Raw genomic sequence first — 72089 nt, 5'->3', positions numbered from 1 at the left:
GGGAGTAGGACTCCTCCTGGCGCGCCCTATGATGGCCGGCCGGCCCCCCTCCCTTGAGCCTTTATATACGGAGGCAGGGGAACCCCCTAGAGACACAAGTTGATCCACGTGATCATATTCTTAGCCATGTGCGGTGCCCCCTTCCACGATAGTCCTCGATAATATTGTAGCGGTGCTTAGGCGAAGCCCTGCGACAGTAGCACATCAAGATTGTCACCACGCCGTCGTGCTGACGGAACTCTTCCCCAACACTTTGCTGGATCGGAGTCCGGGGATCGTCATCGAGCTGAACGTGTGCTAGAACTCGGAGGTGCCGTAGTTTCGGTGCTTGATCGGTCGGGCCGTGAAGACGTACGACTACATCAACCAAGTTAACGCTTCCGTTGTCGATCTACAAGGGTACATAGATCACACTCTCCCCTCTCCTTGCTATGCATCACCATGATCTTGCGTGTGCGTAGGATTTTTTTTGAAATTACTACATTCCCCAATAGTTTGAACCACCATCAGTCATTAAATATCTAGGGACTCCAAACCTTGGGAAAATAACTTCTTTAAGCATTTTAATAGAGGTGTTGTGATCAACACTACTAGTTGGAATAGCTTCTACCCACTCAGTAACATAATCAACAGCAACCAAAATATGAGTATACCCATTAGAAGAAGGAAAAGGTCCCATGTAATCTAATCCCCAAACATCAAATGGTTCAACAACAAGTGAATAATTCATAGGCATTTGTTGACACTTACCAATATTACCTATTCTTTGACATTCATCACAAGATGAGACGAACATACGAGCATCCTTGAAGAGAGTAGGCCAATAAAACCCAGATTGCAATACCTGGTGAGCAGTTCAGTCTCCCGCATGATGTCCTCCATAAGCTTCAGAGTGACATTTCCGTAGGATTTGTCCCTGTTCATGCTCAGGTATGCAACGTCTAATAATACCATCTACCCCTTCTTTATAAAGATGTGGGTCATCCCAAAAGTAATGTCTTAAATCATAGAAGAATTTTTTTCTTTTGTTGGTATGTGAAGCTAGGTGGTATGTATTTAGCAATAATATAATTAGTATAGCTGGCCAAATGGGCCATTTTTTCGGGCCGGCCCATGAGCACGCCGGCACGACCCGCCTTGGGCCAGGCACGACACATGCTAAATGGGCCGGGCCCGACATGCGGCACGCCCTGGGCTTGGAGGCTGGGCATCCGGGCCGGCACGGCACGCCCCGATTATATTTTATTTTTATTTTTATACATCTATATATGGCCCAACATGTCAAAATATGCTTTAAAACGCCCAGTGCGTCAAATAACATGCTGAAAATATGCGGCCCACTGTGCTAAATGGGCCAACGTGTCAGCCGTTTACTTGCCCGTATAGTAATCGTGCCCTGGCGGGCCATGTCGGGCCAGGCACGATTATGATGGGCCGGGCCGTGCCGTACCGGGCCGGCCCGTTTGGCCAGGTATGATAATTAGCATAGTCAGCATTCCAAGGAGTATTATGAGAAACGTTTATTGCAGCTAATTGTTCACCAGGAAAGCTATCATCAATAGGTAGTGGGTCATCAAGAATATTCTCCAACCTAGACAGGTTATCAGCTATGGGGTTCTCAGCTCCTTTTCTATCAGTGATATGCTAATCAAATTCTTGTAGCAAAAGAACGCAGCGAATAAGTCTAGGTTTGGCATCTTTCTTTTCCATAAGATATTTAATATCAACATGATCGGTGTGAATAGTCACTTTAGAATTAACAATATAAGATCCAAATTTATCACAAGCAAACACCACTGCTAAGAGTTCTTTTTCAGTAGTAGCATAATTGCGTTGAGCACTGTCTAGAGTTTTACTAGCATAATGAATAATATTTAATTTCTTATCAACTCTTTGTCCTAGAACAACACCAACAACATGATCACTAGCATCACACATAATTTCAAAAGGCAAGTTCCAATCAGGTGGTTGAACAATAGGTGCCGAAATTAAGGCTTTCTTAAGTGTTCCAAAGGCTTCTAAACAATTATCATCAAAGACAAACAGAATATCCTTTTGCAAGAGATTTGTAAGTGGCCTAGAAATTTTAGATAAGTCTTTGATAAATCTCCTATAGAAACCATCATGACCAAGGAAATTACGAATACCTTTAATATCTTTAGGACACAACATTTTCTCAATTGCATCAACCTTAGCTTTATCCACCTCAATACCTCATTCAGAAATTTTATGTCCCAAGACAATACCTTCATTAACCATAAAGTGGCACTTCTCCCAATTCAAGACAAGATTAGTTTGCTCACATCTCTGCAAAACTCGATCAAGATTGCTTAAACAATCATCAAAAGACTTCCCATAAACGGAAGAGTCATCCATAAAAACCTCAACAATCTTTTCACAAAAGTCAGAGAATATAGCAGTCATACATCTTTGAAAGGTAGCAGGTGCATTGCATAAACCAAAAGGCATATGTCTATAAGCATAAGTTCCGAAAGGACAAGTGAAAGTGGTCTTTTCTTGATCAGGTTGTGAAACAGATATTTGCAAAAAACCAGAATATCCATCAAGGAAGCAAAAATATGTGTGCTTAGACAATCTTTCTAGCATTTGATCAATAAAAGGCAGAGGGTAATGACCTTTTCTAGTTGCTTTATTGATTTTTCTAAAATCAATTACCATTATATAGCCTGTAACAATTCTTTGTGGAATAAGTTCATTCTTATCGTTAGGAACAACAGTAATACCTCCTTTCTTAGGGACACATTGAACATGACTTACCCATCTACTATCAGCTATAGGATAGATTATACATGCTTCTAGAAGTTTTAATATTTCTGTTGTTACCACTTCTTTCATCTTTGGATTTAACCGACGTTGGTGATCAACAACGGGTTTAGCATCAGGTTCCATATTAATTGCTGACATAGAGTGGGAGTAATGCCCTTAAGATCATCAAGAGTATATCCAATAGCAGCCCTATGCTTCCTCAGAACTTTCAATAATCTTTCTTCTTCATGTTCTGAAAGGTTAGCGCTAATAATAAAAGGATATATCTTATTTTCATCAAGATAGGCATATTTCAAAGTGTCTGGCAATTGTTTTAATTCAAACACAGGATCACCTTTAGGTGGAGGAGGACCTCCTAGAGTTTCAATAGGTAAATTGTGTTTAAGAGGAGGACGTTGTTCAAAGAAAATCTTATCTATTTCATTTCTTTCATGCATATGTAAATCATTTTCGTGGTCTAACAAATATTGTTCTAAAGGATCAGTAGGAGGTACAACAATAGAAGCAAGACCAATAATTTCATCCTCACTAGGCAATTCTTTTTTATGAGGTTTTTTTACTAAACTTGGAAAAGTTAAACTCACGAGACTCATCACCAAAGCTAACACCGACAGTTTGTTTCTCACAATCTATTCTAGCATTGACGGTGTTCAAGAAAGGTTTACCAAATATAATGGGACAAAAATCATCTTGTGGGGAACCAAGAACAAGAAAATCAGTGGGGTATTTTATTTTCCCACACAAGACTTCAACATCTCTAACAATCCCAAGTGGTGTGATGGTGTCTCTATTAGCAAGTTTAATAGTAACATCTATGTCTTCTATCTCAGCGGGTGCTATATCATCCATAATTTCTTGATATAAGGTAAAAGGAATAGCACTCACGCTAGCACCTATGTCACATAAACCATGATAATAGTGATCTCCTATTTAACTGAGACAACGGGCATGCCAACAATGGGTCTATGTTTATCTTTCTCATCGGGTTTGGTAATTCTAGCAGCTTCATCACATATGTAAATAACATGCCCATCTATATTATCGACCAAGAGATCCTTAACCATAGCAACACTAGGTTCTACCTTGTTTTGTTCAGCTGGTTTAGGTGTTCTAATATAGCTTTTGTTGACCACTTGAAACTTTAGCGTGTTCTTTCATCCTAACAGGGAAAGGCGGTTTCTCAATATAAGCAGGGGGAACAACTGGATCAACATTATAGATAATAGTTTCGTCTTTAGCTATCACTGGTTCTTTAATTTCTTCTTTAATAGGTGGGTGATATTTGAACCACTTCTTCTTAGGGAGATCAACATGAGTAGCAAAAGATTCACAAAAGGAAGCTACTATCTCAGAGTCAAGCCCATATTTAGTGCTAAACTTTTGAAAAGCATCGGTATTCATAAAAGATTTAACACAATGAAACTTAAGCTTAATACCTGACTCTTTACCTTCGTCTAGTTCCCAATCTTCAGAGTTGCGTTTAATTCTTTCTAAAAGCTCCCACCAGAATTCAATAGTCTTCTTCATAAAGGAACCAGTACAAGAAGTATCGAGCATGGATTGATCATTGTGAGAAAGTCAAGCATAAAAATTCTGAATAATAATTTCTCTTGAGAGCTCATGGTTGGGGCATGAATATAACATTGACTTAAGCCTCCCCCAAGCTAGAGCGATACTTTCTCATTCACGAGGCCAAAAATTATATATATAATTCTGATCACGATGAACTAGATGCATAGGATATTTTTTTGGTGAAACTCCAACTTTAATCGATTCCAATTCCAAGATCCAATATCATCGCATAGCCTATACCATGCCAATGCTTTTCCCTTCAAAGATAAAGGGAAAACCTTCTTCTTAGCTTCATCTCCGGGTAAACCTGCAAGCTTAAATAATCCACAAATTTCTTCCACATATATCAAGTGCATATCAGGATGTTCGGATCCATCTCCTGCATAAGGATTAGCTAGCAGTTGTTCTGTCATAGCCGAAGGAATTTAATATTCAATATTTTCAGTAGGTGCAGTAGGCTGAGGGGCAACTAATTGTGGTTTCGGTCGAGGTGAAGATACCCCTAACAAACCCCTCAAAGGATTGTTCTCCATAGTCACAAGTAACAATAAATTTTAGCACATTGTAATAATTTTTCCTTACCAGTTTCCACTTACCAAGAGCGCTTCACTCCCCAGCAAAGGTGCCAGAAAAGAGCCTTGATGACCCACAAGTGTATGGGATCAATTGTAGTCTTTTCAATAAGTAAGAGTGTCGAACCCAACAAGGAGCAGAAGGAAATGATAAGCGGTTTTCAGCAAGGTAATGTTTGCAAGCACTGGAATTGTAAGTAGCAAGTAGTTTGATAGCAAGATATTTTGTAACGAGCAAGTAACGATAAAAGAAACAGAAGTGCAGCAAGGTAGCCAATCATTTGGAGGCAAAGGACATACCAAAACGGTCTCTTATAATAAGCAAAGCGTTCTTGAGGGTACACGGGAATTTCATCTAGTCACTTTCATCATGTTGGTTTGATTCGTGTTCGCTACTTTGATAATTTGATATGTGGGTGGAACGGTGCTTAGGTGTTGCTCTTACTTGAGCAAGCCTCCTACTTATGATTAACCCCCTCGCAAGCATCCACAAGTACGAGAAATGTATTAAGAATAAATTCTAACCATAGCATTAAACTTTTGGATCCAATTTGTCTCTTATGGAATAACGCATAAACTAGGGTTTAAGCTTCTGTCACTCTCGCAACCCATCATCTAATAACTACTCCACAATGCATTTCCTTAGGCCCAAATATGGTGAAGTGTCATGTAGTCGACGTTCACATGACACCACTAAGGGAATCACAACATACATACTATCAAAATATCGAACACATATCAAGTTCACATGATTACTTGCAACATGATTTCACTTGTGACCTCAAGAACAAAAGAAACTAGTCACAAATGTTAATCATGCTCAAGATCAGAGGGGTATTAAATAGCATATTGGATCTGAACATATGATCTTCCACCAAATAAACCATATAGTAATCAACTACAAGATGTAATCAACACTACTTGTCACCCACAACTACCAATCTGAGGTTTCGGTTCAAAGATTGAATACAAGAGATGAACTAGGGTTTGAGAGGAGATGGTGCTGTTGAAGATGTTGATGGAGATTGCCCTCCCCAAGATCGGAGAGTTGTTGGTGATGATGATGACAACGATTTCCCCCTCCGGGAGGGAAGTTCCCCCAGCGTAATCACTTCGCCCGAGGACAAAAGTGCTCCTGCCCAAGTTCTGCCTCGAGACAGCAACGCTTCATCCCGAAAGTTCTCTCCTCATTTTTTTGTAGGTCAAAATGATTTATATAGCGCCGGGAGCTGAAGGGAACGCGGGAGACGAAACAAAGAGAGCTTTATTACCAAAAGATGGCTCTCCCACCTCTCCCCCTCTCCTCTCCCACCAACAATGGCGATCTCTAACCTCCAACAATGGAGGGGCTTCTACATTGGGATTTCTCCCCTGGCCAAGCAGTGGAGACACAGGTGCGCAAAAGGTTTGGTTCTACCGTTCATTTCTCCCCTATCGGAGGTGCAAGAGAATTCTTCCTAGTGGTGGCTTTCTCCTCTGCCTCCTTCCCTCTCTCGGTTGAATCAGTGGGTCTTGCCCTCCAATGTTGCATTGGTGGATCCTCTTTGGGTTTCAATGTCAAGCATCTTGCTGGTCGGCAATTTCGTTTTTCTGTGGCCTCAAACAAAGTTGGTCATTTTGTGTATGGTCTTAAGGATCGGATCTGGCCAGATTTTGTTTGTCATTTCAAGCTCTATAGGCACAATGTATGGTTTAATTCTCACTCAGATCAAAGTTGGCATTCTGACCATGAGCTTACTGAGTTGGTCTCACGTTCTCCTTTGGCTATCAAGACAAGGTTTAATTTTCTATCTTCGGAGGATCATCAACATAATCATTCAGCCAAGGAGCTTGCAAAGTTTGGTCTTCTTCATCCTCAGTCAAGTAATGTTGTTGGCCATGATTCAAACATTCCATTGGATCATTCGTTGGTTCATACCGACAAGGTTATTTTTGGTAGTTTTCAATCGGATATTTCCTTGCATGAAAAAGATAATAATTCTATCTGTTTTGGCAACTTCAAATCAGTCATTACACCTCACAATCAAGAGCATCAATCAAAATTTATTGGCACTAATTACCGGTCCTCTTATTGGGAGTCCATTCCAACATTTATTCTTCTACACATCATGGATTTCCGACAGGCGGGATATGATGATTCGCATATTGCAAAAGTTTGGGCCTTGGACTCGGTTCCATCTGTGGATTTTATTCTCAATAAAGTCAAAATGTGCTCACGTTGCAACCAACTGGGCCATCTTGGGCCAAATTGCCCTATCCAGGCCGTCGACACTCAGTCCGACCAGATAAAAAATTTGGAGCCTAACCCGGCCCGGCGGCCTCCTGTGAACAGCTCAAATAATTCACATCAAGGTTTCTCTTGCATAATTTGTTCCTCTCTCGGTCATTCCGCGGATTTCTGCCCTTCCAAATTATTTTGCCAACATTGCCATCTATTAGGACACTTGCCTAACAACTGTGGTAATGCTGATAGTACCTATCTTTGGTGGCAACCCAAAGGAATCTCCATGGCGATTCCCTCTCGAGAAGATGCATTTTTGGGCAAAAATAATGATCAAGATTGTATTCCTAAGCGTGCACCCCGTGTTATCAACTCAACGTCACATCAGAAGCAGATATCCACTTGCCAACGATCATTGATTACCTTCCCTGACCACAATAAAATAACAGATGAATTTGCAACCATCCGATGCAGCATCTGTGGCCGATTTGGACACCTGGAGCATTCTTGTTGGAGGGGGAGAGAGGCGCAAAGACTAATTTGGAAGCCAAAGGCAATCCCCACTACCGTTCCGCATTCCACTTCCACTACTTTGCCTGCCTCGAGAGCTCCTCCGCCGGCAACAATGGCGAACTTCCCTGTCAACGTCGTCCCATACATCCCGACAGGGATGACCATCGAGCTCGGGCCGGCCGATCGGATTGTTCGTAGCGACATGGCGGTGCATTCGCTACCTCCTCTCAACCACGACTTCCTCGCCATTGCCGAGGTGAACCACCACATTCCGTTCCACCACAAGGCTGCTCTGAGGCAGGTAATCACCGGTCTGCTGCATGAATCCAACTTTGCTCCGACTAAAATTGATGATCATCCACTAGGCATTGCTATATATGGTTTCCCTAGTCCTGTGATGCGTGACAATGTTGTGGGTACTACTTTTGAGATTGATGCTGAGGAAGAAGGGGATATGAACACTGTAGTTTCTTTTGTTCCGCATGATGAGGCACTTAATATGAGGCTCACTACTTATGGACCAGATGTGTGGCTTCTTTATATTGGCTTTCCGCAAGATTACCAAACCTACCATTACCTGCATAGATCTGTTGATGGTTTTGGTAGTCTGACGCATTGGCACAACCCAAGAGGAGACAGAAAGCTTGTCCTCCTTCGTGTTAAAGTCATTCATCTCAGGCTGGTGCCCAAGAGCTTGGTTATCCGCCAACTTGGAGGCAATCGCCATTGCTGGACAGTTTGTGTTACGATGCTGCGCAGCTCAGATTGGAATGCTCATCTGCCTGAAGTACCTCCGGCTGGTGAAGACCCACCTCCTGCAGATGGTATCCCACACCCTCTATATGGCGAAGGTCTCAATGCTGAGCAACTTTATCAGATGCAGCTTAATAATTCGATGGCTCAACAGGGTGCTGGAAACAATGTTGAAGAGGATGTGGGTGAAAATGTTGCAGCCCAGCAGGATATTGAGATCCATCCCCAATGGGGAGAATGGCCTGCACCTCCTCCTCCTGCTCCACCTGTACTTTATAACTACCAAGAGTGGCTGGCCAATGAGGGTCTACAAGTTCAAGATGGAATTCTTCCAACTAACAATCTACAAGACAGCCCTTTTGCAGCTTGGAATGACTCAATCTCTCTCAGCAGTTCAACTACAAACTCTGATTCTGATGCATTGGTGCTGGTACCAGCCTCTGTTCTGCAGGTTCTCCAGAGGAATGGGTCCCTCTATTCTGCTTCTAATGATGTGTCTCCTCCTGTCATGAACAATGAGCTGTTGGCCCCTACAACTGAGGTTCAGACACCAAGGATTCAGTTCAATATCTCTGTCACTAATGCTGGTATGAACATTCAGTTCAATGCTGACAATGAGCTCTTGAATGGTTTGCTAATTGCCGAGCCACTGTCATATGTGCCCATCACAAACTTCCTCTCAAGCTCCATCATGCCCTCTCTTGCCACTATTGGCCCTTGGGCCCATGGCTATGGAATGAGACCAACCAAGCTGGATATCACACTGTCACTTTCTGAATATAATGGCTTTGTTCAGGTTTCTTCCTGCATTGCTCAGGCTGAAGTAGATGGATCAGTCTCCACTACTGTCCAGGTTTGGTCCCTTGCTTCTGAGGAGGTACAGGCTCTTTCTGAAGACAATCCGCCTGTGGGTATTATTGCTGGGTCACAGGCTGTGGAATTCTCTGAAACTACTGCAGACCAGGAAGATTTACATGTGGCAGTCACTGAATTTCAGGCTGGATCTTCAAGGGTGGGTGCATAAAACAAACATAGCAAGAATAAAGCTCCTCTCTCTATGACCACTGTGCGTAGAAGCGCCCGCTCCAATAAATATGACGGTTTTAAGGTGCCTCCTATTACTGACAGCAGGACCAAGACTTCCAAGGTAAAACCCAAAGTCATTCCCAATGCTGTGTCTGCTGTAGTCATCACTGATATTACTGATGACCAGCCTGAAGATGGAGAAATCCCACCTCCCATGACCATTGAGCAAATTCAGAATATCGCTGTGCAGCAGTGTGCTGTCCCACCTGAAGAAGTCACTGAAGATCTGCTTATGGCAGACAAAGGGGTTGGTTCTTCTTTAACTTCAGCTTAGTGGCCGATTTATTTCCTATCTTTTATGTCTATTTTATCGAACTGGAATGTGTTATGTTGGAACATCCGGGGCATGAACTCAGACCCCAAGCTTTTGGCTTTATCCAATGCTATTGCTACTAGTGGTTGCTCAGTTATTTGTTTACAAGAAACCAAGAAAACTGCTTTTGATAACTCCTTTATTAAAACTTACTGTCCTAAACGCTTTGACAAATTTGCTTTCATCCCTTCGAGAGGGGCCTCTGGTGGTATTTTAACCTTATGGAATAGTGCTATCTTTACTGGCACGGTGTTAATTGAGGAGGAATTTGCACTTGTTACTAAGTTTCAATCCACCAAATCTGCCCAAATATGGACCCTGGTAAATATATATGGCCCCTGTCAAGGTGACTCCAGGATTGACTATACCAGCTGGTTACTTAATCTTAATATTCCCCCTAATGAAGACTGGCTCCTTGTTGGGGATTTCAACTACATCCGTAGCCCAGCTAACAAAAATAAACCTGGTGGAAACATTAATGACATGATTACTTTCAACGATTTCATTCGAACACAGGGTCTGATTGAACTCCCTCTCAAAGGCAGAACATTTACCTGGAGTAACATGCAGGAAGATCCATTACTAGAACAATTGGATTGGTTTTTCACCTCAACTAACTGGACTAATTCATACCCCAATACCATTGTAAAGCCTCTCTCTAAACCAGTTTCAGACCACATACCATGTGTAATATCCATTGAAACAAACATACCTAGAAGCAACCTTTTCAGGTTTGAGTCTTATTGGATCCAACATCCTGGTTTTATGGACTTAGTAGCTGCCTCCTGGAACAAACATGTACCTTCAGATAACTATGCCACAATAATTTCCAAGAAACTGAAAACTCTTAGATATGAGCTCAAAAAATGGAGTAAAAAAAATTTCAAAGCTAGCTTCGGCTATTGCTAACTCTAATTCTGCATTGGCTGACCTAGACTCTCTGGAAAGCAAAAGAAATCTCACAATCCAAGAGAGTAACTTCAGAAGAATTCTCAAAAATCATTTACTGAGATTATTGGAGTATCAAAAACAATATTGGAGAAAGAGATGTACTATAAGATGGGCCAAATTTGGTGATGAGGACCCAAAGTTTTTCAAGGCCATGGCATCTGAGAGGTATCGAAGGAACAATATCCCATCTCTTCAACTAGACAATGGCACCACAATTGAAGATCATATTGGAAAAGAAGCATTAATTTACCAAAGTTTCAAACAGAGATTGGGAACCTCAGGAGAATATCAAATGAAGTTTAACCTTGCAAACATTATAAAAAAGAGGAATGATCTAGACCAATTAACAGTTCCTTTCTCCAGAGAGGAAATTGACAATGTCATTAAAGAAATGCCAGCAGACAGAGCTCCAGGACCAGATGGCTTTACAGGAATATTTCTTAAGTCTTGTTGGCATATCATTAAGGAAGACTTCTACAAATTATGTGATCAATTCCATGAAGGAACTTTAAACCTTGAAAGCATCAATGAAGGATATGTCACCTTGATCCCTAAAATTGCCTCCCTAGCTACAGTCAATGACTTTAGACCCATCACTCTACTTAACTGCTATCTCAAAGTGATCACAAAGCTGCTAGCTAATCATTTGCAAAAGCTCATTCTGAAAATTATACATAGGAATCAATATGGATTCATTAAAGGCAGAGCAATCCAGGACTGTCTTGCTTGGGCATTTGAATACATACACCAGTGCCAAAACTCCAAACAAAAGATTGTGCTCCTTAAACTGGACTTTGCTAAAGCATTTGATACCATTGAGCATGATGCAATGCTGGAAATAATGAAGCACATGGGATTCAATGAAAAATGGCTTTTATGGATCAAGTCATTGTTCTCTTCTGGTAAATCTTCTGTCCTACTGAATGGAATTCCGGGTAGAAAATTTATCTGCAAAAGTGGGGTCCGATAGGGTGACCCACTTTCTCCCCTCATTTTTGTTCTTGCGGCTGATCTCTTGCAAGCAGCCATCAATGATGCCTTCAGACACGGTCTACTTCATTTACCTTTCCCTAGGCAAAACCAAATTGATTTCCCTGTCATCCAATACGCCGATGACACTATTATCATCATGCCTGCAAGCCAAGATCAAGCTCATACAATGAAAAACATTCTCACCGACTATGCAACTTCCATTGGCCTCAAAATTAACTTTCATAAATCAACATTGATTCCAATCAACTGTGATGATGCCCTAAGTAAAGATATTGCAGAAATCTTTGGATGTACAATAGGAAAGATGCCATTCACATACCTTGGATTACCACTTGGTACTTCAAAACCTTCGGTCCAGGACCTAATGCCTATTGTCTGCAATATGGAAAGAAGACTCACTTCTACATTATCTCTGATGTCCTATGGATCCAAACTTTCCTTACTGAATACGGTCATCACCTCACTTACTATATTTGCGCTCTGCATGCTAAGATTTCCTCCAAAAATCCTTGAACTCCTAGACAAACTACGAAGGAAATGCCTATGGACAAAGAAGACGGAACAGGGTGAAAAATGCAACTCTTTGGCGGCCTGGGACAGAGTCTGCAGACCAAAACAGAGTGGAGGACTTGGAGTCATTAACCTCAAACTGCAAAGTGATGCTCTCCTTCTAAAATATTTACACAAGTTTTACAACCATCTTGACCTACCTTGGGTAGAATTGATATGGACCACATACTATACCAGCAAAATACCACACGCCTCAGACCCATGTGGTTCATTCTGGTGGAGGGACATTCTCAAGCTTACTCCTATTTTTAGAGGAATCTCCAAAGTTACAGTCAACTGTGGAAACAATGTTCTCATGTGGAAAGATCTGTGGTTGGATGAAATTCTTTCTGATACACATCCTAGAGCATTTTCTTATGCGAGAAATGAAGACTGCTCAGTCCAAGACTTCTTAACCATAACATCTCTGGAACAGGCATTCTTCCTGCCACTATCCTCACAAGCATTACAGGAAGTACAAGATATGCAAGGATTGGTAGCACACATTACTTTGGACAATAACCAAAATGCAAAAGATATATGGTCTTACCCTTGGAAAGGGACTGATTTCTCTGCAAGCAAATACTACAAATTCTGCTTCAGGGATATGAAGGCCCATAAAACTTACCACTGGCTATGGAAATCAAAAGTATCTGCTAAACTCAAGGTCTTTGGCTGGCTTATGTTGTCTGACAGATTAAACACTAGAAACATGCTGAAGAGAAGACACTACAACATTGGTACAAACCTGAATTGCTTACTGTGTGGCCAAAAAGAAGAAGACATTGATCATTTGATCCTAACATGCCCATTTAGCAGAAACTGCTGGTCAACCTTTGGGATAGACCCTGGAGATCAGGCCACTAGGTTGTCATGGCTAGAGCAAGCTAAACTTATTTGGGGCAGGCCTTTGTTCATGGAAATCATTCTTCAAGCATCCTGGAGCATTTGGAAAGAAAGGAATAACAAACTTTTCAGAAATATAAGCCCCTCCTACCACTCCCGGCTAGCCAGATTTAGAGAAGAGTCTAGTCTTCTCCAATATAGGGTTAAAGACAACAAGAAAGAGTTCCTCTTCTTGCTTTTAGACTCCCTACCCTCTGATTAATTGTAATCTTTAGATCTTTTATATCCCCACTCCAAAGAGAGATGGGGTGATACATGTACATGATGTAACTACTCCTGTAAATGTGCTATAATTATTAATATATGACAGTGGGAGCCTCTCCCACTGTCCTAGTTCCTCAAAAAAAATGATTTATATACCAGAAGATGGGCACCGGAGGTGGGCCGGGCTGCGCACAACCCACCAGGGCACGCCTGGGGGGCCAGGCGCGCCCTGGTGTCTTGTGCTCATGATACGTCTCCAATGTATCTATAATTTTTTATTGTTCCATGCTGGTTTATTATCAATCTTGGATGTTTTATAATCATTTTATAGTCATTTTTTGGTACTAAACTATTGACATAGTGCCAAGTGCCAGTTGTTGTTTTCTGCATGTTTTTTACATTGCAGCAAATCAATATAAGATGAAGTCCAAATGCCCCGAAACTTTTTGGAGATTTTTGATGGGCCATAAGGAAGAAGATGGGCCCTGGTGGCACCTGGGGGGAGTCCCGAGGAGGGGACAACCCACCAGGGTGCGCCAGGAGGCCCAGGCGCGCCCTGGTGGGTTGTGCCCACCTCGGGCACCCCCCGGAATGCCTCTTTGCTCTATAAATACCCTAATATTCTTGAAACCCTAGAAGCGTTGATGAAATATTCATCCACCCGGCGCATAGTCCAGAACCACCAGATCCAATCTAGACACCATCACGGAGGGGTACCACTTCCATTGGTGCCTCTCCGATGATGCGTGCGTAGTTCTTTGTAGACCTTAGGGTCCGTAGTTAGTAGCTAGATGGCTTCCTCTCTCTTGCTGGATTCTCAATACAATGGTCTCTTGGAGATCCATATGATGTAACTCTTTTTGCGGTGTGTTTGTTGGGATCTGATGAACTTCGAGTTTATAATCAGTTATATGTTTTTATATCCATGAAAGTTATTTGAGTTTCTTTGATCTCTTATAGCGTCATATTTCTTCTTCGATATTTGGTTTTTTGGCCAACTTGATCTATTTATCTTGCAATGGGAAGAGGTGCGCGGTAGTGGGTTCAATCTTATGGTGCTTGATCCCAGTGACAGAAAGGGAACCGCCACGTATGTATCGTTGCTACTAAGGATAAAAAGACGAGATCTAATATCTGCCGCAATAGATAAATGGATCTTGTCTACATCATGTCATCTTTCTTAATGAATTACTCCGTTTTTCCCTGAACTTAATACACTAGATGCATGCTGGATAGCGGTCGATGTGTGGAGTAATAGTAGTAGATGTAGGTAGGAGTCGGTCTACTAATCTTGGACATGATGCCTATGTAATGATCATTGCCTGGATATCATCATAATTATTTGAAGTTCTATCAATTGCCCAACAGTAATTTTTTTACCCACCATTTGCTATTTTTCTCGAGAGAAGCCACTAGTGAAACTTACGGCCCCCAAGTCTCTTCTTTACCATATTTTCCTTCAAGATCTATTTTCCTTTTCTTTTATTTTCAGATCTATATTTCCAAAAACCCAAAAATACCTTGCTGCAATTTTTATTTATTTAGTTTATCTCGCGTTCCCGCGAGATCTATTTATCCAATTTACTACAATTTTACCTACCTTTTTACCCATGAGGTATTAACAACCCCTCTCTTACATCGGGTTGCAAGTATTTGTTCTTTGTGTGCAGGAGCTGTTTACGTGGTATTGCATGGTTCTAATACTAGTTCGATAACCTTGGTCTCAACACTGAGGGAGATACCTACCGTTGCTGTGCTGCATCATCCCTTCCTCTTTGGGGAAATACCGACGTAGTTCTAGCAGACATCAATAGGAATTTCTGGCGCCGTTGCCGGGAGGATTAGTCTCCCATCAACTTGCCAATTTCTAGCGCCGTTTCCTGGGAGACATCATCAACATCTACCAGGTTCCTAATCACAATCTCATCTCCTTGCAATTTACATTATTTGCCATTTGCCTCTCGTTTTCCTCTCCCCCACTTCACAAAAAATTGTCGTTTTATTCGCCCCTTTTTTCTCTCGTCAGATCTATTTTTAGTGCAATCTTGTTGCTTATTCACGATGACTCAAGAGAACACCAAGTTGTGTGATTTCCCCAATACCAACAACAATGATTTTATTAGCACTCCAATTGCTCCTCCTGCCACTAGTGCGGAGTCTTGTGATATTAATACGCTTTGCTGAATCTTGTTATGAAAGATCAATTTTCCGGTACTCCTAATGAGGATGCCGTGTCCCATCTTAACACATTCGTGGAATTATGCGATATGCAAAAGAAAAAAGATGTGAAGTTGAAATTATTCCCGTTTTCTTTGCGAGATCATGCAAAAATTTGGTTTACTTCTTTGCCTCGCAATAGTATCAATTCTTGGAATAAGTGCAAAGATGCTTTTATTACTAAGTATTTTCCGCCCGCAAAAATTATTTCCCTTAGAAACCAAATCATGAATTTCAAGCAACTTGAGCATGAGCATGTTGCACAATCTTGGGGAAAGGATGAAATTGATGCTAAGGAATTGCCCAACTCATGGGTTAAATCTTTGGATGATCATACAAAATTTTTATGCGGGACTGAATTTTGTTTCTAGAAATCTTTATATTCCTTCGCGGGTGGTACTTTTATGGAAATTACTTTGGGTGAAGCCACTAAATTGCTTGATAATATTATGGCAAATTATTCACAATGGCATACCGAAAGAGCTCTTACTAGTAAAATAGTTAATTCGTTTGAAGAAATTTCTTATTTGAGTGAAAATTTTGATGCTCTTATGAAATTGTTTGCTAATAAAATTGCTCCTATTTATTTTAATGATGTGCCTTTGTCTACTTTGATTGGGCAAAATAGTGATGCCATAGATGTGAATTTTATCTCGCGAAACAATTTCAATAACAATGCTTATAGAGGTAATTTTAATCCTAGGCCTTTTCCTAGTAATTCCTCTAATAATTATGGTAATTCCTATGGTAATACTTCTTATAATAATAATAATAGGAACACCTCTGATCTTGAGAATAATATTAAAGAATTTATCAATACTCAAAAAGTTTTCAATGCTACAATGGAAGAAAAGCTGAATAAGATTGATGATATGTCTAGAAGTATTGATAGAATTTCTCATGATGTGGAAAATCTCAATATGAAATTTTTTGTGCCTAAGGTAGAAGAATCAATTAAAGCTCTTTATGTTTCTATGGATTAAAGTAAGAAAAGAACCGCTATGCTTAGAGCTAGAAGAGAATTTTTTATAAAAGGCGTTTTCTAGTGATTACTTTCATAAAAGTGATGAAGATCTTAAAATGATTGGTGTTTCTTATATTAGTTCTTTGTTTAGTAAAATTAAGACTGATAATAAACGGATTGAAGAAGTGTCAACTTTAGCTAGAAGGCGTCCTGATAATTCGGAGGGTGAAAATCTTGTTGAGAAAATTGATAAAAGTGGGTTTGAAGAGGTCGAAACTTTAACTAGTGATGTGCCCACTCTCTTGGATTACAAAGACTTTAATTATGATAGTTGATCTTTGATTGGTTGTATTTCTTTGTTGCAATCCATCATAAATTCACCACATGCTTATGAACAAAATAAAGGTTTAACTAAACATATTGTGGATTCTATGATGAAAGCTTTGGAAGAGAAGTTGGAATTAGAGATCTCAATTCCTAGAAAATTACATGATGAATGGGAACCTACTATCAAAGTCAAGATTAAAAATTATGAGTGTTTTTCTTGATGTGACTTGGGTTCTAGTGTTTCCACAATTCCGAAATCTTTATGTGATGTGCTTGGTCTTACCGATATTGAAGAGTGTTCTCTAAATTTGCACTTGGCGGATTCTACTATTAAAAAACCTTTGGGAAGAATTAATGATGTTCTTATTCTTGCAAATAGGAAATATGTGCCCACAGATTTTATTGTTCTTGATATTGATTGCAATTCGTCTTGTCCAATTATTCTTGGTAGACCGTTTTTACATACTATTGGTGTCGTGATTGATATGAAAGAAGGCAATATTAAATATCAATTTCCACTAAGGAAGGGCATGGAACACTTCCCTAGAACTAGAATTAAGCCACCATATGAATCAATCATGAGGGCATCGTATGGATCTAGAAACAAACATGCCAATTCTTAGATCCTTTGCATTATGCCTAGCTAGGGGCGTAAAATGATAGCGCTTGTTGGGAGGCAACCCAATGAATAACATTTATTTTTATCTTTCTCTTTCTGTTCTTGAGTGTTTACACAATTATGATAATGTTATGATTGTATTTTTATGTATTAATTAGTGTTTGTTCCAAGCAAAGCCTATGGGATCATGTTGGGAGATAGTTGATTTGATCTTGTTGGAAAACAGAAACTTTTGTGCCTAGAAAACAATTTTGAAAAATCACAGAAGCGGGATAAAGCTCTGAAATGTTTACACAAGATTGATATACAAATTACCCACGTTGTCCTAATTTTTCAGAATTTTTAGAGTTAAAGAAGTATTCGAACTTTTCAGATTACTACACACTGTTCTGTTTTTGACAGATTCTGTTTTCTTTGCGTTGTGTGCTTGTTTTGATGATTCTATGGTTTCCTTTGAAGGGTTTTTGCCATTGAAAAGTTGGAATATAGTAGATATAATGCAAAAAATAAAATATGAATGGGTTTGCAACAATACTTAAAGTGGTGATTTGCTTTCTTATACTAATGGATCTCACGAAGGTTTATTGAGTTTTGTGTGATTGAAGTTTTCATGTTTTGGGTGATGTTACGATGGATGAAGGAATAAGGATTAGCAAAAGGCTAATCTTGGGGATGCCCGAGGCACCCCAAGATAATATCCAAGAAGCATCAAGCAACTAAGCTTGGTGATGCCCCCGACTGGCATCCCCTCTTTCTTCTAATAACCATCGGTATTTTACTTGAAAATATATTTTTATTCGTCACATATTATGAGTTTTGCTTGGAGCGTCTTGTATGATATGAGTATTTGATTTTTTTGCTTCTTATTTTAAGTCAGGAATCCTTGCTGTACACACCTATTTGAGAGAGCCAAATTATGCTATGACTTGTTAGAATTGCTCTGTATGCTTCACTAAAATCTTTTTGAGCTATGGAATTGCTCTAGTGCTTCACTTATATCTTTTTGAGCACGGTGTACTTTAGTATTTTTGAAGAAATGCTCTCATGCTTCACTTAGATTATTTTCAGAGAAATAATTATGATGCTCATGTTCTTCACTTATATTTGTTTGAGCTTATTAAAATCAACACATGAAACTAGTTCCAAAGTGATAGATATCCAAGGAGGATATAATAAAAACTTTCATGAAGATTATTGGACAAAATAAACTTGATTCCTTGTAATAGTTTTCCGATATGATGATAGTAATATGTGAGTCATGTTGATGAGTAATTATGCTTTAGTAAGAATATTGGTGTTAAGGTTTGTGATTCCCTACGCAAGCACGAAAGTCAATAGTTATGTAATGAAATTACATCCTACTTGTGGTGCATTATTCGGTGTTAGTTATGCTTAATGCTCTCTTATGAGATTTTTCATTTCTTGGTTCGATGCTTCTAAATATTTTGCTAGCCTTCATTTGCACTAAGTATGATCACTACTTGTGCATCCAAAATCATTAATCCAGTTTTGCCACATGAGTCCACTATACGTACCTATATGCGGTATTCTTTTGTCGTTCTAAGCAAATTTATATGTGCCATCTCTAATTTTGAAAATAAAATTCACTTTTGTGTGCTCGTACTGCTCATGAAACGATAGGGGGTGGCTGATATATTTCCATGCTAGATATGTTATTCTCATGATGAGTGTTTATTGAATTGTCATTGCACGAGAGCACGACAAAGGTATTAAGTATGCCGAGTCTCGAAATGAAAAATGAATTTACTTTATGTTGTCAAATAATAAATTCCTTGGAAAGTGTTGGTATGGAAGGCACCAGTGGATACGGCTAGCCATGGAAAGTGAAAGTATGGTTGAAAAGGGAATAAACTTTATTTACTGTTTGGGAACCGCCTATGATCTATCTAGCATGGGAAGTATTGGGAACTACTCGATCGTTGTCATTGACACGAAAGGCATGCCACCCAAAATGTTTTATCTCTATCTTTTTCGCTTTGAGCTCTCGCACCTCTACAAATCCCTACTTGCCTCCGTGAAGGGCATATCTATTTACTTTATGCAATTTTTATTTTTACTTGAGTCTCAATCTTCTCTTATAAAGCACCAACTAAGGGGCACTATGATCGTACTTGAGCATTGGGTGTAGCTAATATGCGAGTGTGTTTCATGAATGGATCAATGATTGAGCATAATAGGCTAGGGATAACTTGCTTTAGCGTTGATAATTGAAAGACATGGTTGCTTGTTGATATGCTTGAGTATTGAAGTCTTCATGTCAAAACTAGACTATTGCTTTGAACCATATAAAAAGTCCAAATGTCCATGCTATAAAGAAATGAATGTGTGATGAACATGTTAGGCAACATTCCACATCAGAAATTTTGTTTTTATCATTTACCTACTCGAGGACAAGCATGAATTAAGCTTGGGGATGCTGATATGCCGGTGTACAAAAGTAGGGGCTCTCCTTTTGACCCCTTTACTTGTGCATGGGCAGTCAGAGCCACGTGCCGCGGCCACACTTAGCAGGGCAGAAGAGGGAAGCCGGAGAGAAGCGGAAGCACGAGACAACCAATGCAATGCCAAGACCAGAGAAACGAAGAGCAAGAGGGCGATGTGGGCTCCCCCGGCAAGACCCTTGCCGGGGCGACCTCCGTGACCCGACAAGAGCCTTTCTGGGGAAGCTTGCCTGACGCCAACGGAGTGAGCCACCCTTGAGCCAAGGGTTCCAACACTGCCAACAACTACATTGGAACTAGGGCTCGGGAGGCACCTCCGTAGTGGCATGCAGATCTTCGTCAAGATCATGAATGTGTGAGATCAGATGAGGACCAGAAGACGGCGACCCTCGGTGGGATCCCAGCCGAGGGAATCCACAAGACCCCTGGCAAGCGCCTTGCCGGGGAAGACTGCAACTCCACGGCAAGACCCTTGCCGGGCCCCCGGAAAGACCCTTGCCGAGGGCGTCGGCGGGGCCGCAGCCAGGCCCACACCAACCAAGACTCCGCTGCCGTTCGCATGCAGCTGCCAGCCCAACCAGCTGGGCAGGCACCTGCGTGGAAACATGCAGCTTCCAAGCCAACTCAGCAAACACCTGCATGGTGGCATGCAGATCTTCATGAAGGCCCTACCACCGCACCACCTCAGCTGCCCGCCTGCCTAAATGGCGCTGCATGCATTGCTGGCCTGGGCGCGTGTCGAAGTGAGGCGAAGCGGTGACGGACAGGACGGGCCTCGTTCCCGTCCCCGATAAAGCTAACAGACACCTAAGTAGTGCATTTAATGCGCTTTGTCCCGTAATGCCGTGCGATAAGCTCATGCACTGTAGGCCTTTCCACTTCCTGTGTGCCACCGTGGCAACCCCTTTTTCCTATAAAAGGAGGCCCAAAGCGACCAGGGAAGGGATTCGACTTTTTGAACTATGCGGCCACCATAGCTAGTTCGAGAGCTCAAGAACATTCAATACATCCACCAAAGCAGGACTACGGTATTACGCATCCTCGCGGCCCGAACCTGGGTAAACGACCCGTGTGCCTACTGGTAGACCTGCTCTTTGCACAACCTCGCACCCGCCGACCATAGAAGGGATCCCAGTGACCCCATAGGTGTCGTTCTCACCTACATATTTGGCGCGCCAGGTAGGGGGCATTGTTGTGAAAATCTGGTCTGACCGAAGCAGCGGCTTCATGGCGGCCGTCGCTCCAAGGAAGAAGACGATCGAGCTTGACGACACCATCTGCGCATGTGGTCGACGCCTGTGCAACGACAGAAAAGGTAAGCCATGCAAAACCTTAACCAATTTCCTTTTTATATATGAGGTTATTGTCCTTGGAGATCCTGCCCTATGTATGAAAGCCTGCACGCAAAGGGGCCCTTCCGCAATTGGAAACACCCTTGTTCTGTTTCGAGTCCGCTCAACAGCTCAAGCGGCCGCGTCGAGAGTGGCGGGGGAGCCTTCCGCAATTGGCAACGCTCTGGATTCTGACTCGAGTCAAGCTCAACAGTTCGAGTGGCCGCGTTGAGGGCAGTAAGGTGGTTTGCTCGGCAGCAAGCACACCCGTCAGGCCAGTGGGGATCGTCCTCAAGGCGCCGCCCTGGGTTTATGCGCTGGCAAGCCTACCCGGTTAATGTAGGGTGAACATACAAAGGGGGGGATCGAACAGGACGATAACATGCATCATATCAAAAGTGCTCCAGAGTTATATTACATCAAATTGTTGCTGTAGTTCTAACTAAAGATAGAAATTGTCTTGGTCATGAACCTGCAACGGCGATAAAAAAACGGGGTGCCTAATCCCGGCGCTGGCCCTCCACCATTTGAATTCCGTCGATGGGGCTGATGATGGGCTCGATACACTCCTTGAGCGGTGCGAGGTCAGTACCCTCTGGCAAGATCTCCAGCGCGGCGTCGAAGTCAAGGGTGGGGTTCTAGTACGCCACCTTGGTGAGGACCTTGGTCATGACACCCCGGCAGAGCCTTCAATTCTCGTCGGCCAAAGAAGCCACCCTGTTGAGGCAAAACTGCTCCAGGGCTCCGAGAACACCCTCGAAGAAAAGGGTCAGCTTGGCGTTGGGAGTCGCGCTGCGGTCCGGGGTGTACCTCATGTTTGGCATGCCCATGGTGGCCAGCTGCGTGGTGATCCTACCGGCGACCTCCTCGAGGCGGCTTATCCAGCGATTCTCGCCCTCCACGAATTCCTTGTGGTTGGCACTGTCGTTCTTCTGCTGCAGCTTCTCGGCCTCCAGATCCTTGGCTAGGGTCACCTACTGAGCCTTGGCCTCTGAGAGCATCCCCTCAAGGCCCTCCAGCTTCAGCTTCATGTCCTTGATGGAGTCGTTGGCCTTGGAGAGCTGCTCAACCTTGCCGAGGACTGCGCCCCGCGCCTCCGTCAGGGCACCGTTGAGCGTGTTCTTCTCCTCGGCCAGCTTCAGGGTCTGGTCCTTCAGACCGTCCCGCTCCACCTCCAGCTCCTTCACCTTGCCGGCGTGAACCAGAGCCTTGGCATTGAGTACTTCTTCATGCCTCTGCTCTAGCTCTTGGGTCCGCTGCACGACAAGCTTCTCCACCTCCACGTCCTTACCGCGGAGCGTTGCGGCAAGCTTCTCCTCACGCGCAGCAAGGTCCTCCTCCTGGGAGTTCAGCGCGGCCTGGTGCTGGGTTTGAGCGGCCTCGGCCTCGGCAACCCGGTTCTCCGCCATTTCCTAGGCCTTCTTGATGTCGGCCTGCTTCATGGTGAGCTCCATGTTGCACTTGGCCAGCTCATCCTAGGCGGTCTTCAGCTCCTCGCAGGCCTGGCGGAACCAAGTCTGCGTCTCGGCGATGCACTTCTCGAAGTCCGCCTCCGCCTTGTCCATCACCGCCATCCTGGACTTGGCCTTGTCCAGACGGGCACGTTGGAGCACATGGAGCTTCTGGAAGCTGGCGCCCATGGCTTGGAGGAGCCGCTCTTCATGGGAGCTGTCGCCACCAGTGCTCGGCTCATCGACGACCTTGAGCCCGGGGGCGGCAAGCACCTCGTCATCGAACACCTCTCCCTCGACGGGTGCCCTGGTGCTCGATGCGCCTGGAAGGTGGACGAACAGGTCGTCACTCACCTTCAGGTACCTGCCTGAGCCAGAGGCAGCGGAGGCGGAAGGCTGGTCATCAACCACCTCCTCCTCAGTAGCGGCCTTGCCGGCCTCCCCGGCAGGCCCCTTGCCGGCCTCCTCGGCAGCGGCCCTGCCGGGCTCCCCGGCAGGCCCCTTGGTGGCATCCTCAGCCGCGTCCTTGGCGGACTCCTCGCCAGCGATCTTCTCAGCCTCTGCCATGGCGTCCTTAGCAACATCCTCGATGACGGTGTCCAGGTGCTCCCGGTCCGCCGAGAGAGGATCTAGATATCAAGAAGGGGGTGAGGTGAAGCCAAGGACAAGATTCAAAAAGAAGAAAAATAGCAGGGGCGGAAGGCCAGAGACGTACCCTTGTCGGGCTGAGAAGAAGTGGCCCCTCCATCGCCAACATCTAGTGCCGAGGAGAAGCCGCCAGCATCCAGGTTTGCCTCCCCCTCCTCCGTGTGCATGGGCTCGGTGCTTGGCGCCCTTGCCTGGGACGCCCCTCGGGGCGGCGTGGTCGAGGGGGGCGGCGAGTCAGGAGTGGCGCCTAGCGGCTCCTCCTGCTGCTGTCCTCCTCCTGTGATCTCGACAAGGTCAGTGCCAGTGTATCATACCCCCAACACACGTCAACGAGGGAGCGTGTGGCGAACTTACGTTGGGGGCTGCTCCGGGGGCTGCTGTCCGGGCTGCTCACCACCACAAGTGGTGCCCTCGAAGTACCCGCTGATACGTCTCCAACGTATCTATAATTTTTGATTGCTCCATGCTATATTATCTACTATTTTGGATGTTTATGGGCTTTATTATACACTTTTATATCATTTTTGGGACTAACCTATTAACCCAGAGCCCAGTGCCAGTTTCTGTTTTTTTTGCCTATTTTAGGGTTTCAAAGAAAAGGAAAATCAAATAGAGTCCAATCGACCTGAAACTTCACGGAACTCATTTTTGGAAGGAAAGCAACCCGGGAGACTTGGAGTCTACGTCAAGGAAGCTTTGAGGAGGCCACGAGGTAGGGGGGCACGCTCACCCCCCTAGGGCGCGCCCTCCACCCTTGTGGGCCCCTCGTACCCCCCTGATGTACTTCTTCTGCCTATATATCTCCATATACCCTAAAACTATCGGGGAGCACAATAGATCGGGAGTTTCGCCGCCAGAAGCCCCCGTAGCCACCAAAAGCCAATCTAGACCCGTTCCGGCACCCTGCCGGAGGGGGCAATCCCTCTCCGGTGGCCATCTTCATCATCCCGGTGCTCTCCATGACGAGGAGGGAGTAGTTCTCCCTCGAGGATGAGGGTATGTACCAGTAGCTATGTGTTTGATCTCTCTCTCTCTCATGTTCTTTAGGTGACTCGATCTTGATGTATCACGAGCTTTGCTATTATAATTGGATCTTATGATGTTTTCTCCCCCTCTACTCTCTTGTAATGGATTGAGTTTCCCCCTTGAAGTTATCTTATCGGATTGAGTCTTTAAAGATTTGAGAACACTTGATGTATGTCTTGCCGTGCGTATCTGTGGTGATAATGGGATATGACGTGATTCACTTGATGTATGTTTTGGTGATCAACTTGTGGGTTCTGCCCATGAACCTATGCATAGGGGTTGGCACACGTTTTCGTCGTGATTCTCTGGTAGGAACTTTGGGACACTCTTTGAGGTTCTATGTGTTGGTTGAATAGATGAATCTGAGATTGCGTGATGCATAACGTATAATCATACCCACGGATACTTGAGGTGACATTGGAGTATCTAGGTGACATTAGGGTTTTGGTTGATTTGTGTCTTGAGGTGTTATTCTAGTACGAACTCTAGGGCTGTTTGTGACACTTATAGGAATAGCCCAACGGATTGATTGGAAACAATAACTTTGAGGTGGTTTCGTACCCTACCATAATCTCTTCGTTCGTTCTCCGCTATTAGTGACTTTGGAGTGACTCTTTGTTGCATGTTGAGGGATAGTTATGTGATCCAACTATGTTATTATTGTTGAGGGAACTTGCACTAGCGAAAGTATGAACCCTAGGCCTTGTTTACTATCATTGCAATACCGCTTACGCTCACTTTTATCATTAGTTGCCTTGCTATTTTTATATTTTCATATTACAAAAACCTTTATCTACTATCGATATTGCACTTGCATCACCATCTCTTCGCCGAACTAGTGGACCTATACAATTTACCATTGTATTGGGTGTGTTGGGGACACAAGAGACTCTTTGTTATTTGGTTGTAGGGTTGCTTGAGAGAGACCATCTTCATCCTACGCCTCCTACGGATTGATAAACCTTAGGTCATCCACTTGAGGGAAATTTTCTACTGTCCTACAAACCTCTGCACTTGGAGGCCGAACAACGTCTACAAGAAGAAGGTTGTGTAGTAGACATCAAGCTCTTTTCTGGCGCCGTTGCCGGGGAGGTGAGTGCTTGAAGGTATATATTTAGATCTTGCAATCGAGTCTTTTAGTTTCTTGTTTTATCACTAGTTTAGTTTATAAAAGAAAATTAAAAAAATGGAATTAAGTTTGCCTCATACGCTTCATCTTTTTAATATCTTTCGTGAGTATGATGGAAAGGAAAATTGTGCTCAAGTGCTAGAAGAAGAATGCATTAAAATGTTTGGCACTAAATCTTTGAATGATGAGCATGATTGCAATGTTGTTAGTGTGAATTGCTTGAATATCCATGATGCTAATGATATGCAAAGCCACAAGCTTGGGGACGCTATGTTTGATGAAGATGATATTTTTTGTCCCCCAAGTTTTGATGAGCAAATTTATTATGATGAAAGCATGCCTCCTATCTATGATGATTATTGTGATGACTCGTATGCTTTAAAGAATAGTGATAACCATGAAACTTGTCATCTTGATCTTAATTTTCAATCACATGATAGTTATTTTGTTGAGTTTGCTCCCACTATTATTCATCAGAAGAATTTTGCTTATGTGGAGAGTAATAAAATTTCTATGCTTGTAGATCATGAAAAGAATGCTTTAGGTGCTGGTTATATTGTTGAATTCATTCATGATGCTACTGAAAATTATTATGATGGAGGAACATATGCTTGTAGGAATTGTAATAATATCAAGTTTCCTCTCTATGTGCTTAAAGTTTTGAAGTTATGCTTGTTTTGCCTTCCTATGCTAGTTGATTATTGTTCCCATAAGTTGTTTGCTCACAAAACCCCTATGCATAGGAAGTGGGTTAGGCTTAAATGTGCTAGTCATATTCTTCATGATGCTCTCTTTATGTTTCAATTCTTATCTTTTATGTGAGCATCATTGAAATCATCATGCCTAGCTAGGGGCATTAAACGATAGCGCTTGTTGGGAGACAACCCAACTTTAGTTTTGTTCCTTGCTTTTTGCTCCTGCTTATTAATAAATAATTTATCTAGACTCTGTTTAGATGTGGTTTTATGTGTTTAATTATTGTTTGTGCGAAGTAGAACCTTTGGGAAGACTTGGGGAAAGTCTTGTTGATCATGCTGTAAAAAAAAAGAAACTTTAGCGCTCACGAGAACTGCTGCCATTTTTATTTGGAAAGTGATATTTAGTTAATTCTTTTTGCATATGATTAATAGATAAATTCCTCAGATCCAGCAATTTATTTTAGAATTTTATAAGTTCCATAAATATACGTTTGATACAGTTTACTACAGACTGTTCTGTTTTTGACAGATTCTGTTTTCATCGTGTTGTTTGCTTATTTTGATGAATCTATGAGTAGTATCGGAGGGTATGAACCATAGAGAACTTGGAATACAGTAGATATTACATGAATATGAATTTAGAATGATTTCATTACAGTACCTTATGATGGTGATTTTCTTTCTTATAGTAACGGAGCTTACGAGTTTTCTGTTAAGTTTTGTGTTGTGAAGTTTTCAAGTTTTGGGTAAAGATTGGATGGACTATGGAATAAGGAGTGGCAAGAGCCTAATCTTGGGGGTTACCAAGGAACCCCAAGGTAATATTCAAGGATAGCCAAGAGCCTAAGCTTGGGGATGCCACGGAAGGCATCCCCTCTTTCGTCTTCGTTCATCGGTAACTTTACTTGGAGCTATATTTTTATTCGCCACATGATATGTGTTTTTCTTGGAGCGTCAATTTATTTTGTTAGAATTTGCTTGATGTTATTTAGAACAATGTTTTTCATATTTTATTTCAATAAAAGTGGCATTGATAGCCTTTACAATGCCTATTTTACAAGTCTTCATGTTGCTGTTTGAAAACAGAAAGTTTACCGCTGTTGCAATAATTCCCTAGAAAAGTCAGAATGTGATAAAATGTTGAAACCTTTTGAATATTAAGCTATGATAAATTTACTACAGTGGGAATTTTCTTTCATAATTTTTGGAGCTAGGGAAATATGGATGTTGCTACATTCTTTACAGACTGTCCTGTTTAGGTAGATTGATGTTATGTTTGCATTGTTTGCATATGTTTGCTTCTTTAACGATTCTATTTGAGGATAGGACTATTAAATATGCAGACTAATTTAGTATGCAATGTTGAATAATAATTTTAGTGATTTGCTACAGTAGAGTATGATAAGGTTTTTGCAATGGTTTATACTAACTTATCTCACGAGTCATTGTTGAGTTTTGTGTGGATGAAGCTTTTGAGATTTAGGGAGACCGTGATATGAGAGGAATTAAGAGACACAAAAGCTCAATCTTGGGGATGCCCAAGACACCCCAAGATAATATTTCAAGAAGTCTCAAGCGTCTAAGCTTGGGGATGCCCGGTTGGCATCCCACCTTTCTTCTTCAACAACTATCAGTTAGTACCAGTTGATCCTAAGTTTTTGCTTCTCCACATGATGTTTGCTATTCTTAGAATGTCATTTTATTTTGCTTTGCTTGCTGCTTGAATAAAATAACAAGATCTGAAATTCCTTAATGTTAGAGAGTCTTCACATAGTTGCATAATTATTCGACTACTCATTGATCTTCACTTATATTTTTCGGAGTAGTTTGCCATTTGCTCTAGTGCTTCACTTATATCTTTTTAGAGCACGGTGGTGGTTTTATTTTGTAGAAATTAATGAACTCTAATTCTTCACTTATATTATTTTGAGAGTCTTAAATGGCATGGTAATTTTCTTAAATAATCCTAATATGCTAGGCATCCAAGAATAGTAAAAACTTTCATATAGAGTATTGAATACTAAGAGAAGTTTGATGCTTGATGATCGTTTTGAGATATGGAGGTAATAATATCAAAGTCGTGCTAGTTGAGTAGTTGTGAATTTGAGAAATGCTTGTGTTTAAGTTTGCAAGTCCCGTAGCATGCACGTATGGTAAACATTATGTAAAAAATTTGAAACATGAGGTGTTATTTGATTGTCTTCCTTATGAGTGGCGATCGTGGACGAGCGATGTTCTTTTCCTACCAATCTATCCCCCTAGGAGCATGCGCGTAGTGCTTGGTTTTTATGACTTGTAGATTTTTGCAATAAGTATGTGAGTTCTTTATGACTAATGTTGAGTCCATGGATTATACACACTCTCACCCTTCCATCATTGCTAGCCTCTTCAGTACCATGCATTGCCCTTTCTCACATTGAGAGTTGGTGCAAACTTCACCGGTGCATCCAAACCCCGTGATATGATACACTCTTTCACACATAAACCTCCTTATATCTTCCTCAAAACAGCCACCATACCTACCTATTATGGCATTTCCATAGCCATTCCGAGATATATTGCCATGCAACTTTCCACCATTCCGTTTATCATGACACATTCATCATTGTCATATTGCTTTTCATGATCATGTAGTTGACATCGTATTTGTGGCAAAGCCACCGTTCATAATTCTTTCATACATGTCACTCATGAGTCATTGCACATCCCGGTACACCGCCGGAGGCCTTCATATAGAGTCATACTTTGTTCTAGTATCGAGTTGTAATCATTGAGTTGTAAATAATTAGAAGTGTGATGATCATCATTTTCTAGAGCATTGTCCCAAGTGAGGAATAAAAAAAAAAGAGAAAGGCCATAAAAAAAGAGAAGGCCCAAAAAAAGAGAAAGGCCATAAAAAAGAGAGAGAAGGCCCAAAAAAATATAAAAAATGAGAGAAAAAGAGAGAAGGGACAATGTTACTATCCTTTGCCACACTTGTGCTTCAAAGTAGCACCTTAATCTTCATGTTAGAGAGTCTCTTGTCTTGTCACTTTGATATACTAGTGGGAATTTTTCATTACAGAACTTGGCTTGTATATTCCAACAATGGGCCTCCTTAAGTGCCCTAGGTCTTCGTGAGCAAGAAGGTTGGATGCACACCCACTAGTTTCTTTTGTTGAGCTTTCATACATTTATAGCTCTAGTGCATCCGTTGCATGGCAATCCCTACTCCTTGCATTAACATCAATCGGTGGGCATCTCCATAGCCCATTGATTAGCCTCATTGATGTGAGACTTTCTCCTTTTTTGTCTTCTCCACATAACCCCCTCATTATATTCTATTCCACCCATAGTGCTATGTCCATGGCTCGCGCTCATATATTGCGTGAAAGTTTATAGGTTTGAGATTACTAAAGTATGAAACAATTGCTTGGCTTGTCATCGGGGTTGTGCATGATGAGAGCATTCTTGTGTGACGAAAATGAAACATGACTAAACTATATGATTTTGTAGGGATGAACTTTCTTTGGCCATGTTATTTTGAGAAGACATAATTGCTTAGTTAGTATGCTTGAAGTATTATCATTTTTATGTCAATATGAACTTTTGTCTTGAATCTTTCGGATCTGAATATTCATGCCACAGTTAAGAATAATTACATTGAAATTATGCCAAGTAGCATTCCACATCAAAAATTCTGTTTTTATCATTTACCTACTCGAGGACGAGCAGGAATTAAGCTTGGGGATGCTAATACGTCTCCAACGTATCTATAATTTTTGATTGCTCCATGCTATATTATCTACTATTTTGGATGTTTATGGGCTTTATTATACACTTTTATATCATTTTTGGGACTAACCTATTAACCCAGAGCCCAGTGCCAGTTTTTGTTTTTTTTGCCTATTTTAGGGTTTCGAAGAAAAGGAAAATCAAACGGAGTCCAATTGACCTGAAACTTCACGGAACTAGTTTTTGGAAGGAAAGCAACCCGGGAGACTTGGAGTCTACGTCAAGGAAGCTTCGAGGAGGCCACAAGGTAGGGGGGCGCGCCCTCCACCCTCGTGGGCTCCTCGTGGCCCCCCTGACGTACTTCTTCCGCCCATATATCTCCATATACCCTAAAACTATCGGGGAGCACAATAGATCGAGAGTTACGCCGCCAGAAGCCTCCGTAGCCACGAAAAGCCAATCTAGACCCATTCCGGCACCTTTCTGGAGGGGGCAATCCCTCTCCTGGCCATCTTCATCATCCCGGTGCTCTCCATGACGAGGAGGGAGTAGTTCTCCCTCGAGGCTGAGGGTATGTACCCGTAGCTATGTGTTTGATCTCTCTCTCTCTCTCTCTCTCTATCTCTCGTGTTCTTGAGGCGATTCGATCTTGATGTATCGCGAGCTTTGCTATTATAGTTGGATCTTATGATGTTTTCTCCCCCCTCTACTCTCTTGTAATGGATTGAGTTTCCCCTTTGAATTTATCTTATCGGATTGAGTCTTTAAACATTTGAGAACACTTGATGTATGTCTTGCCGTGCGTATCTGTGGTGACAATGGGATATCATGTGATTCACTTGATGTATGTTTTGGTGATCAACTTGCGGGTTCCGCCCATGAACCTATGCATAGGGGTTGGCACACGTTTTCGTCGTGATTCACTCTTTGAGGTTCTATGTGTTGGTTGAATAGATGAATCTGAGATTGTGTGGTGCATATCGTATAATCATACCCACGGATACTTGAGGTGACATTGGAGTATCTAGGTGACATTAGGATTTTGGTTTATTTGTGTCTTGAGGTGTTATTCTAGTACGAACTCTAGGGCTGTTTGTGACACTTATAGGAATAGCCCAACGGATTGATTGGAAAGAATAACTTTGAGGTGGTTTCGTACCCTACCATAATCTCTTCGTTCATTCTCTGCTATTAGTGACTTTGGAGTGACTCTTTGTTGCATGTTGAGGGATAGTTATGTGATCCAACTATGTTATTATTGTTGAGGGAACTTGCACTAGCGAAATTATGAACCCTAGGCCTTGTTTACTATCATTCCAATACCGTTTACACTCACTTTTATCATTAGTTACCTTGCTGTATTTATATTTTCAGATTACAAAAACCTTTATCTACTATCTATATTGCACTTGTATCACCATCTCTTCGCCGAACTAATGCACCTATACAATTTACCATTGTATTGGGTGTGTTGGGGACACAAGAGACTCTTTGTAATTTGCTTGCAGGGTTGCTTGAGAGAGACCATCTTCATCCTACGCCTCCTACGGATTGATAAACCTTAGGTCATCCACTTGAGGGAAATTTGCTACTGTCCTACAAACCTCTGCACTTGGAGGCCCAAGAACATCTACAAGAAGAAGGTTGTGTAGTAGACATCACCCATCGGGGGCTGGCTGCCCGCAGAGGACCTGGCCCTCTTCACCCTCTGGGCCAGCGTCTCCACATTTCTACCAAGACCAAAACAAGTCAAGATGAGAGGCATAGTTAGAGGGGACGGAGATGACAAAGGGAAGCAAGACACTTACTCGTCCTCCACCTCCTCTTCTGCTGCCTTCCTCTTCCTCCTCGGGCTAAGGGACCTGAAGTCAAAGATGACCTCCGCGTCGACGTTTGCCGGAGGAGGGGAAGAAGGAGGAGTCGGGCTACACTTGGATGAAGAAGAGGCAACTGGCTTCTTCTTCGCCACCGCGGCCTTCACCAATTTCCTCGCTGCTGCGGCCCTTGTGTGGCGCGCGGACCCCTCATGGGCCCGCTGCGGTGGAGCAGCCTTGCCGGGCCAGACCGGCTCGCTGGAGATGGCCCGCCGCAGGACTCGCCCGCTCCCCGTGGCCGGGGGTCAAAGGCCTCGACCTCTTCCTCCTCCTCCTCCGACGACTTGTCAGGCACATCTTCGACGAGAGGGGCCCCGGTGCCGGCGCTGTTGGCCTCCCCAGCAGATTCCGCCCACTGGGCGAGCTCCCTCTCCTCTTCAGCCGCCGCGGCCTTGTCCTCCACGCCGCGGGCACTACCGGATTCCTTGGCGAGCTCCGCCTCCGCCGCCCTGGCGGCGATGTAGTTCAGCTCCACCTGGGTGGTGTCCTGGACGAGCCGCGGCTCGGCATGAATGTACTTATCCTCTAGGGTGTTGAATAAATTGTGCACATGATCCTCCGGCGGCTCGGCCCAAGTTGGGACGAGGCCGTGCGCGTTGAACTCCGGCATCATGTCGATGATGTCGTTTCGGCGCGAGTTGTTCCTCAGCGGGACCACCCCCGCCGACAACCCAAACAAGGCCCCCTCGTCTACCTTGCCGGCTTTCACGTCGGCCTTCGCGGCCTTGCCGGACCACTCGAACCTGCCCTCACGGTTCACGTCGAGCTGGATGAGCCGCAGGCAGAAGTGGGCGTGCCCCATCACCGTGAAGTTGTGGTCGAGGCCAGGGAGGAGCTTCATGATGTCGGCCGCATTCGTGAAGAGCCAGGCCGGCCTCCCCTTGTTGTGCAGGGGATCGATTCGGCGGCGGAGGAAATCTACCCCGATCATCTCAAGGGTGAGCCCGGCCTCGGTGAGCCGAAGAATCCTGGTGGTGGCGATCGTGAGCTTCATGTCGCCAGCATCGACATTACTCCAGTCACCTCGAACCGGCGGTGTCTGGCGAACCTGGCAGAACTCCTGCGGGTCGTCCTCCTCAATCCAGCACTACCGGCTCCACCATTCTTCCCACCTCTCCTTCTGGGCACCCTCCGGGTACGTCCCTTTGGATCTTGGGATCAGGGTGACGCAGCCAGAAATGGCGCCTCCCTTTTGCATCCGAGGGAAGAAGTAATGGCGGAAGAGCGTCGTGTTGGGATGCACCCCGGCAAAGCCCTCGCAGAGATGGGCGAACAAAGCCATGCACGCCACAACATTTGGGGTGAAATGCAAGATATGGAAGCCAAATGTGTGCATGATGTCGTTGAAGAAATCAGAAAAAGGGGGGCAGACGCCGCAAGAAAAGTAGTCGACAAAGAACGGGTACCGATTCAGGGCAGCTTTGGCACAATCGGCGGGGATGACACGCGTGGCAGGGTGCCCCGTCGTCTCTTCCCCCCCATCTTACACCCCCACAGATGCTTAAAGTAGTCCCGGAGATGGACTGCGTCGACCGTCGAGGGGAAGTAGGCGAGCTACGTCCTCCGCGCCGCCAACTCACTCTCCGGTGGTTCCGTCGCTCCAGCGTCCTTGGCCACTCCCTTTCCATTGTTGGATTTGGGGGCCATGGCGGCTGCAAGAAGCAGGGATGGAGGACAGCAAAGACGCAGCAGCAGCGAGCGTGGGCGAAGAGAAGGAGGAAGAAAGGGGCGGCGGCTCTGAGATTGGGGAAGACGTAGGGGGTAAATGAGTGGCATGCCCACGGTTATTCCCTTTTTACGAGGAAGGCGCGGGCCGCCTCCTTTCCCATTAACTGCGACGTGACACATGCGTGCGGGAACCGTCCCATGCATGACCCCCACGTCTCGCATGACCCTCCACATCACGCGTTTAACGCGGGTCATGGAGAAGCGTAGCGGACGAACAGTTACCGCAGTAAAATCCGCCCCACCCGCCCGCACACCGTTTTGGGCCTGGCCCAACAACGTGCCGCGCTTATGTGGGGCCCAGGCCCGGGGGCTCCTGACGGTGTACAAAAGTAGGGGCTCTCCTTTTGACCCCTTTACTTCTGCACGGGCAGTCAGAGCCACACGCCGCGGCCACACTTAGCAGGGCAGAAGAGGGAAGTCGGAGAGAAGCCGAAGCACGAGACAACCAAGGCAACACCACGACCAGAGACACGAAGAGCAAGAGGGTGAGGTGGGCTCCCCCAGCAAGACCCTTGCCGAGGCGACTCCGCGGCCCCGGCAAGAGCCTTGCCGGGGCAGCTTGCCTGACGCCAACGGAGTGAGCCACCCTTGAGCCAAGGGTTCCAACACCGCCAACAACTACATTGGAACCAGGGCTCGGGAGGCACCTCCGTAGTGGCATGCAGATCTTCGTCAAGATCATGAATGTGTGAGATCAGATGAGGACCAAAAGACGGCGACCCTCGGCGGGATCCCAGCCGAGGGAATCCACAAGACCCCTGGCAAGCGCCTTACCGGGGACGACTGCAACGCCACGGCAAGACCCTTGCCGAGCCCCTGGCAAGACCCTTGCCGAGGGCGTCGGCGGGGCTGCAGCCAGGCCCACACCAACCAAGACTCCGCCGCCGTTCGCATGCAGCTGCCTGCCCAACCAGCTGGGCAGGCACCTGCGTGGCAACATGCAACTTCTAGGCCAACTCAGCAAACACCTACATGGTGGCATGCAGATCTTCGTGAAGGCCCTACCACCGCGCCACCTCAGCTGCCCGCCTGCCTACATGGCGCTGCATGCATCGCTGGCCTGGGCGCATGTCGAAGTGAGGCGGAGCGGCGACGGATGGGACGGGCCTCGTTCCCGTCTTCGATATAGCTAACGGACACCTAAGTAGCGCATTTAATAGGCTTTGTCCCGTAATGTCGTGCGATAAGTTCGCGCACTGTAGGCCTTTCCACCTCCTATGTGCCACTGTGGCAACCCATTTTTCCTATAAAAGGAGGCCCGAGGCACTAGGGGAGGGATTCAGCTTTTTGGAACTATGCAATCACCATAGCTAGTTCGAGAGCTCAAGAACACTCAATACATCCACCAAAGCAGGACTAGGGTATTACGCATCCTCGCGGCCCGAACCCGGGTAAACGACCCGTGTGCCTTCTACCAGACCTGCTCTTTGCACAACCTCGTGCCCGCCGACCGTAGAAGGGATCCCAGTGACCCCATAGGTGTCGTTCTCACCGACATGCTGATACGTCTGCAACGTATCTATAATTTTTGATTGTTCCATGCTGTTATATTATCATTCTTGGATGTTTTACAATCATTTTATATCATTTTTGGTACTAACCTATTGACATAGTGCCTAGTCCCAGTTGCTGTTTTTTAGCTTGCTTTTTTACTTCGTAGAATATCAGTACCAAATGGAGTCCAAATGCAGTGAATCTTTTTGTGGATTTTTCTGGACCAGAAGAGACAAGTTGGGCCAAAGAAGTACTAGAGGGGGGCTCCAAGGCGAGCACAACCCACCTGGGCACGCCTGGGGGCCCAGGCGCACCCTGGTGGGTTGTGCCCACCTCGGGAGTCCCCCACACCGGCTCTTTGCTCTATAAATACCCCAATATTCCAGAAACCCTAGGGGAGTCGATGAAAATCAATTCCAGCCGTCGCAAGTTCCAGAACCACCAGATCCAATCTAGACACCATCACGGAGGGGTTCATCATCCTCATTGGTGCCTCTTCGATGATGCGTGAGTAGTCCATTATAGAGCTATGGGTCCGTAGTTAGTAGCTAGATGGCTTCCTCTTCTCTTTTGATTCTCAATACAATGGTCTGTTGGAGATCTATTTGATTTAACTCTTTTTGCAGTGTGTTTGTTGGGATCCGATGAACTTTGAGTTTATGATCAGATCTATGTTTTTATCCATGAAAGTTATTTGAGTCTTTTGATCTCTTATATGCTTGATTACTTATAGCCTCGTATTTCTTCTTCGAATCTTCGGTTTAGTTAGGCCAACTAGATCGATTTTTCTTGTCATGGGAAGAGGTGCTTTGTGATGGGTTCGGTCGTGCGGTGTTCTTTCCCAGTGGCAGAAGGGGCAGCAAGACACGTATTGATCATTGCCATTAAGGATAACAAGATGGGGTCTATTTCTACATAAATAGATCTTGTCTACATCATGTCATCATTCTTATTGCATTACTCCGTTTCGCCATGAACTTAATACACTAGATGCATGCTAGATAGCGGTTGATGTGTGGAGTAATAGTAGTAGATGCAAGCACGAGTCGGTCTACTAATCTTGGACATGATGCCTATATAATGATCATTGCCTGGATATCGTCATGATTATTTGAAGTTCTATCAATTGCCCAACAGTAATTCGTTTACCCATCGTATGCTATTTTTATCGAGAGAAGCCACTAGTGAAATCTACGCCCCCCGAGTCTCTTCTTTATCATATTTGCCTTCAAGATCTATTTGCCTTTGCTTTTATTTTAGATCTATATTTCCAAAAACCCAAAAATACCTTGCTGCAATTTTTATATATTTATTTATTTTATCTCGCGTTCCCACGAGATCTATTTATCCAATCTACTATAATTTTACCTACCTTTTTATCCGTGAGGGATTGACAACCCCTCTGTTACGTCGGGTTGCAAGTATTTGTTCTTTGTGTGCAGGAGCTGTTTACGTAGTGTTGCGTGGTTCTCCTACTGGTTCGATAACCTTGGTCTCATCACTGAGGGAAATACCTACCATTGTTGTGCTGCATCATCGCTTCCTCTTTAGGGAAATACCGACGTAGTTCTAGCAGACATCATCTGCCCGCACATCTTCGTGCCTTGCTTGATGCCTTGTATGTGCATGATCCTGCACGACGTGCTCCAGACTCATCCAAGCCTTATACACTTGTAGCCGTCCCTTATTCCTGTTTAATTGCTCATGTTGAAGAACACTCCTGCCATGATGCCATCTCCGATCCATGTGCAAAGCAAAGAGTCCCAAAAGTAGTCCCTCGTAGCCTTGTACCCGTGTAGCAACTAGCTCAATAAAAACTCTCAGCTCCACAATAAACAATACACATGGCCACCTTTGCTATCTTCCTTGTTCTTTCCTTTGCTCATGATCTTACTCCGATATGGGCAGCTATTTTAATTTTTCTGACACATTGCAAAGTCTCCCGGAACCAGACTTCTTTTTTCTTAGACTACCCATAGTGAGAGTAACATAGGTGGTAACATCACACATATGTAGGCAAAATAGATGATGTGGAAAGTAATTAATGAAGAAAGAGAGTCATGTGTTAACATAGCTAGTTACTAGTAGTATGAGTAACATCACACATATCAAGGCAAGATGAGTCTACAACATAATAAATGAAGTGTTGCATGACAACACATATATGTTTCTCCCCACTATAGAGGTACTAACATAGACTAGTAACATATGCATGTTACTAGTCTAAGTTACTCCCCACTATGGCTAGTCTTAAACAAATCTCGCATGCAGCAGCTCCCCACATAGAACCATGACTCCACGACTTGGCCAGCTCGCTTGAACTGCCCCATGGTGCCAGCCCATCAGGCTACTTGGACTGCCTCCCTCGGCCTTGGCCCTCGCAACACCCAGTCACTCATGGTACATGCTCTAGCGCCCCCACTGGCCGCCCGCGTTGCCAGCTACTACTTCGATCGAGCGAATTGATCTCGTCGACGCCAACTGCCGCTGTTCGCTCGCTCCACACGTTGTTCGTTGCTCATCGCATCTCGCCGAGACGGCCTCGACTCGCTGCACACCGTTGATTTGTGGCTGGCTTCTGCACCCAGAACTTGTGGCCCTCCGCTTCTTGTTCTACCACGAGTACCACGCTCACCACTCGATTTGTGGCCAAGATGTATAACAACATGGGTTCGCTACGTCGGGTGCTACTAGTATAGGGTTGCCTACTAGTAGTGTTTTTATTTCCTCCAGTGCAGCGGTTGCTTCATCGGTCCACTCGAAGTTTTTGGTCTTTTTGAGCAATCTATAGGGCGGTAGTGCCTTTTCACCAAGGCGGGAGATGAAGCGGCTCAAGGTTGCCATGTAGCCTGCCAACTTCTGGACATGTTTAGGCTCCATGGGTATTGCTAGCTAGGATAAAGGCTCGGATTTTAGTCGGATTGGCCTGTATCCCCCTATGGAAAACAATGAATCCGAGCAATTCAGGCTATGCTCCGCCAGTCTTCGTGGGATTCCTGGCATGTTCGAAGGGTGCCAGGCAAATATGTCCCAATTCTCGCACAGGAATGTGTGCAATGCTTCATCGACCGTGGGGTCCAGTTGGGCTCCAATGGTCGCTGTTTAGTTGGGGTCCGTTGGATGCACTTGAAATATGATGATTTCATCAGCTGGTTTGAAGGATGTGGATTTGGGCCTTTTATTGAGGATTACATCATCCCTATCCACCATTGTGTGGAGTGTGGTTAATTCCTTGAGGGCAAGCAAAGCTGTTTTGTTCTCGTCTCGAAGGGCTCTATCCGGATCACTTTGTAATTGTGGTCATGCCATTGGCCCCCAGCAGTTTGAGTTTCATATACCTGTAATGTGGTATGGCCTGAAACCTTGTGAATGTGTCACACCCCAATAGGGCGTGGTATCCACTATGGGAGGGCACAATGTGGAAGAGTAGTTGTTCGGACCTGTAGTTCTCGAGGGTGCCGAATACCACGTCGAGCGTGACTCTTCCGGAGTAGCGTGCTTCTCTGCCAAGGATAATTCCTCGAAAGGTGCCATGCCTCTGTATGATACGAGATCTGTCGAACTGCATTTTGTCAAGGGTATCCTCGTAAATGAGGTTTAAACCGCTACCTCCGTCCATTAGCACCTTGGTTAGTCTAAATCCATCCACTGTGGGATCAAGGACGAGTGTGGCGGGTGCTCGGACGTGGTGGGCCCTTGGCTCATCTTCCTCGTTGAAGGTGATTGGTGTATTCGTCCATGAATTCACGACTGTAACTTGGTGGATTTGTCGAGCTCTCAAAAGGCTCTTTTCCTATGATTATTTGAGGAAAATGTCTCATAGATCGCTAGGACCTCAGTGTCGTTGTAGGGGGGGGGTGTTGCTGGCCACCTACTGGAGGGTGTAAATCTGAGGATGGCTTCCCCACTTTTAGCCACATTCCTAACCACCCAACAAGCTCAAAGGCTGTGGGATGGGTTTGTGTTTAGCAAGACCGAGTGTATGGGGCATGGTTTGTCTAGTAGCTCGTCGAGGACTGCCCTGGGTCTGGTGAGGGATTTTTTCTTCTTCTTGGCGGGCCCGTGTTTGGCCCACCGTCATGGGTATGCACATTTTGCACGAGCCTTTCTGGGTTCTTTGGCATGGATTGACTCCACACACATCTGTTGTGCCTTCCAGGCGCTTTCCATGGCGCAATATTTGCGTACAAGACTCGATAACTCGGTGAAGTTTTGAACATGGTGACGGGCGAGGGTGTTCGAGATCCCTTCATCTCGGCAGTTATGCCGAAAGGTCGCTATGATTTCTTGGTCGCAGCAATCCGTTATTCTGTCCTTGACCAGGAGGAATATGTTGGGGAACGTAGCATTCAATTTCAAAAAATTCCTATGCTCACGCAAGATCTATCTAGGAGATGCATAGAAATGAGAGGGGGAGAGTGTGTCCACGTACCCTCATAGACCGAAAGCGGAAGTGTCTGACAACGCGGTTGATGTAGTTGAACTTCTTCTCGTTCCTACCGATCAAGCACCGAACGTACGACACCTCCGAGTTCTGCACACATTCAGCTCGATGACGTCCCTCGAACTCTTGATCCAGCAAAGTGTCACGGGAGAGTTCCGTCAGGGCGTGGTGATGGTGATGGTGAAGTGATCCACGCAGGGCTTCGCCTAAGCACTACGTGAATATGACCGGAGGCGTAAACTGTGGAGGGGGGCGCCGCACACGGCTAATAATGTTTGTTGTGTGTTCTAGGTACCCCCTCCCCACATATATATAGGTGGGAGGGGGAGGGGGACAGCCATGGGGCGCCCCAAGTAGGAGGAATCCTACTTGGGGGCCTTGTCCAATTCGCCCCCCCTTACCATCTTTTTCGGAGAGGGAAGGAAGGGGGAGAAGAGGGAAGGAAGGGGGAGGCCGTATTGCCTCCCCTTACTTCTCTCTTCCCCCTTTCCCTTCCCCTTCCTATTCGGCCAACAAGGGGGGCGCAGCAGCCCATGCTGGCTGCTGTGTTTCCCCCCTTTGCCCAGTAGGCCCATATAGTTTGACGGGGGTAGCCCGGAACCCCTTCCGGTGACCCGATACATGCCCGGTACCCTCGGAACACTTCCGGTGTCCAAATACTATCGTCCTATATATGAATCTTTACCTCTCGACCATTTAGAGACTCCTCGTCATGTATGCGATCTCATCTGGGACTCCGAACAACATTCGGTCACCAAATCACATAACTCATATAATACAAAATCGTCATCGAACGTTAAGCGTGCGGACCCTACGGGTTCGAGAACTATGTAGACATGACCGAGACACCTCTCCAGTCAATAACCAACAGTGGAACTTGGATGCTCATATTGGTTCCAACATATTCTACGAAGATCTTTATCGGTCGTACCGTAATGACAACATACGTTATTCGCTTTGTCATCGATATGTTACTTCCCGAGATTCGATCGTCGGTATCTTCATACCTAGTTCAATCTCGTTACCGGCAAGTCTCTTTACTCGTTCCGTAATGCATCATCCCGCAACTAACTCATTAGTCACATTGCTTGCAAGGCTTATCATGATGTGCATTACTTAGAGGGCCCAGAGATACCTCTCCGATACTCGGGAGTGACAAATCCTAATCTCGAGCTATGCCAACCCAACAAAAACCTTCGGAGATACCTATAGAGCATCTTTATAATCACCCAGTTACGTTGTGACGTTTGATAGCACACAAGGTATTCCTCTAGTATCCGGGAGTTCCATAATCTCATAGTCAAAGGAATATCTATAAGTCATGAAGAAAGCAATAGCAATAGAACTTAACGATCATTATGTTGAGCTAACGGATGGGTCATGTCCATCACATCATTCTCCTAATGATGTGATCCCGTTTACCAAATGACAACTCATGTCTATGGTTAGGAAACTGAACCATCTTTGATTAACGAGCTAGTCTAGTAGAGGCTTACTAGGGACACTGTGTTTTGTCTATGTATCCACACATGTATCAAGTTTCCGGTTAATACAATTCTAGCATGAATAATAAACATTTATCATGATATAAGGAAATATAAAATAACACCTTTATTATTGCCTCTAGGGCATATTTCGTTCAGTCTCCCACTTGCACTAGAGTCAATAATCTACATTACAATGTAATGATTCTAACACCCATGGAGTCTTGGTGATGATCATGTTTTGCTCGTGGAAGAGGCTTAGTCAATGGGTCTGCCACATTCAGATCCGTATGTATTTTGCAAATCTCTACGTCTGCCTCATTGACTTGATCACGGATGGAGTTGAAGCGTCTCTTGATGTGTTTGGTTCTTTTGTGAAATATGGATTCCTTCACCAAGGCAATTGCTCTAGTATTGTCACAAAAGATTTTCATTGGATACACCTAGATCGGATATGAACTCCTTCATCCAGACTCCTTCATTCACTGCTTCCGAAGCAACTATGTACTCCACATCACATGTAGATCCTGCCACGACGCTTTGCTTGGAACTGCAACAACTGACAACTCCACCATTCAATATAAATACATATTCGGTTTGTGACTTAGATTCATCCAGATCAGTGTCAAAGCCAGCATTGACGTAACCATTTACGATGAGCTCTTTATCACCTCCATAAACGAGAAACATATCCTTAGTACTTTTCAGGTACTTCCGGATGTTCTTGATCGCTGTCCAGTGATCCACTCCTGGATTACTTTGGTACCTCCCTGCTAGACTTATAGCAAGGCACACATCACGTCTAGTACACAGTATTGCCTACATGATAGAACCTATGGCTGAGGCATAGGGAATGACTTTCATTTTCTCTCTATCTTCTGCAGTGGTCGGCCATTGAGTCTGACTCAACTTCACACAGGCAAGAACCCTTTGTTTGACTGATCCATTTTGAACTTCTTTAAAACTTTATCAAGGTATGTGCTTTGTGAAAGTCCAATTAAGCGTCTTGATTTATCTCTATAGATCTTGATGCCCAATATATAAGCAGCTTCACTGAGGTCTTTTATTGAAAAACTCTTATTCAAGTATCCTTTTATGCTATCCAGAAATTCTACATCATTTCCAATCAACAATATTGCATCCACATATAATATTAGAAATGCTACAGAGCTCACACTCACTTTCTTGTAAATACAGGCTTCGCTAAAATTCTGTATAAACCAATATGATTTGACCACCTCAACAAAGCGTATATTCCAACTCCGAGATGCTTGCACCAGTCGATAAATGGATTGCTGGAGCTTGCACACTTCGTTAGCACCTTTGCACTTGGAGGCCCAACAACGTCTACAAGAAGAAGGTTGTGTAGTAGACATCACCCGCCGGGGGCTGGCCGCCCGCCGAGGACCTAGCCCTCTTCACCCTCTAGGCCATCGTCTCCACATCACTGCTAAGATGAAAACAAGTCAAGATGAGAGGCACAGTTAGAGGGGCCGGAGATGACAAAGGGAAGCAAGACACTTACCCGTCCACCACCTCCTCTTCTGCTGCCTTCCTCTTCCTCCTTGGGCTAAGGGACCCGAAGTCAAAGATGACCTCCGCGTCGACGTCTGCTGTAGGAGGGGAAGAAGGAGGAGTCGGGCTACGCTTGGATAAAGAAGAGGCAACTGCCTTCTTCTTCGCCATCGCGGCCTTCACTAATTTCCTCGGCGCCACGACCCTTGTCTGGTGCACGGACCCCTCCTGGGCCCGCTACGGTGGAGCAGCCTTGCCGGGCCAGACCGGCTCGCCGGAGATGGCCCGCCGCAGGACTCGCCCGCTCCCCGTGGCCGGGGGGTCGACGGCCTCGACCTCTTCCTCCTCTTCCTCCTCCGACTCGTCAGGCACATCTTCGACGAGAGGGGCCCCGGTGCCGGCGCTGCTGGCCTCCCCAGCAGATTCCGCCCACTGGGTGAGCTCCCTCTCCTCTTCAGCCGCGGCGGCCTTGTCCTCCACGCCGCGGGCACTACCAGCCTCCTTGGCGAGCTCCGCCTCCGCCACCCTGGCGGCGATGTAGTCCAACTCCGCCTGGGTGGTGTCCTAGAAGAGCCGCGGCTCGACATGAACATACTTCTCCTCTAGGGTGTTGAAGAAATTGTGCACCTGATCCTCCGGCGGCTTGGCCCAAGTTGGGACGAGGCCGTGCGTGTTGAACTCCGGCATCATGGCGATGATGTCGTTTCGGTGCGAGTTGTTGCTCAGCGGGACCACCCCCGCCGGAAACCCAAACAAGGGCCCCTTGGAGACCTTGCCGGCTTTCACGTCGGACTTCACGGCCTTGCCGGACCACTCGACCCTGCCCTCACGGTTCACGTCGAGCTGGAAGAGCCGCTGGCAGAAGTGGGCGTGCCCCATCACCGTGAAGTTGTGGTCAAGGCCAGGGCGGAGACTCATGATGTCGGCCGCATTCGTGAAGACCCAGGACGGCCTCCCCTTGTTGTGTAGAGGAGCGATTCGGCGGCGGAGGAAATCTGCCCCGATCATCTCAAGGGTGAGCCCGGCTGTCGGTGTCAAAACCGGCAGATCTCGGGTAGGGGGTCCTGAACTGTGCGTCTAGGACGGATGGTGACAGGAGGCAAGGGACACGAAGTTTTACCCAGGTTCGGGCCCTCTCGATGGAGGTAAAACCCTATGTCCTGCTTGATTAATATTGATGATATGGGTAGTACAAGAGTAGATCTACCACGAGATCAGAGAGGCTAAACCCTAGAACCTAGCCTATGGTATGATTGTTGTTGTCTATGTTGTCCTACGGACTTAAACCCTCCAGTTTATATAGACACTGGAGAGGGTTAGGGTTACACAAAGTCGGTTACAATGGTAGGAGATCTGAATATCCGTATCGCCAAGCTTGCCTTCCACGCTAAGGAAAGTCCCTGCCGGACACGGGACGAAGTCTTCAATCTTGTATCTTCATAGTCCAGGAGTCCGGCTGAAGGTATAGTCCGGCTATCCGAACACCCCTAATCTAGGACTCCCTCAGTAGCCCCTGAATCAGGCTTCAATGATGACAAGTCCGGCACACAGATTGTCTTCGGCATTGCAAGGCGGGTTCCTCCTCCAAGTATTTCATAGAAGATTTTGAACACAAAGATAGTGTCCGGCTCTGCAAAATAATTTTCCACATATTGCCATAGAGAGAATAATATTTACACAAATCTAATCTACTGACGTATTCTGTAGTGCGGCACACTACGGCCAAGCCTTTATCCGAGTCATCTCATTATCCCACCTCAGCGCGTCATGCGAGGCGGTTTCCTTGGCACGTCTTGTTAAAGCAGAGATCGTGTCCCCCTTATTCCGGGATTCTCATTAATACGGGCGTGGGTAACCCAACCGTGCCATTGATTACGGCGCTTGGAGATAAGCGAGTTTTACCAGGCTGGTGGGGACACGTAGTTGCGTCCACCCATATAAGGGGATAAGGATCCACCTTTTCACCTACGCCTTCTTCCTCCTTTGCCTATCCATTCTCACGCACTTGAGCTCCAGCGCCCAAGTCCGCACTCCCACCTCAACCTTCTCCAGCCATGTCCGGAGCGAGAGGCAAGTGGATGGTCTCCTCCATCACGGAGGGACACATCAAAAAGCTGAGGAAGGCCGGATACCTGTCTAACGACATCGCGTATCGGCTTCCCGAAAAGGGGCAGCTCATCCCCACCCCTAGGCCCCATTAGAGGGTGGTATTCCTCCCCCATTTCCTCCGCAGACTGGGCTTCCCTCTTCACCCCTTTGTCCGGGGGCTCATGTTCTACTACGGGCTGGATTTCCACGATCTGGCCCCGAACTTCGTCCTCAACATCTCGGCGTTTATCGTCGTGTGCGAGGCTTTCCTCCGCATCCGCCCCCATTTCGGCCTATGGCTCAAGACTTTCAATGTCAAGCCGAAGGTGGTGCGTGGCAACCAGGCAGAGTGCGGAGGCGCTATGGTTGGCAAGATGGCCAACGTCTTATGGCTCGAGGGCTCCTTCGTGGAGACCCTGAAGGGGTGGCAAGCGGGGTGGTTTTACATCACCAAGCCATGCGACCCTGAATGGGTCGCACCCCCCGAGCTTCGATCCGGACCCCCTACGCGGCTCACCTCCTGGAAGGAGACGGGCCTGTCGTGGGGTAAGAAAGGAGAGCTGACCGGACTCCAAATATGCATCCAAACCCTGGTGGACAAGAAGCTCAAGCTTGTCAACGTAGTCCAGGTTATGCTCATCCGCCTGATCCTCCTGTGTCAATGACGGGCTTTCAACCTGTGGGAGTTCGATCTGGCGCGGCACCAAACTCTGAGCAGGCTCTTCGACACGATGTACGAAGATGCCTGGAGGGTGCTTTTCAAGGGCGCCGAGGCCCCCCCCCATCCGCTACCGAGGATCACGGATTCAGTACACAACATCACGCTCATGCGGTAAGCTGTTTATTTCCTTTTACAGGGTATTAGTTTTTCATAGTTTGACTCCATGCGGGATCTAAGCTCCCTTACCTTTGACAGGATTGGTAGGTGACGTCCGGACAGATCAATTGTCCGGCTCCCTTGCCCGAAGGCCCAGCGGATGCTCGCTTGGTGAAGCTGCTGGTTCCGGCACCCTATGTGGTGCCGGAGAAGAAGGCCGCGAAAAGGGCCACAGGGACTCGAAAGAGTGCCCGGCGCCAGGAGGTGTCGGATTCATCATCCGGCGGTTCCGAGGCGCATTCCTCCTGTGAAGACGAGGAGGAAGAAGAAACCTCTCCCCCTCCAGCGGGAGGAGAGAAGAAAAGGAAGGCCGCCCTCTCTGGAGAGGCCGGAGGGTCTAAGAAGGGGAAAACCCTTCCTCCGGACTACTCCACCGATGCCGACGACGACGGAGGGGAGTGGCAGCCCAGGGCCAAGCCCCTGGCGAAATCGTAAGTATCCGGATACTGGAGTAACTCATAGTATTCGTTTATTGCACAGCTTTCCCTTATGTCGAATATGTTTATGCAGCCCACCCAAAGGCCGGCTCGACGCGTCGTCGAGCAGCTCACTAGACTCATCGGATGACACCGCTTCATCCCCCCGCCCTACGGATGACACCGAAGTGTTGTCCCAACAGGTTCCAAGCCGGGAGGTGTTGGTCCTAGAGGCGCCGCAAGGCGACCTCCCAGACTCCAGGAGTAAAGGGGATGAAACCCCCCGGGGCTCCAAGTCCGGCTCAAGGCCGGACACTGCTCCGGAACCCTCAAAGGTTCTAGAGTCCGGTGGGTGACCGCCTTCTAAGAGGAGGAAGCCCACCGTGCCGGTGACCCCCGTCCAACCGGGGGCGCGGGACAATCTGTTGGAGGTGCTCGAAGGCGCCTCCATCGACAAGGGGCACCGCACTATTATGAGTGCGGTGGTCCAGAAGGTTCAGTCTACCAAGAGCGGACTGACTGAAGCTTGTACTAGCCTTTTAACAGGCTTTGAGGTAAGTAAAGAATGTGTAAATAATATTACCGCATAGACAGTAGCCCCTGATGCTCTGTTGGGCATTCGGGAAGAAAAGCCGAATAGAGGATCAAAGAATTTGCAGGAGTCTAACAAAAGGAGTCAATATGCGCACACAGGCTTCTCTGCTGGCGTTCGCCGCACTTACTGCGGAAGTGGACGCACTGAAGCAGAGCCTCGAGAAGTCCGAGCAAGAGCTCGGGCGTGCCAAGAAGCAGCTCGAGGAGAAGGAAGGTAAGACATACCTTGTTTGGATATGCATAAAAAAGGTGCAATTACAAAAAATGACAGGATTAACATGGCTATTGTAGGGGCCACGTCTGAGGTGGCGACCCTTAAGCAAGCGCTGCTCGAGGCCAAGAATAGTGCGGCCGCGGAGCGTACCGAGCAGGAGAAGTATGAGGCCGAGGTTGGCAAGGTGCGGCAAGAGCTCCAGGTTCTCAAGAAGAAACATGAGAGTTTGGAGCTTGACTCGAAGACGCGAGCGTCTGAGCTCGCGGCGGCTATTGAAAATGCCATGTCTGCCAAGACCGAATCCTAGAAGACCCTCCAAGAGTTGGATGAGGTGAAGAAGATAGCGGCGGGTAAGGCATTCTTTATGCAAAGCAAACATATAACCGTGAGTTACTTGTTACTTACCCGAATCAGGAGCTCTCCAGGAGCGTTCGCAGATCTTCCCCGGAGTGTGTCCGATGCCGCCGCATTCTATCGAGCCGAGGAGGGCAGCTCGACAGAGAAGGTGTTCTGGTCTCAGTATGCTGAGGCTGGACACCCCGTGCCCCTGAGTGACCAGCTGAACCAACTGGTCGAGCTCCACAAGGAGGCCGAACAGGCCATGAAGGGCCTACTAGTTCCGCTGTGGCCTGGAGAGGCTCTGCCTGGGAGCTATTTCGGGCTGGTGCGGCGGCTGGTGGAGGCCTGTCCAAGGCTCGAAGTCATCAAGCGCTCCGTCTGCATTGAAGGTGCCCGTAGGGCCCTTGCCCGTGCTAAGGTGCACTGGGGCAAGCTGGATGCTGAGAAGCTTGTGAAGGACGGGCCACCGCCGGGGAAAGAGCATCGCAAGCCCGAAAATTACTATAAGGATGTTCTGAAGGGTGCCTGCCTTGTGGCGGATGAATGTTCTAGGGATGTAATTTTTGAGTAAAACTCGCTCGTTTTTGTCCTGTGCGCTGAAAACTTGTTCATATGCGCTGAGCAATGCTGTTTGAATTTAAAATATTACCTTCTGTGCAGCTGTTTATCAATTCTGAGAGATGGCGAGTCGTCGGCTTCTGCCCCCGTGCCGCTAGTGTTGGGGTGTTCGGGGATAAACCTGAGCGCTCTTTTTCCCATGTTTGGGTCCTTTGAGACAGGCGCTCAGCCCAACGAACAAGGCAATCGGACTATAACGCGTGAACACTCTCACTTAGCCATAGAATTCTATAATTTTAAATTTCAGCGAAGCCCCTAGTATTCGGAAGACCGAGTTCGGGGCGCTATCCACGCCTTGGTCGGACAGAGCCGACTCCTCGCCCTAAGCGGCATAAGTCTTTAGGGACTCGAAAAAACCTCTCGAACAGCGACCAGCTCTTGCTTCATCATGCCAGTCAGTTTTAGCTTTCTCCACTGAGGTGCTCGGCCCAGCTCAACTGGGGCACAATCGCAGTGGTTCTCCTAGTGCTACCTTAGCCGATATAGCGGAACGTAAGGCACCAAAACATAGGAGCCGGGCAAACCCAAATATTGACCCAAGACATGATTCGGAGCCGATGCATATAATGCTATAAGTTCGGGGTGCCGCACTTGTGAAAGTGTTCGGACTTCTCACACCATATTGAGGGGTACTAAAGCCCCTGGCGTATTTTGGCCATACCAAATTGTACGGGTGCAACATGTCGTTAAGGAACATATATTTATAAAAAAGTAATGCAAAAGTAGACAAAAGTTATGCATTGTTTATTAAAAATAGCTGCGATCAAAGCAGAACGATACAAATAATGCGATAAACAAAAAGTTGGACTATTTAACATGTCTGCTCCAGGGGCAAGCTGCGGAATAGTCACTAGTAGAAAAAGGGTCAAACATGAAGCACATTAGTGCCGGTTTGTATTTGAGCCGACACTAATGTATACATTAGTGCCGGTTCCAATGGCTAGCCGGGCCGCTTTCATTAGTACCGGTTCGTGGCGAACCTTTAGCACCGGTTCGTGCCACGAACCGGTACTAATGAGAGTGGTGGCAGGATGTTGTCAGACTGGAGCCCCTCCAGCCCCTTTAGTACCGGTTCTTGGCACGAACTGGTACTAAAGGTCGTCCTACATAAACCCTTCGTCCACCCGAGCTCGCTCTGTTCTTCCCCTTTCCCCTCTCCTCTCTGTTCTTCCCCTCTTCCTCTCGAGCTCATAACACATTTTCCCCAAAATTTGTCAAGATTTGAAGGCCCCCATCCATTCAAATGATCACAAAGGTTAGCAACTTTGTCCTTTCATCTCTCATTGCTAGATTAGCTCTTGCAATGCTTTATATAGTGATTAATTTGTGAGTTTAGTAATTTGGGAGGATATATATATATGTGCTAGTATTTGATTTATATGCAATTTGAGGTCAAAAATAACACTTAGTTTGCATATGTAGGTGTGGTTTACTTAGTGCCTTCTAAATCTCCGTCGTAACCACCGTCGATCGCCCGCACCGTCCCGTCGCCGGCACCACCTTGTGGAGCCTCTTGTTCATGAAATTTTATATAAAAATTGATGTTTGTGTGATTTGGATATATAGTTACTCGTATAATTATCTTACCCGTACGTTGTTTGTTATACATATAGTGCCATGGTTTTGATATCCGTCCCCATCGGCCCTCGTCCTTGTTATGATTCGGATGTGGTATATATATTCTCTTTTAAAACTAGTTGCATTTCGTGTTTATGACAAATTATGCCCATCAAGTTGACATAGAAATTTTTTCTAGGAGGTATGTGAACCGAAAATTCCAACCGACCCTATTGTCGAGAGGTTAAATTTAGTTGAAAGAGAAAATGAGTACTTGAAAGAAAAATTGAAAAGAATTGAGAGGGAGAAGATGGAATTGGAATTGCATGTTGCCGATGTCGTCGATGATCACAAGATCAAGATGGAGAAAATGCGCTTGAAGATTAGAAAGATTAGAAAATATGCCATCGATAGTGAGGCTTGGTATCATTATGCTGTTGGATCCATTGTTACCTTAGTTGCGATCTTGATCGTATTTGTTGTTGCATTTAAATGCTTTAGCTAGAGAGTTATTTGTTTGTTGCATTTAAGTGTTGTATGAACTTTATGTATGAACTTGTATTAATTTGGTCTATTCGGTGTTGTGTAATGAAGATGAGCCGGCAATGGATGTACGATGACCGATGCTCTCCCTAGTTCGTTGAGGGCGTGCATACTTTTCTGCTTGCGGCTGAGGCAAACAAGCGGGCGGATGGTTTTATGCCTTGTCCATGTGCTCGCTGTAAGAATGGTCACAATTACTCTACGTCAAGAACCATTCATGTCCACCTGTTTAAGTCCGGTTTCATGCCCCACTATAATGTTTGGACCAAGCACGGAGAAAGAGGGGTTATGATGGAAGACAATGAAGAAGAAGAGGACGACGACAGCTATCCTGGCCATGGGTTCCCTGAATACGATGATACAATAATGGGGGAAGAAGCTGAGCCGGTAATGCAGGAAGAAGCTGAGCCGGCAATGTGGGAAGAAGCTGAAGAAGAGGCATCAGATGAGCCCGTTGATGATCTAGGTCAGGCCATTGCCGATGCAAAGAGAAACTGCGCAAGTGATTTGGAGAAGAAGAAGTTGCAGCACATGTTAGAGGATCACAAAAAATTGTTGTACCCGAATTGCGTAGGTGACAAGAAAAAGCTGGGCACCACACTGGAATTGCTTCAATGGAAGGCAGAGAATGGTGTATCTGACAAGGGATTTGGAAAGTTGCTGGTAATGATAAAGGATATGCTTCCAAAGGACAACGAATTGCCCGAGAGTACATACGAAGAAAAGAAGGCTGTCTGCTCTCTAGGGTTAGAGGTGCAGAAGATACATGCATGCCCTAATGATTGCATCCTCTACCGCGGTGAGTACGAGGATTTGAACGCTTGCCCGGTATGTGGTGCATTGCGCTATAAGATCAGCCGCGATGACCCTGGTGATGTCGAGGGCGAGCGCCCCAGGAAGAAGATTCCTGCCAAGGTGATGTGGTATGCTCCTATAATACCACGGTTGATACGTTTGTTCCAAAACAAAGAGCATGCCAAGGCGATGCGATGGCACAGAGAAGACCGTAAGAAAGACGGAAAGTTGAGAGTACCCGCTGACGGGTCGCAGTGGAGAAAAATCGAAAGAAAGTACGGGAAGGTGTTTGCAGATGACGCAAGGAGCGTATGGTTTGTTCTAAGTGCAGATGGCATTAATCCTTTTGGGGAGCAGAGCAGCAACCATAGCACCTGGCCTATGACTCTATGTTTGTATAACCTTCCTCCTTGGTTGTGCATGAAGCGGAAGTTCATTATGATGCCAGTGCTCATCCAAGGCCCTAAGCAACCCGGCAACGACATTGATGTGTACCTAAGGCCATTAGTTGAAGAAATCTTACAACTGTGGAATGGAACAGGTGTACGTGCGTGGGATGAGCACATGGGGGAAGAATTTGACCTAAAGGCGTTGCTGTTCGTGACCATCAATGATTGGCCTGCTCTCAGTAACCTTTCAGGACAGACAAACAAGGGATACCGCGCATGCACGCACTGTTTGAACGATACCGACAGTATATATTTGGCTAATTGTAAGAAGAATGTGTACCTGGGACATCGTCGATTTCTTCCGAGCAGGCATCCCGTAAGAAAGAAAGGAAGCATTTCAAAGGTGAGGCGGATCACCGGACGAAGCCTCGCCACCGTACTGGTGCTGATGTACATGATATGGTCAAGGATTTGAAGGTGGTCTTTGGAAAGGGTCCTGGTGGACAACCTGTTCCGAATGACGCTGACGGACGCGCACCCATGTGGAAGAAGAAATCTATATTTTGGGACCTGCCCTATTGGAAAGACCTAGAGGTCCGCTCCGCAATCAACGTGATGCACGTGATGAAGAATCTTTGTGTGACCCTGCTTGGCTTCTTGGGCGTGTATGGGAAGACAAACGATACACCTGAGGCACGAGAGGACCAGCAACGTATGCACGGAAAAGACGGCATACATCAGGGTCATGCAAGCTACGCTCTTACCAAAGAAGAGAAGGAAATCTTCTTTGAATGCCTGCTCAGTATTAAGGTACCGTCTGGCTTCTCGTTGAATATAAAGGGAATAATAAACATGGCAGAGAAAAAATTCCAGAACCTAAAGTATCATGACTGCCACATGATTATGACGCAACTGCTTCCGGTTGCATTGAGGGGGCTTCTACCGGAAAATGTTCGATTAGCCATTGTGAAGCTATGTGCATTTCTCAATGCAATCTCTCAGAAGGTAATCGATCCAGAAATCATACCAAGGTTAGAGAATGATTTGGTGCAATGTCTTGTCAGTTTCGAGTTGGTGTTCCCACCATCCTTCTTCAACATCATGACGCACGTCCTAGTTCACCTATGCGAAGAGATTAACGTTTTGGGTCCTGTATTTCTACACAATATGTTCCCCTTTGAGAGGTTCATGGGAGTCTTAAAGAAATATGTTCACAACCGTGCTAGGCCAGAAGGAAGCATCTCCAAGGGCCGTCAAAATGAGGAGGTCATTGAGTTTTGTATTGACTTTATTCCTGAGCTTAAGCCGATTGGTGTTCCTGAATCGCGGCATAAGGGCAGAATGGATGGAAAAGGCACGCTAGGAGGGGAACAAATAATATGTATGGACGGAAATTCTCTCACTGGAGCACACTACACAGTTCTACAGAATTCCGCCTTGGTGGCTCCGTATATGGATGAACACAAGAATTTGCTACGCTCCAAACACCCGGAGCGGTCTGATGACTGGATTACACGTGAACAAACCAAGAGTTTCGCCAGCTGGTTGCAGACACGTACCATGCATGACACCTCTATTGAAGATGACCTGTACTTGCTGTCCCAGTTACCATCTTCGAATATAATGACTTTCAAAGGGTACGAGATAAATGGTAATACATTTTACACGATCGCCCAAGATAAGAAGAGCACCAACCAAAACAGTGGTGTCCGCATTGATGCAGAAACCAAGATGGGAAAGGAAACATATTATGGTTATATACAGGACATATGGGAACTTGACAATCGACGTGGTTTGAAGGTCCCTTTGTTTCGGTGCAAATGGGTCAATATGACACGAGGTGGGGTAACAGAAGACCTGCAGTACGGAATGACAACAGTGGATCTCAACAATCTTTCGTATGCAGATGAACCATTCGTCCTAGCCAATGATGTGGCACAGGTTTTCTATGTGAAGGACATGTCTACCAAGCCAAGAAAAAGAAAAGAAAAGGAAGCGAATGCATCGTACGATGAGCCAAAGCGGCACATAGTTCTTTCTGGGAAGAGAAACATCGTGGGAGTGGATGACAAGACAGACAAGTCAGAAGATTATGAAAAGTTTGATGAAATTGCTCCATTCACAGTGAATATTGACCCGAGCATCCCGTTAAATGATGAAGATTTTCCATGGTTACGGCGCAAAGGGACACACGCGAAGAAAAAGTTTCACACCCAAAGATCTGGGATGTGATCGGCTTCACTATCATCACTTTCTTTTGTGTTTCACACCCAGAAGGGAATCTCTATAATAGTTATGGTAGTTAATTTTGTGTTTTGGCATTTGAAACGCGAAGAAATTTTATGTGCAAACAAATTCTTTCATGCCTTTACTGATTTTTGAAGTTAAGTTATTCACAAACTAGTGATTCACACTAATTTGAAATAATTCAAAATTTAAACTAATCAAATTTGAAAATTACGGGCACTAACAGAAAGTTTGTAATTTTTTGTACCTAAAGCAAAAATATTCACAAAGAAACTCTAAATACACAAAAAAACAACTCAAAAATAAATAAAGCAAAAAAATAAAAAAGCCCGCCTACTAGGCCAAAGCGGCCAGCATACGACTAGAAACCCAACCTGTTGTTGGGCCAGGATGCAGGCCTGCAAAGTCCCAGTAGGCCAACAGGGCAGCACAGAACATGTAGGCCCAGTAGACCTGCTTTGGAGAGGATCTCGAGAGAGCTACTGCATGGGGGTTTATAAACCAGTGCGGTCACCCCTCGGCTAGCGAGGTGGGACTAAACTTGCCGCACCGCACCTGCTCCAGCGCACCCCCTTTAGTACCGGGTCGTGGCATCAACCGGTACTAAAGGGGGGGCCTCTAGTACCGGTTGGAGCCACCACCCAGTACTAAAGGGGGTCGCTTCCCGCCGCTTGGCCTGGCCAAAACAGGCCGTTAGTACCGGTTGGTGGCTCCAACCGGTACTAAAGGCCCCTCCTATATAAACAACACTTACGAAAATTTCAGTTTCTCATCTGCTTCTTCTCCTCTGCACCGTCGCCCGCCGCGCCCCCTGTACGTCTCCATCCCTCGTTGCTGCCCCCGTCGTCGCCCCCGTCCCCGTCGTCGCCGCCGTGTCGTCCCCGTCCCCGTCGTCGCCGCCGCGTCGTCCCCGTCCCCGTCGTCCCCGTCGTCCCCGTCGTCACCGCCGCCCCGTCCCGGCCCGTCCCGCGTCGTCCCCGTCCCCGTGGTCGCCGCCCCGTACGTCCCCGTCGTCGTCGCCGCCCCGGCCCGTACGTCCCCGTACTCATCATCGCCGCCCCGTCCCTGTCCCCGTCGTTGTCATCCCTGTCGTCGCCGCGCCCGTCGCCGTCCCCGTCGCCGCCCCCCGTCGCCTCTCGCCTCGCCGGTGAGCGCACACACACACATACATTTTTTGTTTTTAGTTATACAAATAGTTAGAAATTTTTCTGTTTTTTAGAAATTGTTAGAAATTTTTTCTGTTTTTTAGAAATAGTTAGAAATGTTAGAATTGTTAGAATAGTTAGAAATGTTAGAATAGTTAGAATAGTTAGAAATGTTAGAATTGTTAGAAATTTTTCTGTTTTTTAGTTATCGAAATAGTTATAAAAAAGTTAGAATTGTTAGAAATTTTTATGTTTTTTTAGAAATTGTTAGAAATTTTTCTGTTTTTAGAAATAGTTAGAAATGTTAGAATTGTTAGAATAGTTAGAAATGTTAGAATTGTTAGAAATTTTTCTGTTTTTTAGTTATAGAAATAGTTATAAAAAAGTTAGAATTGTTAGAAATTTTTCTGTTTTTTAGAAATTGTTAGAAATTTTTTCTGTTTTTTAGAAATAGTTAGAAATGTTAGAATTGTTAGAATAGTTAGAAATGTTAGAATTGTTAGAAATTTTTCTGTTTTTTAGTTATACAAATAGTTATAAAAAAGTTAGAATTGTTAGAAATTTTTCTGTTTTTTAGTTATAGAAATAGTTATAAAAAAGTTAGAAATTTTTCTTTTTTTTAGTTCTAGAAATATTAGAAATGTTATAGAAATGTTAGTTATATAGAAATGTTAGAAATTTTAGTTATCAAAATCCAATCACTAAAAAAATGTTACTTTTTGCGGGCATATAGCTAGTATTTGTTCTCGATGATGCCCGGCCCGCATCCTCGCCGTCGACCCGTCCGCGACGACGTCCGACTTACCCATGTCCGGGACTGGGCTCCGCCGGGCTGGCACTGGGAGGTGCTGCCTGGAGGTGCGCGCCGCTTGATGAGGAACCCGGCCCCGGGTCCCGTCATCGACCCTGATCTCATTTGGTGGCGTTCGCGTGGGCGAGTTTCGGTGCGGAGGGAGCCGGCCCCGCCGGAGGTGGTACGTCGCCGTGTCAGGGAGGAGGACGAGCACGTCCATCGCTACATGGTTGTGTTAGAGGGCGGCAGGTTCTCCAATACCTGGCAGTTTCTTCAGGGATCTCACTTCAGCTATGATCCTGTGAGGGTTCCTTCTCTTTGGGTATCCACCGCCCGCGCCGCAGGAACCGCGAGTGTCCTAGATTCTTCTGTAGTATTCGATCTTTATTAGCTACCTAGCCAGTCATGTTCTCGATATATAATATTCAAGACGATGTATTCGAGATTATATATTATTCAAGACAATGTATTCGAGATTATATCTATTATTTGAGACGATGTATTCGAGATTATATCTATTATTCGAGATGATGTATTCAAGATTATATCTATTATTCGAGACAATGTATTCGAGATTATATCTATTATTCGAGACGATGTAATTTGAATACTAAATTGTTTTATATTTCTTTTGGCATAGTTAATAAAAGCTATGGCGAACAATACCAACAGAGAGGGAGAACAGACCATGTTCGATATAATACGCGGGCCAGATGATGATCAGAATGAAGAAGATTATGACGGCTCCGAATTTCTAAACAACACCGGAGAGGGTGATATGATATTCGATCGCGATGACCGAATTGATGAAGTCATGAACTACGATTATGACAACACCGGAGAGGTATATATATTTATATAAGCAGGCATCTGGTGATCATCACATGTTTTAAATGAGTTGAAGATATATTAACGAATCGATCTTTCTTCTTTCAGCCATCCGGATCGAGCAAATCTTCAGGCAACAGGACGAAACGAGGCCCGAACAAAAAGTTGAAGGAGGGCGTAAAGTATAATATCGAGGCAATCAAACCTAATGGCGAACCATTAGCGCCTAAGAAGATTGCGGGCAAGTTCGTTCGTCAGTGCGCAGTTCTTGTGAAGGACCAACTCCCGATCTCCCTTCAAGAATGGAGAAAGCCAGCAAAGCCACGTCCAGATCTTACTTTTGTCGATGACAGACAAAAAAGTCTGCTTTGGGATACTCTCATGGAACATTTCACCCTACCAGATCATTTCACAGAAGCAGATGTGCAGAAAGTCAAGGACGCTGCTCTTAGGAAGATGGCGGTTGCATTCAAGAACCACAAGAATCGTGAATGGGACAAGTACGTCAAGGGAGGAAGGAAGACTCCAGTATTCGAGGGAACACTAGAGAATCAAAGTGCTCATTGGGACGATTTCGTGAAATTCAAGGATTCAGAATTATCTAAGGAACGGTCAAGAATAAACAAGGCCAATGCCGCAAAAAAGGATAAGTTCCATAAGCTGGGGCCAGGTGGCTATGCGGTGGGAATGCCTAAGTGGGATAAGTCTGAGAAAGAGATGCTAGATGCAAGTGTCACTCCAGAAACATTGAGCTGGCCCTCCAGGTGCATGACATGGTTCTATGTGCATGTGGGGGAGTTGGACCCGAAGACAGGCAAAGTTTCCAAGAAGGCATGTCTGGACGGAGCCGAAGATAAGCTACTTGTTGCAATAGAAGAGGCTCGATCTGGGTTGTTCGAGCCCAACAGAGAGAACGACGAGCTTACGCGTGCCCTGGGAAATCCTGAACACCCGGGAAGAACACGAGGCATGGGCGCTATTCCGTGGTATGAGGGGTTTTCGGACTGGAACACCGACTACAGAACCCGTGCGAGAAAGAAGATTGCGGAGAAGAAGAAGAGGAAGATGGAGGAGGAGCAGAGGAAGCTCGACTATGAACGCCTTCAAGGCCTAGAATCAGCGCATGCGGACTTGGCAATCAAATTCCAGCAGCAGCAGGAGCAGATCGACTCACTTAGCCAGCAAAGGGGGTCTCAGCAGCTGCAGCAGCTAGCGGATGATCCAGCATTGGATACCCCCGCCCCATCCATGCCGAGAAGCAGCGTGGGTTCCGCCCCGTTTGACGTAATGCTGGATAGGTACCCCGTGGATGATATCTTGGAGAACACTAACTGCGAGCTACACTTCAAAATTAAGAACATATCCTTGAAGGTGGAGGACGGCGTTGCTTATACAAATTCTCCTGATGCAACCTTCCATTGCAACCCGATTCCAGCAGGCTATGCTTGTGTCGTGGTTGATGAGGTGGTGGACCAATATTCGGGGCTAGAGCTTGACATTCCTAGAGGTGACGAGGAGCACACACTCGGAGATGCCAAACATCGTATCATCCTATGGAGAAAGGATTGCATCATCTTTCGAAGGCCACCGACACCGCGTCACCTGACTCCTCGTCGAAGTCCGCCACCGAGTCAGTAGACTCCCGCTCCTCCAAGTCCACCAGCGCGTGAGGCCACTCCTCCTCATCCAAGTCCGGCAAAGTGTCAGGCCACTCCTCCTCCAAGTCCGACACAGCATCAGACGTCCACTCCTCCTCCAAGTCCGGCACAACCTCAGGCCACTGCAAGTCCGGCACAGCTTCAGGCCACTCCTCCTCGTCCAACTCAGCCCCGTTAGCCGTCTCCGCCGCCTCAGCAATCGCAGAAGAGACACCCCACAGCTATGGTGAGTAGCGGTACGAGTCAAGGTCATAGTACAAGAAGTACAGGCGGAGGCAAGCGATATAAATATGGTCCAAACCTTACTACTCCTCTTCCTGAGAGGGCTTATGACAGGACCGAGGAGCAAACCAATGCCATAGTGCGAGCAGAAGTCGACACCCATTTTGGACCAAAACCGCCACCGCCGCCAAGGGAGAAAGTGCCTGTGGAAGTAGTTGACCACTTCATTCGTATGGCTCAACCACCAGCTCCTAAGCCTATTGACACAGACTATGAGCGCCATATCAGGAAGTTACATCGACAACATCTACAGAAGAAGGCGAGCTCGAGCTCGAGCAAACAACAAGCAGCTATCAAAAAATGCGGGAAAACCGTTGCCCAGCTGGGAGAACAGGCGGCGCAATCGACCCCCCTGCTTGTTGTGCCGTGAACAACACGTGACAGTACACGTGCCCAATATTATTGTGGGCAAACAGTTTACGTTCCTGAGGTGGGCGATGTGGTAATAACCCAGGAGCATATAATGCAGGCTGAAACTCTCAACATCACTGTTGGACAACTCCTCGAGATCGAGGACATGCCTGTGCTTACAGAGGAGGAAATAAAATAGAAATATGCCCGGGGCCAACCTTTGGTCAAGCCAGAAGAGGTCAAGAAGCTCCCAACGAGAATGTATGAATTGCATCAATGGTACATGGACATTACCAAGAGATCCGATCGAGAGTCCCTCATGGTGCAAGTCAAGAAGGATCATTACTACCATGAGAATGTTGTGACCGTTGAGTATTCTGAACTGTTTCAGTTATACAATCAAGACGCACTCGACAAATCTATCGTCAGTTGCTATTGACTGTAAGTGATTTCTTTCTGTAATTTATGTCTCAAGCTAGCTGTAGTGATCTTTTTGATCAATCATTACGTGTAATTATCCTCACTATATTCTTTTCTGTGGTATTATGCAGGATGAAGATGTATGAAATGAGAAAAGGTGGACGCTATGGCATTGGGTTCATTGACCCAAACACCGTTAATGAATACACATGGAAAATAAACAAGCATTATGAAAAGCAGGTAGAGGACAGCATGCTAGAGTTCTTGAAGCGCCTCAAATACAATGAAGATATACTACTTCCTTACAACTTCCAGTGAGTCACACTTTCTTGTACTACAAATTCTCTGTTTTTGCCTACTAGCTAGCTACATGTTTTTGCTTACATATGCCCGCTTAATTAAGACATGCAAATGTGTGTGCATGCAGATTTCACTGGATCTTGTGTATCATTGAAGTTGACACCGGAACAGTTCAAATACTGGACTCACTACTCAAAGCAAATAGTGACTATAACATCTTGTTTGGGATAGTCAACACGTAATTTCAATCATTATTAACTATATATCTCGGCCTATTTAGTTCGTCATTTCATGATATGAACTATTTAATAACCCCTTTATTCATTTTCTTTGTCGGTGGGCAGGGCTTGGGCAAGGTTCATCAGCGTCACGGAAGGCGAATGGAAACGACAGCTGAAATGGTTTCGACCCAAGGTAAGTAATTAAGTAGTACTAGCTAGCTGCCATCTCTTTAATTATCATGCTTGATTAATTATTATCTGATCAAATTAAATTCCATTCTCGTAATAAAGGCCCTGAAGCAGGCACAGGGGACTGATCTGTGTGCATTCTGCGTTTGCGAGAACATTCGCATGATGGCGTCCGAAAGGAGCAGATCTCAAAGACAGGAATGGGTACGCTTGTCAGAACACTATTCACAATTTTTACACCATTATCGATATCTAGTCACACAACTAATACACATGCATATTGATCTCCTTCTTAACAGTTCAAAGAGGTGCGGGACAAGCTCCTAGAAACGGAGCGCGTAGAAGCACTTCAAGAGGAAATAGCAGGATTTTTGCTCAACCAGGTCATAAATCTGAAGGGAGAATACTATTACCCGCTACCGCCCCCATCGACCAGGTCATGAACCACTTCCAATTGTCATCGTGCTCTGAAGGCACCAATTAGGCTAATGCCACTGGCTCCGAAGGCAACATGCATATGTAGGAGAAATTGTATATAGCTATACATGTGTGTATGTGTGAATTAATATGGTGGTTTGTGAGACATTGATGATATATATATGATTGGTTCTACTAGAAATTCTATATATATATATGCATAACGTGTACAATGTGTAGTATCGTAAAATACCAGCAAACGAAAAAGAATTAAAATGGAAAACACAAAATTAAATGAAAAAGAAATCATAAAACCAAAACCCCCCCAAACATTTTAGTACCGGTTGGTGTTACCAACCGGTACTAAAGGGCTCCTGGCCCCCGGAGCTGGCTCGTGCCACGTGGTTGCCCTTTAGCACCAGTTCGTGCTGAACCGGTACTAAAGGGGGGGGGGGCTTTAGTGACCACACTTTAGTGCCGGTTATGGAACCGGCACTAAAGGGCCTTACGAACCGGTGCTATTGCCCGGTTCTGCACTAGTGAGTATGCGAAATAGGTATACTGCTCGTGATAGAGACCACCTGTGAGTTCCGTAATGCGGCGTGGCTTGTCTGCCTCCCTGGTTCTTGCATCATTTGTGCGGCAATTGAACTGCCGAACAGGCCTTCCGAAGAATGGAGTCCTGAAAGTAAGAGAAAATTAAAAAATCGGCAGCCCCTGGTGCGGTTTAAGCCGCGTTTCGGGCATGCCGTGATGGTGCCCCTCCCCCTGTACCCATGGTATTTTTAGAGCGTAGTTATGTACGCGAAGCACTGATGTCGCATTGTTGCGAGGGCTGGGGTTGGGGCCGCATTGCTACGCCTGCTCGGAACGTGCCAGGCGGTGTTGTTGTGGGTTACTCCGGGCATGCTTGACGGTGTCCAGACGCTTAATGGCCGGACTAGAGAACTGCCTGGAGAGGCTGCTTTGTGCTTCCGCTGCAAGGGCCACCGTGTGCTCCTCCGTTTGGGGAGAGCGTTCGGTGTTTCCATTGACCGTAATTACTCCTCGAGGGCCTGGCATCTTGATCTTAAGGTATGCGTAGTGCGGTACCGCATTGAACTTGGCGAATGCGGTTCGTCCAAGCAGTGCGTGATAGCCACTGCGGAACGGAACTATGTCGAAGATCAACTCCTTGCTTCGGAAATTATCCGAAGATCCGAAGACCACTTCAAGTGTGACTGAGCCCGTACAATTGGCCTCTACACCTGGTATTACGCCTTTAAAGGTCGTTTTGGTGGGCTTAATCCTCGAGGGATCTATGCCCATTTTCCGCACTGTATCCTGGTAAACACTACTAGGAAAAGGGCTATAGATAGGATTGACACTAGTGGCGCACCAGGGAAGTAGTGCGCCACTACTATATACTAATGGCGCACCAGTTGGTGATGCGCCATTAGTGTGGAAGACACTAATGGCGCACCAGAAAACAGGTGCGCCACTAGTGATAAATTTGTTTTTTCATTTTTACATACATACTAATGGCGCATCCTACCGAAGTGCGCCACGCCAGACAGGGAGTGCTCCAGTACTGAATTTTTTTTATTTTTTTTGTTGCAAAACTACTAATGGCGCACCGCCTCATAGTTCGCCATTACTAGTTTAAACTACTAATGGCGCACCCTGTAGAAGTGCGCCATTAGTATATATTTTGATATCATGAATATTTTTAAGTTTCATGGGCACTTTTAGATATCATGAATATTTTTAAATTTCATGGGCACTTTTTGAATTCATGAATATTTTTTTCAAATTTGATGATATTTTTTCATATTCAATATGATAAAATATTGAATATTCATGAGGATACTCGATCTCGATTCCCCCTCCATCTCGATCTTGATCCCACCCGCGCCTCCTCTCCCCTCTTCATTTTTTAAAAAATAATAATAAAAAAGTGTAGACTACAATTGTTGTTAAACAACAATTATTACTGTTTTTATAAAAAAATATTACTGTTTCATATTCATATTCATTTTCTAAAAAATTATTACATGCAACAAAAAAATTACTTATGGCGCACCTCTGGCTGGTGCGCCATTGCTATATATATAAAAAGATTACTAATGGCGCACCTCTGCCTGGTGCGCCATTGCTATGTAAAAAAAAGATTACTAATGGCGCACCTCTGCCTGGTGCGCCATTGCTATGTAAAAAAAAAAGATTACTAATGGCGCACCGACCGCATGTGCGCCATTAGTAAGATTCCCCCTAGCTAATTCCCTCCCTCTCGCCAGATCCCCTTCATCCCTCTCCCTCGCCCCCTAGATAATTCCCCCCGCTGCCCCGACCCACGCCGCCGCCGCCCCCACGACTCTGTCTCCGTCGCCGTCCCCATGCCGCCGCCGCCCCCGCGCCTCTGTCTCCCTCGCCGCCCCCGCGCCTCCTCGAGCCGAGTGCCACATCCCTCGCCGTCCCCCCTCTGCCCGCGCCCGCGCCCTCAAGGTCCTCCCGCCCTCGCGCCGCCTCGACTACCTCCGGCTACCCCGAGTCGCCCTCGACGTCCCCAGTGAGCACCCGAGCCGCTTCCCCCTCTTGATTTCCTTCTGATGTGTTCTAGGGTTAGGGGTTGGAGAATTTTGGACAAGAAAAGGGGTTGGAGAATTAAGTAGCTAGGGTTGGGGAATTAAGTAGCTAAGGAGATTATGTTTAGAGCATCAATGATGGGTGTTGGATATACCTCTGGATAATTTTGATTTTATTCATGTTCTCAAGGAAATGGAATTATCCAGGGAACAAATTAGTAAGAAACTTGTACAGTAGCAACCAGGGGAGGTCGAGGGCAGCAACCAGGGGAGGAGAGGAGGAGCAGACCAACAACAGCAACAATCATGGGATGAGGGGAGTAGCGGACTAGTAGAAGCAACCATGGGAGGAGGGGAGGAGCAGACCAGCAACAGCAGCAACCGGGGGAGGAGCAGCAAGCCAGCAACCATGGGCGGAGGCGGCGGCTGCCTAGGAGAGGGTTGGGTCGGGGGGAGGGGAACATGTTCGATTTAGGTTTCCAGGGGGTGATTTGATACAGTAAAAACATATGCCAGATGGGGCCCAAAAAATTGAGTCGCTCAACCCAGAAAACACGACTAGTCGTGACTAGTCGAGACTAGTCGCTCGACAGTCGCCGGGCTGAGTCGACCCTGCCAGTGCGACTCGACGACTAGTCGCAACTAGTCGAGCAACTCGAAAACAGAGGCAAACATAGAATCCTGCATGCGCATTTTGAAGCAAGACTCCTGTGATGATTTATACTGAACTTTATTTGTGTTTTATCTTGAAATTCAAACTTACTGTATCCTGAAATTCAAGCTTACTATACCCTGATTTGACTGGAGTACAATGTTGCAGCTTCACTTGTCTTCGAGTGAAATACTCCTGAATAATCATAATCAATTGTTGCATATGGCGCTATATTAGTTCTACCAAGTTGAGGGTTTCGTTAAGTAGACCTAACTTGATCATAATCAATTTTTAAGGGGCTATATTAGTTCTACCAAGTTGGGGGTTTCGTTAAGTTGCATGTACCCTGAATTCAAGTAAATTAAGTTGCCTGTACCAAGTTGAGTACTCCAGTTTTCTGTTTTTTGTTTTCGTTAAGTTGGAGTAACAGTTTTATTGCCTGTTACTGCACCTGTACTACACATTACAAAGTCTCCTAGTACTTAAACCACCCAAGCTATGAGGCAAAAATTTCAGTTAACTGTTATGGACAATTGTCAATTTTCTGTAATGATGATGGAACATTATAAAGCATTGTACTCCAGTGTATATGAATGATACAAAAAATTTAGCAACTTCTCTGATTTTATAAAGTTGTTCTTATATGGGTGAAACTTCTCTTGTTTTTAGGCTAGTGCAGGGTGTTGCTTTATTCTGTCATCATTTGTAACTATGTCACAAATAAATTGTTCCTTCTTCTGTATTTGAAGTAATGACTGTTCATAAGCTGAGGCATGGATTAAGCTGTTTCTTTGTTGTACCATTATATCTGGATGATTTTTTGTTTGTGAAAGTGCGTTATATTGACTAGAGGGGGGTGAATAGGCGATTTTTATGAAAGTCTTCAAAACTTGAGAGTTGTGAAGACAAACAGTGAAGATCATGCCTATTACTATGCAGCGGAAGTTAGATTACACTAGGCCAGCCATGGTCATGTATTCAATAGAGTGAGAGCGCAATGACAAACAGCTTCAGTGTAATAAGGATCAGGTAGGAAGAAGTTATGAAGCCAAACAGATCTTACATTCATGTTGTGAAGACAAAAGATAAAGCAAGCATGCAATGGCTTCACAATGAATAACTGTAAGCGAAAGGAAGTGAAGATGAAACCAGTGACACGTTGAAGACAATGATTTGTTGGACCAGTTCCAGTTGCTGTGACAACTGTACGTCTGGTTGGAGCGGCTAGGTATTTAAACCAAAGGACACACAGTCCCGGACACCCAGTCAAGGACACTTAGTCCAAGACACCCAGTCCTCACCATTTTCTCCTTGAGCTAAGGTCACACAGACCTCGCCCAATCACTCAGGTAAGTCTTCAAGGTAGACTCCCAAACCTTCACAGACTTCGTTCACTGACAATCCACAATTTCTCTTGGATGCTCAGAACGCGACGCCTAACCGTCTGGAGGATGCACAATCCTCAAGTGTAATAAGTCTTCAAATCACACAGACATGAAGACTTAAGTGATGCCCAATTTACTCTGGCTCTGGGTGGTTAGGGCTTTTCTCCTCACTGGGAATTTTTCTTTCAAAGGCTTCGAGGTGGGTTGCTCTCAAACGACAGAAGCCGTGCACTGAAATCTGAGCAGCCAACCGTTTATGGTTGTGGGGGGGTGGACTATTTATAGCCACTTGGCAACCCGACCTGATCTGTCCGAAATGACCCTGGGTCACTAAGGAACTGACACGTGTACCAACGGTCGAATTTTGAACTCACACGGCAACTTTACTTGGGCTACAAGTAAAGCTGACTTGTCTGACTCTGGACAAGATTTTCTCTCAAAGTCTTCGCTCAAAGACATAGGATTTGAATTAGGCATCACTTCAGTCATTCTGACTGGTTCTCTTCGACCCCACTTAACAGTACGGTGGTTCCTATGACACAACATGAATGAAATAAAACTACGAAGGATCTAGGTCTTCGAGTTCCAAAAGCTTCATAGGGAGTCTTCTCATGTCATTGTCTTCAATATGAATATCTTCATAAACCACCATTGTCTTCAATGTCTTCGTACATTTTTAGGGGTCATCTCTGGTAGTAAAACCGAATCAATGAGGGACTTCTACCTGTGTTTTCCTGCAATTCTCACAAACACATTAGTCCCTCAGCTAGGTTTGTCGTCAATACTCCAAAACCAACTAGGGGTGGCACTAGATGCACTTAGAATCTCCCCCTTTTTGGTGATTGATGACAAACTAGTTGAAGTTTTCAACGGGAAACATAATTTGTGAAATTGTAAGAGAATTGTCTTCATAAGTTGCAAGGGCTCCCCCTGAAGATGTGCATATAAGTAATTTGCTTCTTGAATGCAAATGCACATGGCAGGTTGTACTTGTGGAGATCCACTTCAACTTATGAAAATCCACTATGCATGTGAAAGTATATGAAGATAATGACATGCATAATGGAAAATGGACGTCTGCAGAATGAGATGAGTGCGGAATTTATCGTCGCACATGCGGAATTTATCTTCGCAAAACGGAGTGACAAACAGGTAGCAGACGACCATCAAGGCTAAGTGTTACAACTCAATGAAGCAAATGTAGCAAAAAAACGGGAGTTGTAAGCACGAAGCAAAATGTAGCAAAATTTGAAGGCACCCGCCCATAGTGACCCGCTTGAAGACTATAACCATCATATGCTTCTCCCCCTTTTGTCAGTGATGACCAAAAAGATTTGAAGACATAGAGGTTTCTACGCGTTCCCAGGCGCAGCAGGGTCGGTGAAGTTGTTTGGCGGCGGTGCAGACGATCTTGGTGCAGATTCGACGCGCATTGAAGCAGGTGGAGATGATGTCGCGTCGTCTTCTTCTTCAATAATCCGGGCAGACACGGTGGCAGCATAAGAAGAGAACTCTGACTCTTCAAGTGATGGTGTGCTGCGCATCACCGCTCTTCTTGGAGGCATGGAGTCAAATTTGAAGTGCTCTGTGAAGCCATCCTCATGCAGTTCAGCTTCAGGGCACATCATAGTGAGGCCCTTCCAAGTGCGGCGACAGGTCTCGTGTGTGACAAATGCATTCTTGGTTGCCAGATTTCTGATGCGATTGACGTCTTGCATGATGCTTCTCATCTGCCACTTGAGCCAGTCGTGATGCCTATCGTGCTTTTGGTGAAGAGCCACAAGAAGCTCTCTGTCATTGAGTGCACGAGCGTGCTTCTTGGGTTTCTTTGCAGCTGTGCTGTTGGTGGCTTCAGTTGATGCAGGGGCACGTGTGGTGCCAGCCATTGGATACACTCGTGAGAGAGCTTCAACACCTTCAATATTTTGAGTGAAGCTCTGGTGTTCTGCATTCTGAAGACTTAGTGGTTGCTTGGCTGGCTCTGGATATATTGCTTCAGCAGATGTGTCCACATCTGGCAAAAATATCCTATGATTACGGGCTGAGGGTTGATAGGAGATTGCAGAGTGAAGCTTGATCAGCCTCATAACCCAAGGAGCATAAAACTTTAATCCAAAAAGTTCTGAAGCAGACGCTGCAAATTGACGGATGAAGAGATCCTTGCATTGAAGCATTTGCCGTGAAGAATGCAGAAGATGAGAGTCTTCATTGCACCATCAATCGTTGCATATCGAGAGTGTCCCTTGACTGGCCAGAGAGTCCGCCTTATGATGTGATATATTGTTCTGGGCAGGTACTCTAAGTCTTCAACGAAGAACCTAGTTGGATAGGGTGCACTCGGAGGCAGTGGCTTCATCATTGAGAGCATCTGACTCATATCTGGCTCAGGACGCTGAAATATGCTCTCAATTGCTTCAGCATGGAGTTGGCACCCTTCTTCAAAGAATTCGCCAGGAGTGGGAAGGCCGGTAAGCTCAATTAGGTCGAAAGCATTGGCTTCATGATGGATATTGCCTGTCATCCACTCCAGAATCCATGTCTTCGGATCTCTGTTATAGCCTTTGATATGCACAGTGGCATAGAACTGGAGCAGAAGCTCTTCGTTCCAGTGCTCTTCATCAGTGATGAATGGCAGCAAACCCACTTGCTTGAAGCAATCCAATGCTTCTTCCAGACCAGGCAGACCAGCAACAGCTTCAACCTCAAGGCACTTGTGAGGAAAGATGCGGCCTTGGTTGTAAAGGATGCATGAATAATAGCTACGCTGTTGATGGCTCCAGAACCTATCTGATACAATCCGTTCCCTTGAATAAGGGTTCTTGGAGCGGTCGAAAAACGTGTTATCTGCCCTGAAGTCGTTGATGTTGAAGGAACCAGGAGCTGATGCAGGACCTGGGAACCTTGGTAGTCATGGGATCGGCTTCTGGACCTGGGGCCTGTGCGCAATATGATAGTTGAATTGTGGTCCCGCAGCGGACACAGGCACAGAATGTTCAGGAGCAGTAGCTTCAGTGTCTTCTAAAGCTGTTGTTGGGGAGGGCTCCACACTTGATTCGGCGTTGTTTGTGGCAGCCTCAACATTTTCAGCTTCAGGCACGTTCTCCTTGAGAACTGCTTCTTGTTTGTGCGGGGGAGTTGGAGCTTGTGGTATTTCTGCTTGCTCTTCGGCTGATGCAGCCGGAATGTCTTCGGCAGCCTGAGCCCTTGGCCCTTTGCGAAGCCTATGGAGTGTAGGCGCTGGTGGAGTTGCAGTGGGTTGGGGCTCATCTTCCTCCTGTGGGCTATCTGCCCACGACGCATTTTGTGTGATTGGCGTCAATGGATGACCAATACTGATCTGTTCGCTTGTCTCAAGCTGAGGAAGGGCTGCATCACCTTGCACATTGTCTTGGGGACCAATGTCTTCAGCAGCATTGGGGTTGGCTGCTGGAATGTCTTCAGCGTGCGGAGCCTCTATGTAAGCAGGCTCATGCACTGTCAACTGACGGTCTGCGTCAGGATAGCGGACGCAGAGTGGTTCAACTATCAGGGGCTCTGTGGGAGCAGCCCGAGATTTCTTGGTCTTGCGCTTCTTGATGATGGGTTCAGAAGGAGAGGCTTCATAATGTTTTCTCTTCTTAGCTTTAGCCTCTGCAGTCCATGTCTTCTTGTGCTGTGAGGCGGTTGATCGACTCTTTGGCTTCGAGCCAGTCGTTGCAGCGGGGAAGACAATCGGAGCATCAGGTTCTGACCTTGGCGCTTCAGGTTCGGGCACAGCCGCCTTCTTTTTCTTCTTCGCGGCCATCCTGGGGTCAATGCCGGGACGCCCAAGTGCCTTGCGCTTTTCTGCCTCATTGTAGGCTTGCACGCAGCGATCAGCCAAAGTCTTCATGCGTTCTCGCGAGCCTTGAGCTTCGGCACGCGTCTTCAGGAAGTTTTCTTTCAGCTCGTGCAACATGATCCTGAAGTTTTTCACTTCTTGCACACTGAGCTTGGCCACGTGCTTCTTTAACTGAGCCTTTTCATGATCAATTTTCTGCTTCAGTTCTACAATTCGCTGGGCTATTGCAAGTTCTGAAGCGATTGCACCTTGAAAGGCAACGCTGAGGCCTATGGGTAGCTGCAGATCATTGAAGCTTATGTCTGGTGTGTCAAACCATTCATCGATGAAGTTGTGGATGATGGCGACATCAAACAGAGGCAGATTGTTGAAGATTTCAGCCTCCTCCTTGCTCTTGATGAGCTGCTCAAGAGCATCATCTCCAAGATCTTCATCGCTTGAGAGATCAATGGCTTCGCAGCGCAGAATGTCAGCAGCTGTGAGCTCTTTGCCTGTGTGTGACTGAGGCTTCTTGGCTTCTTGGGGCTTGGACACTCGTGATAAGCCTTCTGACTGCACACTGGCTTCAGGAGGTGCAGTTGCTAAAGGCTTCACTCTTGCGATCTTGGGAGAAGCGGCTGGCTTTGAAGCTTTTGGTGCTTTTGGCTTCTTCTGCTTTGGCTTCGGAGCAGCAGGGGCGTCATCTGACTCAGTATCTGCTGGAGGGTCATTCACAGTAGTCCCTTGGACTAGGATGCGAGTGATGAGGCCTGCAAGATTGGCATACGGCCCGATGATATTGGGATCGGCGTTGCGTGTGCCATCTGCCCTTGGTGAGGAGGGATCAGGGTTGAAGTCAAGCCCAAATTTCTTCTTGTTTATCTTTGCTGACTGTTGTGCAAACTGAAAGTTGCGCTTGAAGAGATTATCATCGCGACACCAGAGAAGTGATGACGGATGTGCCTCAGCTGGCTGTGGTCCTCTCACCATGCATGGATAGAAGCCTTGAGCAATGGCTTCGTCTCTGGACCTGGGTACGAGATTTTTGTATAATACATCTCCCCACGGTCTCTTGATGGCGCACTTCTCCGCATATTCCTGAGTGACGAAGCGGTAGTGGAACCATTGCTCTGCCCAATATCTTCGAATCCATTGGATTCGTGTCTTGCGCTGACCATAGCTTTCTTCAGGATCAGTTTTGTACATCTCTGCCAATTCATCAGGCAGATCTTTGGACGTTTCACCACGTCGCTGTCTGCCTCCCTTCCTTGCAGCTGTTTCTGAAGCCATGAATAACTTGGAAGGCTTCAAGATGTTCAAAGGCTTCAAAGGCTTCCTTTTGCAAGAACTGGCTTCAGGCGAGTTGATGTGATGCTGCAAGTACTCTGCAAATGAATGCAGACTATGAGAACCAAAGGATTCTCCCACGGACATGTACCTGTGACAGCATTAAGGTGCGAGGGAAGGGGAAGAGGTCATATGCATTCTCAGAAGATTTTGAAGATAAATCGGTTTAGAAGACATTGACCTCATTATGCGAAGACATTCACTTATAGATAAGAAGTTGGTTCCAGATTTGTACGAACCCATGGATCAGTACAAGTGAGGAATCTAACTACTTTATGAAGCACAAGTGAATATACTAGGCATGTTATGAGATGCAGCGAGAGATTTAACTGGTGTGAAGAGAAACTTCTTATGGCAGAAAGTGACTGAACTGTAGGATCAAAAGAAGCTGTAAAAAGAGGTTTTATTTACCACACTTGGAACTGCTAGACGAAGTGAGAGTTGAGGCCGAGCAGTTCGATCCTCCATGCCCTAACTTGGCGATGGAAGACACCTACGGCGACGGCGGAGAGAGCGATGTCCGCTGTCGGCGTGAAAACGGCGTCGGAGAGGTTGCGGCAGTGAAGCGCTTCATCGCCGGCGTCGTCGAGTGCTAGCGGTGGCGCTAGGGTTCGTGCGAGGGTGGAAGAAGGAGATAATGACCGCAGTGAATCGTGTATTTATAGGGATAGAGGCGGCACAACGTTATTATGCAGGTACCCCTGGCGGTTCGCATTTGAGGCACGCGTGGCCAGTTAGAGGAAGATTGGGATTTGTTCTGTGTCCCACGCACGCCTAAATTGTCGGACGGTCGTTCCTGCTTCTCCGGATCTTATGTGGAGGAATGAGCATTAAAAACGGACTTTTATGGTTGTCTCAATGTCTTCGGCCGACAAGGACACTGTGAAGACATTCGACAGTTTCAACAGAATGCATATGACTTGGAGAGATAGAGTTTGAGATAGAAAGCATAGAGAGGTTAGGGTCCGATCACATTCACTTAGTTCAAAAGATTCAACCAAGAAGACATAGCTATAAGTGAATGCTGTAGAGGACAGAACATCAGTACATATATATCCATATAATCAACGCAGTGAAGATAATCATGAAGACATATTGAGAATGAAACCAAACCAATTGTGAAGACATTGAGAGGTAACGCCATGAGAGAAACACTTCAAAATGGAACGTTTGGTGGTGGCGTTACCCACCGTATAGGAAGTATTAGACCCAGACATGGCGCACAATTATCGTGGCGCTCCGAAGTCAAATTCCACATTAATGTATTCACACTTAGAATGTATGTCTTCATTGTTTGAAGATATACGCTACTTCGTGTGTTGCACATCTAAGTCATCAATATGCTTAAGTGTTAGGATGTGTGCCTGATCACAGGACATTTGAGGATTCCAAGATATTTAGCTCACACCGTAACTTGCAAAATCTCTTCTCATCCAAGGGATTTGTGAAGATATCTGCCAATTGTTCTTCAGTGTTGACGTGTATGATATCAATGTCTTCCTTCACAACATGATCTCTGAGAAAGTGATGACGAATTTCAATGTGCTTTGTCTTCGAGTGCTGAACTGGGTTGTTGGCAATCTTGATGGCGCTTTCGTTGTCAAAGTAAAGTGGCACTTGCTTCAGATGAATGCCATAACCTTGAGTGTTTGCTTCATCCACAGAAGCTGAGCACAGCAAGATCCAGCAGCAATGTATTCAGATTCAGCAGTGGAGAGTGATACACAGTTCTGCTTCTTTGAAGACCAACATACAAGTGATCGTCCCAGAAAGTGACATGTGCCTGATGTAGACTTGCGATCAACTTTGTCACCAGCATAATCAGCATCCGAAAATCCAACTAAATCAAACTCTGAGCCCTTTGGATACCATAATCCTAGAGTTGGGGTGTGAGCCAAATATCGAAGAATTCGCTTCACAGCTAAGTGATGCGACTCCTTTGGTGTCGCTTGAAATCGAGCACACATGCAAACACTAAGCATGATATCTGGCCTAGATGCACATAAATAAAGCAAAGACCCAATCATGGAGCGGTATACCTTTTGATCTAACTCTTTACCATTGTCGTCGGGACCCAGATGATGCTTGGCTGGCATTGGTGTTGTGAAGCCTTTGCAGTCTTGCATACCGAACTTCTTCAGGCACTCTTTAAGATACTTCTCTTGAGATATGAAGATGTCATTGCGTTGTTGTCATATTTGAAGACCAAGGAAGAACTTCAGCTCCCCCATCATGGACATCTGATATTGCTCTTGCATCATATATCCAAACTCTTCACTGTACTTCTGATTGGTGCAGCCGAACATAATGTCATCCACATATATTTGGCACACAAATAGTTCACCATCATATGTCTTTGTGAAAAGAGTGGGATCCAGGGAACCAGGTATGAAGCCTTTGCTTTTCAGAAAGTACTTGAGTGTATCATACCAGGCCCTAGGGGCTTGTTTGAGGCCATACAGTGCCTTGTTGAGCTTGTATACCATATCAGGATATTTTGGATTTTCAAAGCCAGG

Source organism: Triticum urartu, chromosome 2, assembly GCF_003073215.2.
Source record: "Triticum urartu cultivar G1812 chromosome 2, Tu2.1, whole genome shotgun sequence".
NCBI classification, from domain to species: Eukaryota; Viridiplantae; Streptophyta; class Magnoliopsida; order Poales; family Poaceae; genus Triticum; species Triticum urartu.
The sequence above is the reverse complement of the archived record's forward strand: the minus strand, read 5'-3'. Positions refer to the sequence as shown.